We start from the raw sequence: 72,089 nt of genomic DNA, 5'->3' as shown, positions 1-72,089 counted from the left end.
CGCACATCTGATTCCCTGCCTCTGATTCCCCACCTCTGATTCCCCATATCTGATTCCCCGCCTCTGTTTCCCCGCCTCTGATTCCCCGCCTCTGTTTCCCTATATCTAATTCCCCACCTCTGAGGCCCCAACTCTGATTCCCCGCCTCTGATTCCCCAGCTCTGATTCCCCGCCTCTGATTCCCTGCATCCGATTCCCCATATCTGATTCCCCGCCTCTGTTTCCCCATATCTGATTCCCGCCTCTGATTCCCAACTATGATTCCACGCCTCTGATTCCCCAGCTCTGATTCCCTGCCTCTGATTCCCCGCGTTCTATTCCCTGCCTCTGATTCCCCGCCTGTGATTCCCCATCACTGATTCACCACCTCTGATTCCCTACCTCTGATTCCCCATATCTAATTCCCCGCCTCTGTTTGCCCGCCTCTGATTCCCCGCCTCTGTTTCCCCATATCTGATTCCCCGCCTCTGAATCCGCAACTCTGATTCCCTGCCTCAGATTCCCCAGCTCTGATTCCCCGCCTCAGATTCCCCGCGTCTGATTCCCTGCCTCTGATTCCCATCCTCTGAATCCCCGTGTCTGATTTCCTGCCTCTGATTCCCCGCCTCTGATTCCCCATCTCTGATTCACCGCCTCTGATTCCCCACCTCTGATTCCCCATCTCTGATTCCGCACATCCAATTCGCTGCCTCTGATTCCCCAACTCTGATTCCCCACCTCTGATTCCCCAGCTCTGATTCCCCGCCTCAGATTCCCCGCGTCTGATTCCCTGCCTCTGATTCCCCGCCTCTGATTCCCTGCCTCTGATTCCCCATATCTGATTCCCCGCCTCTGATTCCCCAACTCTGATTCCCCGCTTCTGATTCCCCAGCTCTGAATCCCCGCCTCTGATTCCCCGCGTCTGATTCCCTGCCTCTGATTCCTCGCCTCTGATTCCCCATCTGTGATTCACAACCTCTGATGCCCCACCTCTGATTCCCCATATCTGATTCCCCGCCTCTGATTCCCCATATCTGATTCCCCGCCTCTGATTGCCCACCTCTGATTCCCCGCGTCTGATACCCTGCCTCTGATTCCCCGCCTCTGATTCCCCATCTCTGATTCACCACCTCTGATTCCCGGCCTCTGATTCCCCACCTCTGATTCCGCACATCCGATTCCCTGCCTATGTTTCCCCACCTCTGATTCCCCGCCTCTGATTCCCCATATCTGATTCCCTGCCTCTGTTTCCCCGCCTCTGATTCCCTACCTCTGTTTCCCCATATCTGATTCCCCGCCTCTGATTCCCCAACTCTAATACCCCGCCTCTGATTCCCCAGCTCTGATTCCCCGCCTCTGATTCCCCGCATCTGATTCCCTGCCTCTGATTCCCCGCCTCTGATTCCAGGCCTCTGATTCCCATCATCTGAATCCCCGCTTCTGATTCCCTGCCTCTGATTCCCCATCTCTGATTCCGCACATCTGATTCCCTGCCTCTGATTCCCCACCTCTGATTCCCCATATCTGATTCCCCGCCTCTGTTTCCCCGCCTCTGATTCCCCGCCTCTGTTTCCCCGCCTCTGATTCCCCGCCTCTGATTCTCCATATCTCATTCCCCGCCTCTGAATCCCCATCTCTGATTCCCGGACTCTGATTCCCCTCCTCTGATTCCCGGCCTCTTATTCCCAGCATCTGATTCCCGGCCTCTGATTCCCGGCCTCTGATTCCCCGCTTCTGATTCCCTGCCTCTGATTCCCCATCTCTGATTCCCCATATCTGATTCCCTGCCTCTGTTTCCCCGCCTCTGATTCCCCGCCTCTGTTTCCCTATATCTAATTCCCCACCTCTGATGCCCCAACTCTGATTCCCCGCCTCTGATTCCCCAGCTCTGATTCCCCGCCTCTGATTCCCTGCATCCGATTCCCCATATCTGATTCCCCGCCTCTGTTTCCCCGCCTCTGATTCCCCGCCTCTGTTTCCCCATATCTGATTCCCGCCTCTGATTCCCAACTATGATTCCCCGCCTCTGATTCCCCAGCTCTGATTCCCTGCCTCTGATTCCCCGCGTTCTATTCCCTGCCTCTGATTCCCCGCCTGTGATTCCCCATCACTGATTCACCACCTCTGATTCCCTACATCTGATTCCCCATATCTAATTCCCCGCCTCAGTTTGCCCGCCTCTGATTCCCCGCCTCTGTTTCCCCATATCTGATTCCCCGCCTCTGAATCCGCAACTCTGATTCCCTGCCTAAGATTCCCCAGCTCTGATTCCCCGCCTCAGATTCCCCGCGTCTGATTCCCTGCCTCTGATTCCCAGCCTCTGAATCCCAGTGTCTGATTTCCTGCCTCTGATTCCCCGCCTCTGATTCCCCATCTCTGATTCACCGCCTCTGATTCCCCACCTCTGATTCCCCATCTCTGATTCCGCACATCCAATTCGCTGCCTCTGATTCCCCAACTCTGATTCCCCACCTCTGATTCCCCAGCTCTGATTCCCCGCCTCAGATTCCCCGCGTCTGATTCCCTGCCTCTGATTCCCCGCCTCTGATTCCCTATCTCTGATTCCCCATATCTGATTCCCCGCCTCTGATTCCCCAACTCTGATTCCCCGCTTCTGATTCCCCAGCTCTGAATCCCCGCCTCTGATTCCCCGCGTCTGATTCCCTGCCTCTGATTCCCCGCCTCTGATTCCCCATCTGTGATTCACAACCTCTGATGCCCCACCTCTGATTCCCCATATTTGATTCCCCGCCTCTGTTTCCCCGCCTCTGATTCCCCGCCTCTGATTCCGCATATCTGATTCCCCGCCTCTGATTGCCCACCTCTGATTCCCCGCGTCTGATACCCTGCCTCTGATTCCCCGCCTCTGATTCCCCATCTCTGATTCACCACCTCTGATTCCCGGCCTCTGATTCCCCACCTCTGATTCCGCACATCCGATTCCCTGCCTATGTTTCCCCACCTCTGATTCCCCGCCTCTGATTCCCCATATCTGATTCCCTGCCTCTGTTTCCCCGCCTCTGATTCCCTACCTCTGTTTCCCCATATCTGATTCCCCGCCTCTGATTCCCCAACTCTAATACCCCGCCACTGATTCCCCAGCTCTGATTCCCCGCCTCTGATTCCCTGCATCTGATTCCCTGCCTCTGATTCCCCGCCTCTGATTCCAGGCCTCTGATTCCCATCATCTGATTCCGGCCTCTGATTCCCGGCCTCTGATTCCCTGCTTCTGATTCTGATTCCCTGCCTCTGATTCCCCATCTCTGATTCCGCACATCTGATACCCTGCCTCTGATTCCCCACCTCTGATTCCCCATATCTGATTCCCCGCCTCTGTTTCCCCGCCTCTGATTCCCCGCCTTTGTTTCCCAATATCTAAGTCCCCACCTCTGATTCCCCAAATCTGATTCCCCACCTCTGATTCCCCAGCTCTGATTTCCCCGCCTCTGATGCCCCGCATCTGATTCCCTGCATCTGATTCCAAGCCTCTGATTCCCTGCCTCTGATTCCCAACCTCTGATTCCCCACCTCTGATTCCCCATATCTGATTCCCCGCCTCTGTTTCCCCGCCTCGGATTCCCCGCCTCAGTTTCCCCATATCTGATTCCCGGCCTCTGATTCTCCGCCTCAGATTCCCCGCCTCTGATTACCTGCCTCTGATTCCCCATCTCCGATTCCGCACATCTGATTCCCTTCCTCTGATTCCCCGCCTCTGATTCCCCGCCTCTGATTCCCTGCCTCTGATTCCCAACCTCTGATTCCCCACCTCTGATTCCCCATATCTGATTCCCCGCCTCTGTTTCCCCGCCTCTGATTCCCCGCCTCTGATTCCCAACTCTGATTCCCCGCCTCTGATTCCCCAGCTCTGATTCCCCGTGTTTGATTCCCTGCCTCTGATTCCCTGCCCTGATTCCCCATCTCTGTTTCACCGCCTTTGATTCGCCACCTCTGATTCCACATATCTGATTCCCCGCCTCTGTTTCCACGACTCTGATTCCCTTCCTCTGATTCCCAACCTCTGATTCCACACCTCTGATTCCCCATATCTGATTCCCCGCCTCTATTTCCCCATATCTGAATCCCCGCCTCTGATTCCCCAACTCTGATTCCCCGCCTCTGATTCCCCAGCTCTGATTCCCCGACTCTGATTCCCGGCGTCCAATTCCCTGCCTCTGATTCCCCGCCTCTGATTCCCCATCTCTGATTCCCCGCCTCTGATTCCCCGTGTCTGATTCCCTGCCTCTGATTCCCCGCCTCTGATTCCCCGCCTCTGATTCCCTGCCACTGATTCCCTGCCCCTGATTCCCCACCTCTGATTCTCCATATCTGATTCCCCGCCTCTGTTTCCCCGCCTCTGATTCCCCGCCTCTGATTCCCCATATCTGATTCCCTGCCTCTGATTCCCAAACTCTGATTCCCCGCCTCTGATTCCCCAGCTCTGAATTCCCGCCTCTGATTCCCCGTGTCTGATTCCCTGCCTCTGATTCCCCGCCTTGATTCCCCATCTCTGATTCACAACCTCTGATTCCCCACCTCTGATTCCCTATATTTGATTCCCCGCCTCTGTTTCCCCGCCTCTGATTCCCCGCCTCTGATTCCAGGCCTCTGATTCCCATCATCTGATTCCGGCCTCTGATTCCCGGCCTCTGATTCCCTGCTTCTGATTCTGATTCCCTGCCTCTGATTCCCCATCTCTGATTCCGCACATCTGATTCCCTGCCTCTGATTCCCCACCTCTGATTCCCCATATCTGATTCCCCGCCTCTGTTTCCCCGCCTCTGATTCCCCGCCTCTGTTTCCCAATATCTAAGTCCCCACCTCTGATTCCCCAGCTCTGAATCCCCGCCTCTGATGCCCCGCATCTGATTCCCTGCATCTGATTCCAAGCCTCTGATTCCCTGCCTCTGATTCCCAACCTCTGATTCCCCACCTCTGATTCCCCATATCTGATTCCCCGCCTCTGTTTCCCCGCCTCGGATTCCCCGCCTCAGTTTCCCCATATCTGATTCCCGGCCTCTGATTCTCCGCCTCAGATTCCCCGCCTCTGATTACCTGCCTCTGATTCCCCATCTCCGATTCCGCACATCTGATTCCCTTCCTCTGATTCCCCGCCTCTGATTCCCCGCCTCTGATTCTCTGCCTCTGATTCCCAACCTCTGATTCCCCACCTCTGATTCCCCATATCTGATTCCCCGCCTCTGTTTCCCCGCCTCTGATTCCCCGCCTCTGATTCCCAACTCTGATTCCCCGCCTCTGATTCCCCAGCTCTAATTCCCCGTGTTTGATTCCCTGCCTCTGATTTCCTGCCCTGATTCCCCATCTCTGTTTCACCGCCTTTGATTCGCCACCTCTGATTCCACATATCTGATTCCCCGCCTCTGTTTCCACGACTCTGATTCCCTTCCTCTGATTCCCAACCTCTGATTCCACACCTCTGATTCCCCATATCTGATTCCCCGCCTCTATTTCCCCATATCTGAATCCCCGCCTCTGATTCCCCAACTCTGATTCCCCGCCTCTGATTCCCCAGCTCTGATTCCCCGACTCTGATTCCCGGCGTCCAATTCCCTGCCTCTGATTCCCCGCCTCTGATTCCCCATCTCTGATTCCCCGCCTCTGATTCCCCGTGTCTGATTCCCTGCCTCTGATTCCCCGCCTCTGATTCCCCGCCTCTGATTCCCTGCCACTGATTCCCTGCCCCTGATTCCCCACCTCTGATTCTCCATATCTGATTCCCCGCCTCTGTTTCCCCGCCTCTGATTCCCCGCCTCTGATTCCCCATATCTGATTCCCTGCCTCTGATTCCCAAACTCTGATTCCCCGCCTCTGATTCCCCAGCTCTGAATCCCCGCCTCTGATTCCCCGTGTCTGATTCCCTGCCTCTGATTCCCCGCCTTGATTCCCCATCTCTGATTCACAACCTCTGATACCCCACCTCTGATTCCCTATATTTGATTTCCCGCCTCTGTTTCCCCGCCTCTGATTCCCCGCCTCTGATTCCCCATATATGATTCCCCGCCTCTGATTGCCCACCTCTGATTCCCCGCCTCTGATTCGCCAGCTCTGATTCCCCGCCTCTGATTCCCCGCATCTGATTCCCTGCCTCTGATTCCCCACCTCTGATTCCCCATCTCTGATTCACCGCCTTTGATCCGCCACCTCTGATTCCCCATATCTGATTCCCCACCTCTGTTTCCCTGCCTCTGATTCCCCGCCTCTGATTCTCCATATCTCATTCCCCGCCTCTGAATCCCCATCTCTGATTCCCGGACTCTGATTCCCCACCTCTGATTCCCGGCCTCTTATTCCCAGCATCTGATTCCCGGCCTCTGAATCCCGGCCTCTGATTCCCCGCTTCTGATTCTGATTCCCTGCCTCTGATTCCCCATCTCTGATTCCGCACATCTGATTCCCTGCCTCTGATTCCCCGCCTCTGATTCCCCACATCTGATTCCCTGCCTCTGATTCCCCGCCTCTGATTCCAGGCCTCTGATTCCCAGCATCTGATTCCGGCCTCTGATTCCCGGCCTCTGATTCCCTGCTTCTGATTCTGATTCCCTGCCTCTGATTCCCCATCTCTGATTCCGCACATCTGATTCCTTGCCTCTGATTCCCCACCTCTGATTCCCCATATCTGATTCCCCGCCTGGGTTTCCCCGCCTCTGATTCCCCGCCTCTGTTTCCCAATATCTAAGTCCCCGCCTCTGATTCCCCAAATCTGATTCCCCACCTCTGATTCCCCAGCTCTGATTCCCCGCCTCTGATTCCCCGCATCTGATTCCCTGCATCTGATTCCAAGCCTCTGATTCCCTGCCTCTGATTCCCAACCTCTGATTCCCCACCTCTGATTCCCCATATCTGATTCCCCGCCTCTGTTTCCCCGCCTCGGATTCCCCGCCTCTGTTTCCCCATATCTGATTCCCGGCCTCTGATTCCCCGCCTCTGATTCCCCGCCTCTGATTCCCTGCCTCTGATTCCCCATCTCCGATTCCGCACATCTGATTCCCTTCCTCTGATTCCCCGCCTCTGATTCCCCGCCTCTGATTCCCTGCCTCTGATTCCCAACCTCGGATTCCCCACCTCTGATTCCCCATATCTGATTCCCCGCCTTTGTTTCCCCGACTTTGATTCGCCGCCTCTGATTCCCAACTCTGATTCCCCGCCTCTGATTCCCCAGCTCTGATTCCCCGTGTTTGATTCCCTGCCACTGATTCCCTGCCCCTGATTCCCCACCTCTGATTCTCCATATCTGATTCCCCGCCTCTGTTTCCCCGCCTCTGATTCCCCGCCTCTGATTCCCCATATCTGATTCCCTGCCTCTGATTCCCAAACTCTGATTCCCCGCCTCTGATTCCCCAGCTCTGAATCCCCGCCTCTGATTCCCCGTGTCTGATTCCCTGCCTCTGATTCCCCGCCTTGATTCCCCATCTCTGATTCACAACCTCTGATTCCCCACCTCTGATTCCCTATATTTGATTCCCCGCCTCTGTTTCCCCGCCTCTGATTCCCCGCCTCTGATTCCAGGCCTCTGATTCCCATCATCTGATTCCGGCCTCTGATTCCCGGCCTCTGATTCCCTGCTTCTGATTCTGATTCCCTGCCTCTGATTCCCCATCTCTGATTCCGCACATCTGATTCCCTGCCTCTGATTCCCCACCTCTGATTCCCCATATCTGATTCCCCGCCTCTGTTTCCCCGCCTCTGATTCCCCGCCTCTGTTTCCCAATATCTAAGTCCCCACCTCTGATTCCCCAAATCTGATTCCCCACCTCTGATTCCCCAGCTCTGATTCCCCGCCTCTGATGCCCCGCATCTGATTCCCTGCATCTGATTCCAAGCCTCTGATTCCCTGCCTCTGATTCCCAACCTCTGATTCCCCACCTCTGATTCCCCATATCTGATTCCCCGCCTCTGTTTCCCCGCCTCGGATTCCCCTCCTCAGTTTCCCCATATCTGATTCCCGGCCTCTGATTCTCCGCCTCAGATTCCCCGCCTCTGATTACCTGCCTCTGATTCCCCATCTCCGATTCCACACATCTGATTCCCTTCCTCTGATTCCCCGCCTCTGATTCCCCGCCTCTGATTCCCTGCCTCTGATTCCCAACCTCTGATTCCCCACCTCTGATTCCCCATATCTGATTCCCCGCCTCTGTTTCCCCGCCTCTGATTCCCCGCCTCTGATTCCCAACTCTGATTCCCCGCCTCTGATTCCCCAGCTCTAATTCCCCGTGTTTGATTCCCTGCCTCTGATTCCCTGCCCTGATTCCCCATCTCTGTTTCACCGCCTTTGATTCGCCACCTCTGATTCCACATATCTGATTCCCCGCCTCTGTTTCCACGACTCTGATTCCCTTCCTCTGATTCCCAACCTCTGATTCCACACCTCTGATTCCCCATATCTGATTCCCCGCCTCTATTTCCCCATACCTGAATCCCCGCCTCTGATTCCCCAACTCTGATTCCCCGCCTCTGATTCCCCAGCTCTGATTCCCCGACTCTGATTCCCGGCGTCCAATTCCCTGCCTCTGATTCCCCGCCTCTGATTCCCCATCTCTGATTCCCCGCCTCTGATTCCCCGTGTCTGATTCCCTGCCTCTGATTCCCCGCCTCTGATTCCCCGCCTCTGATTCCCTGCCACTGATTCCCTGCCCCTGATTCCCCACCTCTGATTCTCCATATCTGATTCCCCGCCTCTGTTTCCCCGCCTCTGATTCCCCGCCTCTGATTCCCCATATCTGATTCCCTGCCTCTGATTCCCAAACTCTGATTCCCCGCCTCTGATTCCCCAGCTCTGAATCCCCGCCTCTGATTCCCCGTGTCTGATTCCCTGCCTCTGATTCCCCGCCTTGATTCCCCATCTCTGATTCACAACCTCTGATTCCCCACCTCTGATTCCCTATATTTGATTTCCCGCCTCTGTTTCCCCGCCTCTGATTCCCCGCCTCTGATTCCCCATATATGATTCCCCGCCTCTGATTGCCCACCTCTGATTCCCCGCCTCTGATTCGCCAGCTCTGATTCCCCGCCTCTGATTCCCCGCATCTGATTCCCTGCCTCTGATTCCCCACCTCTGATTCCCCATCTCTGATTCACCGCCTTTGATCCACCACCTCTGATTCCCCATATCAGATTCCCCACCTCTGTTTCCCGGCCTCTGATTCCCCGCCTCTGATTCTCCATATCTCATTCCCCGCCTCTGAATCCCCATCTGTGATTCCCGGACTCTGATTCCCCACCTCTGATTCCCGGCCTCTTATTCCCAGCATCTGATTCCCGGCCTCTGATTCCCGGCCTCTGATTCCCCGCTTCTGATTCTGATTCCCTGCCTCTGATTCCCCATCTCTGATTCCGCACATCTGATTCCCTGCCTCTGATTCCCCACCTCTGATTCCCCATATCTGATTCCCCGCCTCTGTTTCCCCGCCTCTGATTCCCCGCCTCTGTTTCCCTATATCTAATTCCCCACCTCTGATGCCCCAACTCTGATTCCCCGCCTCTGATTCCCCAGCTCTGATTCCCCGCCTCTGATTCCCCGCATCCGATTCCCCATATCTGATTCCCCGCCTCTGTTTCCCCGCCTCTGATTCCCCGCCTCTGTTTCCCCATATCTGATTCCCCGCCTCTGATTCCCAACTATGATTCCCCGCCTCTGATTCCCCAGCTCTGATTCCCTGCGTCTGATTCCCTGCGTTCTATTCCCTGCCTCTGATTCCCCGCCTGTGATTCCCCATCACTGATTCACCAACTCTGATTCCCCACCTCTGATTCCCCATATCTAATTCTCCGCCTCTGTTTGCCCGCCTCTGATTCCCCGCCTCTGTTTCCCCATATCTGATTCCCCGTCTCTGAATCCCCAACTCTGATTCCCTGCCTCTGATTCCCCAGCTCTGATTCCCCGCCTTTGATTCCCCCCGTCTGATTCCCAGCCTCTGAATCCCCGTGTCTGATTTCCTGCCTCTGATTCCCCGCCTCTGATTCCCCATCTCTGATTCACCGCCTCTGATTCCCCATCTCTGATTCCCCACCTCTGATTCCCCATATCTGATTCCCTGCCTCTGTTTCCCCGCCTCTGATTCCCCACCTCTGTTTCCCCATATCTGATTCACCGCCTCTGATTCCCCAACTCTAATACCCCACCTCTGATTCCCCAGCTCTGATTCCCCGCCTCTGATTCACCACATCTGATTCCCTGCCTCTGATTCCCCGCCTCTGATTCCAGGCCTCTGATTCCCAGCATCTGATTCCGGCCTCTGATTCCCGGCCTCTGATTCCCTGCTTCTGATTCTGATTCCCTGCCTCTGATTCCCCATCTCTGATTCCGCACATCTGATTCCTTGCCTCTGATTCCCCACCTCTGATTCCCCATATCTGATTCCCCGCCTGGGTTTCCCCGCCTCTGATTCCCCGCCTCTGTTTCCCAATATCTAAGTCCCCGCCTCTGATTCCCCAAATCTGATTCCCCACCTCTGATTCCCCAGCTCTGATTCCCCGCCTCTGATACCCCGCATCTGATTCCCTGCATCTGATTCCAAGCCTCTGATTCCCTGCCTCTGATTCCCAACCTCTGATTCCCCACCTCTGATTCCCCATATCTGATTCCCCGCCTCTGTTTCCCCGCCTCGGATTCCCCGCCTCTGTTTCCCCATATCTGATTCCCGGCCTCTGATTCCCCGCCTCTGATTCCCCGCCTCTGATTCCCTGCCTCTGATTCCCCATCTCCGATTCCGCACATCTGATTCCCTTCCTCTGATTCCCCGCCTCTGATTCCCCGCCTCTGATTCCCTGCCTCTGATTCCCAACCTCGGATTCCCCACCTCTGATTCCCCATATCTGATTCCCCGCCTTTGTTTCCCCGACTCTGATTCCCCGCCTCTGATTCCCAACTCTGATTCCCCGCCTCTGATTCCCCAGCTCTGATTCCCCGTGTTTGATTCCCTGCCTCTGATTCCCTGCCCTGATTCCCCATCTCTGTTTCACCGCCTTTGATTCGCCACCTCTGATTCCCCATATCTGATTCCCCGCCTCTGTTTCCCCGACTCTGATTCCCTGCCTCTGATTCCCAACCTCTGATTCCACACCTCTGATTCCCCATATCTGATTCCCCGACTCTATTTCCCCATATCTGATTCCCCGCCTCTGATTCCCCAACTCTGATTCCCCGCCTCTGATTCCCCAGCTCTGATTCCCCGACTCTGATTCCCGGAGTCCGATTCCCTGCCTCTGATTCCCCGCCTCTGATTCCCCATCTCTGAATCCCCACCTCCGATTCCCCGTGTCTGATTCCCTGCCTCTGATTCCCCGCCTCTGATTCTCCATATCTCATTCCCCGCCTCTGAATCCCCATCTCTGATTCCCGGACTCTGATTCCCCACCTCTGATTCCCGGCCTCTTATTCCCAGCATCTTATTCCCGGCCTCTGATTCCCGGCCTCTGATTCCCCGCTTCTGATTCTGATTCCCTGCCTCTGATTCCCCATCTCTGATTCCGCACATCTGATTCCCTGCCTCTGATTCCCCACCTCTGATTCCCCATATCTGATTCCCCGCCTCTGTTTCCCCGCCTCTGATTCCCCGCCTCTGTTTCCCTATATCTAATTCCCCACCTCTGATGCCCCAACTCTGATTCCCCGCCTCTGATTCCCCAGCTCTGATTCCCCGCCTCTGATTCCCCGCATCCGATTCCCCATATCTGATTCCCCGCCTCTGTTTCCCCGCCTCTGATTCCCCGCCTCTGTTTCCCCATATCTGATTCCCCGCCTCTGATTCCCAACTATGATTCCCCGCCTCTGATTCCCCAGCTCTGATTCCCTGCGTCTGATTCCCTGCGTTCTATTCCCTGCCTCTGATTCCCCGCCTGTGATTCCCCATCACTGATTCACCAACTCTGATTCCCCACCTCTGATTCCCCATATCTAATTCTCCGCCTCTGTTTGCCCGCCTCTGATTCCCCGCCTCTGTTTCCCCATATCTGATTCCCCGTCTCTGAATCCCCAACTCTGATTCCCTGCCTCTGATTCCCCAGCTCTGATTCCCCGCCTTTGATTCCCCCCGTCTGATTCCCAGCCTCTGAATCCCCGTGTCTGATTTCCTGCCTCTGATTCCCCGCCTCTGATTCCCCATCTCTGATTCACCGCCTCTGATTCCCCATCTCTGATTCCCCACCTCTGATTCCCCATATCTGATTCCCTGCCTCTGTTTCCCCGCCTCTGATTCCCCACCTCTGTTTCCCCATATCTGATTCACCGCCTCTGATTCCCCAACTCTAATACCCCACCTCTGATTCCCCAGCTCTGATTCCCCGCCTCTGATTCCCCACATCTGATTCCCTGCCTCTGATTCCCCGCCTCTGATTCCAGGCCTCTGATTCCCAGCATCTGATTCCGGCCTCTGATTCCCGGCCTCTGATTCCCTGCTTCTGATTCTGATTCCCTGCCTCTGATTCCCCATCTCTGATTCCGCACATCTGATTCCTTGCCTCTGATTCCCCACCTCTGATTCCCCATATCTGATTCCCCGCCTGGGTTTCCCCGCCTCTGATTCCCCGCCTCTGTTTCCCAATATCTAAGTCCCCGCCTCTGATTCCCCAAATCTGATTCCCCACCTCTGATTCCCCAGCTCTGATTCCCCGCCTCTGATTCCCCGCATCTGATTCCCTGCATCTGATTCCAAGCCTCTGATTCCCTGCCTCTGATTCCCAACCTCTGATTCCCCACCTCTGATTCCCCATATCTGATTCCCCGCCTCTGTTTCCCCGCCTCGGATTCCCCGCCTCTGTTTCCCCATATCTGATTCCCGGCCTCTGATTCCCCGCCTCTGATTCCCCGCCTCTGATTCCCTGCCTCTGATTCCCCATCTCCGATTCCGCACATCTGATTCCCTTCCTCTGATTCCCCGCCTCTGATTCCCCGCCTCTGATTCCCTGCCTCTGATTCCCAACCTCGGATTCCCCACCTCTGATTCCCCATATCTGATTCCCCGCCTTTGTTTCCCCGACTCTGATTCCCTGCCTCTGATTCCCAACTCTGATTCCCCGCCTCTGATTCCCCAGCTCTGATTCCCCGTGTTTGATTCCCTGCCTCTGATTCCCTGCCCTGATTCCCCATCTCTGTTTCACCGCCTTTGATTCGCCACCTCTGATTCCCCATATCTGATTCCCCGCCTCTGTTTCCCCGACTCTGATTCCCTGCCTCTGATTCCCAACCTCTGATTCCACACCTCTGATTCCCCATATCTGATTCCCCGCCTCTATTTCCCCATATCTGATTCCCCGCCTCTGATTCCCCAACTCTGATTCCCCGCCTCTGATTCCCCAGCTCTGATTCCCCGACTCTGATTCCCGGAGTCCGATTCCCTGCCTCTGATTCCCCGCCTCTGATTCCCCATCTCTGATTCCCCGCCTCTGATTCCCTGCCACTGATTCCCTGCCCCTGATTCCCCAATTCTGATTTCCCATATCTGATTCCCCGCCTCTGTTTCCCCGCCTCTGATTCCCCAATTCTGATTTCCCATATCTGATTCCCCGCCTCTGTTTCCCCGCCTCTGATTCCCCGCCTCTGATTCCCCATATCTGATTCCCTGCCTCTGATTCCCCAACTCTGATTCCCCGCCTCTGATTCCCAACTCTGATTCCCCGCCTCTGATTCCCCAGCTCTGATTCCCCGTGTTTGATTCCCTGCCACTGATTCCCTGCCCCTGATTCCCCACCTCTGATTCTCCATATCTGATTCCCCGCCTCTGTTTCCCCGCCTCTGATTCCCCGCCTCTGATTCCCCATATCTGATTCCCTGCCTCTGATTCCCAAACTCTGATTCCCCGCCTCTGATTCCCCAGCTCTGAATCCCCGCCTCTGATTCCCCGTGTCTGATTCCCTGCCTCTGATTCCCCGCCTTGATTCCCCATCTCTGATTCACAACCTCTGATTCCCCACCTCTGATTCCCTATATTTGATTCCCCGCCTCTGTTTCCCCGCCTCTGATTCCCCGCCTCTGATTCCAGGCCTCTGATTCCCATCATCTGATTCCGGCCTCTGATTCCCGGCCTCTGATTCCCTGCTTCTGATTCTGATTCCCTGCCTCTGATTCCCCATCTCTGATTCCGCACATCTGATTCCCTGCCTCTGATTCCCCACCTCTGATTCCCCATATCTGATTCCCCGCCTCTGTTTCCCCGCCTCTGATTCCCCGCCTCTGTTTCCCAATATCTAAGTCCCCACCTCTGATTCCCCAAATCTGATTCCCCACCTCTGATTCCCCAGCTCTGATTCCCCGCCTCTGATGCCCCGCATCTGATTCCCTGCATCTGATTCCAAGCCTCTGATTCCCTGCCTCTGATTCCCAACCTCTGATTCCCCACCTCTGATTCCCCATATCTGATTCCCCGCCTCTGTTTCCCCGCCTCGGATTCCCCGCCTCAGTTTCCCCATATCTGATTCCCGGCCTCTGATTCTCCGCCTCAGATTCCCCGCCTCTGATTACCTGCCTCTGATTCCCCATCTCCGATTCCGCACATCTGATTCCCTTCCTCTGATTCCCCGCCTCTGATTCCCCGCCTCTGATTCCCTGCCTCTGATTCCCAACCTCTGATTCCCCACCTCTGATTCCCCATATCTGATTCCCCGCCTCTGTTTCCCCGCCTCTGATTCCCCGCCTCTGATTCCCAACTCTGATTCCCCGCCTCTGATTCCCCAGCTCTAATTCCCCGTGTTTGATTCCCTGCCTCTGATTCCCTGCCCTTATTCCCCATCTCTGTTTCACCGCCTTTGATTCGCCACCTCTGATTCCACATATCTGATTCCCCGCCTCTGTTTCCACGACTCTGATTCCCTTCCTCTGATTCCCAACCTCTGATTCCACACCTCTGATTCCCCATATCTGATTCCCCGCCTCTATTTCCCCATACCTGAATCCCCGCCTCTGATTCCCCAACTCTGATTCCCCGCCTCTGATTCCCCAGCTCTGATTCCCCGACTCTGATTCCCGGCGTCCAATTCCCTGCCTCTGATTCCCCGCCTCTGATTCCCCATCTCTGATTCCCCGCCTCTGATTCCCCGTGTCTGATTCCCTGCCTCTGATTCCCCGCCTCTGATTCCCCGCCTCTGATTCCCTGCCACTGATTCCCTGCCCCTGATTCCCCACCTCTGATTCTCCATATCTGATTCCCCGCCTCTGTTTCCCCGCCTCTGATTCCCCGCCTCTGATTCCCCATATCTGATTCCCTGCCTCTGATTCCCAAACTCTGATTCCCCGCCTCTGATTCCCCAGCTCTGAATCCCCGCCTCTGATTCCCCGTGTCTGATTCCCTGCCTCTGATTCCCCGCCTTGATTCCCCATCTCTGATTCACAACCTCTGATTCCCCACCTCTGATTCCCTATATTTGATTTCCCGCCTCTGTTTCCCCGCCTCTGATTCCCCGCCTCTGATTCCCCATATATGATTCCCCGCCTCTGATTGCCCACCTCTGATTCCCCGCCTCTGATTCACCAGCTCTGATTCCCCGCCTCTGATTCCCCGCATCTGATTCCCTGCCTCTGATTCCCCACCTCTGATTCCCCATCTCTGATTCACCGCCTTTGATCCGCCACCTCTGATTCCCCATATCAGATTCCCCACCTCTGTTTCCCGGCCTCTGATTCCCCGCCTCTGATTCTCCATATCTCATTCCCCGCCTCTGAATCCCCATCTCTGATTCCCGGACTCTGATTCCCCACCTCTGATTCCCGGCCTCTTATTCCCAGCATCTGATTCCCGGCCTCTGATTCCCGGCCTCTGATTCCCCGCTTCTGATTCTGATTCCCTGCCTCTGATTCCCCATCTCTGATTCCGCACATCTGATTCCCTGCCTCTGATTCCCCACCTCTGATTCCCCATATCTGATTCCCCGCCTCTGTTTCCCCGCCTCTGATTCCCCGCCTCTGTTTCCCTATATCTAATTCCCCACCTCTGATGCCCCAACTCTGATTCCCCGCCTCTGATTCCCCAGCTCTGAGTCCCCGCCTCTGATTCCCCGCATCCGATTCCCCATATCTGATTCCCCGCCTCTGTTTCCCCGCCTCTGATTCCCCGCCTCTGTTTCCCCATATCTGATTCCCCGCCTCTGATTCCCAACTATGATTCCCCGCCTCTGATTCCCCAGCTCTGATTCCCTGCGTCTGATTCCCTGCGTTCTATTCCCTGCCTCTGATTCCCCGCCTGTGATTCCCCATCACTGATTCACCAACTCTGATTCCCCACCTCTGATTCCCCATATCTAATTCTCCGCCTCTGTTTGCCCGCCTCTGATTCCCCGCCTCTGTTTCCCCATATCTGATTCCCCGTCTCTGAATCCCCAACTCTGATTCCCTGCCTCTGATTCCCCAGCTCTGATTCCCCGCCTTTGATTCCCCCCGTCTGATTCCCAGCCTCTGAATCCCCGTGTCTGATTTCCTGCCTCTGATTCCCCGCCTCTGATTCCCCATCTCTGATTCACCGCCTCTGATTCCCCATCTCTGATTCCCCACCTCTGATTCCCCATATCTGATTCCCTGCCTCTGTTTCCCCGCCTCTGATTCCCCACCTCTGTTTCCCCATATCTGATTCACCGCCTCTGATTCCCCAACTCTAATACCCCACCTCTGATTCCCCAGCTCTGATTCCCCGCCTCTGATTCCCCACATCTGATTCCCTGCCTCTGATTCCCCGCCTCTGATTCCAGGCCTCTGATTCCCAGCATCTGATTCCGGCCTCTGATTCCCGGCCTCTGATTCCCTGCTTCTGATTCTGATTCCCTGCCTCTGATTCCCCATCTCTGATTCCGCACATCTGATTCCTTGCCTCTGATTCCCCACCTCTGATTCCCCATATCTGATTCCCCGCCTGGGTTTCCCCGCCTCTGATTCCCCGCCTCTGTTTCCCAATATCTAAGTCCCCGCCTCTGATTCCCCAAATCTGATTCCCCACCTCTGATTCCCCAGCTCTGATTCCCCGCCTCTGATACCCCGCATCTGATTCCCTGCATCTGATTCCAAGCCTCTGATTCCCTGCCTCTGATTCCCAACCTCTGATTCCCCACCTCTGATTCCCCATATCTGATTCCCCGCCTCTGTTTCCCCGCCTCGGATTCCCCGCCTCTGTTTCCCCATATCTGATTCCCGGCCTCTGATTCCCCGCCTCTGATTCCCCGCCTCTGATTCCCTGCCTCTGATTCCCCATCTCCGATTCCGCACATCTGATTCCCTTCCTCTGATTCCCCGCCTCTGATTCCCCGCCTCTGATTCCCTGCATCTGATTCCCAACCTCGGATTCCCCACCTCTGATTCCCCATATCTGATTCCCCGCCTTTGTTTCCCCGACTCTGATTCCCCGCCTCTGATTCCCAACTCTGATTCCCCGCCTCTGATTCCCCAGCTCTGATTCCCCGTGTTTGATTCCCTGCCTCTGATTCCCTGCCCTGATTCCCCATCTCTGTTTCACCGCCTTTGATTCGCCACCTCTGATTCCCCATATCTGATTCCCCGCCTCTGTTTCCCCGACTCTGATTCCCTGCCTCTGATTCCCAACCTCTGATTCCACACCTCTGATTCCCCATATCTGATTCCCCGACTCTATTTCCCCATATCTGATTCCCCGCCTCTGATTCCCCAACTCTGATTCCCCGCCTCTGATTCCCCAGCTCTGATTCCCCGACTCTGATTCCCGGAGTCCGATTCCCTGCCTCTGATTCCCCGCCTCTGATTCCCCATCTCTGAATCCCCGCCTCCGATTCCCCGTGTCTGATTCCCTGCCTCTGATTCCCCGCCTCTGATTCTCCATATCTCATTCCCCGCCTCTGAATCCCCATCTCTGATTCCCGGACTCTGATTCCCCACCTCTGATTCCCGGCCTCTTATTCCCAGCATCTTATTCCCGGCCTCTGATTCCCGGCCTCTGATTCCCCGCTTCTGATTCTGATTCCCTGCCTCTGATTCCCCATCTCTGATTCCGCACATCTGATTCCCTGCCTCTGATTCCCCACCTCTGATTCCCCATATCTGATTCCCCGCCTCTGTTTCCCCGCCTCTGATTCCCCGCCTCTGTTTCCCTATATCTAATTCCCCACCTCTGATGCCCCAACTCTGATTCCCCGCCTCTGATTCCCCAGCTCTGATTCCCCGCCTCTGATTCCCCGCATCCGATTCCCCATATCTGATTCCCCGCCTCTGTTTCCCCGCCTCTGATTCCCCGCCTCTGTTTCCCCATATCTGATTCCCCGCCTCTGATTCCCAACTATGATTCCCCGCCTCTGATTCCCCAGCTCTGATTCCCTGCGTCTGATTCCCTGCGTTCTATTCCCTGCCTCTGATTCCCCGCCTGTGATTCCCCATCACTGATTCACCAACTCTGATTCCCCACCTCTGATTCCCCATATCTAATTCTCCGCCTCTGTTTGCCCGCCTCTGATTCCCCGCCTCTGTTTCCCCATATCTGATTCCCCGTCTCTGAATCCCCAACTCTGATTCCCTGCCTCTGATTCCCCAGCTCTGATTCCCCGCCTTTGATTCCCCCCGTCTGATTCCCAGCCTCTGAATCCCCGTGTCTGATTTCCTGCCTCTGATTCCCCGCCTCTGATTCCCCATCTCTGATTCACCGCCTCTGATTCCCCATCTCTGATTCCCCACCTCTGATTCCCCATATCTGATTCCCTGCCTCTGTTTCCCCGCCTCTGATTCCCCACCTCTGTTTCCCCATATCTGATTCACCGCCTCTGATTCCCCAACTCTAATACCCCACCTCTGATTCCCCAGCTCTGATTCCCCGCCTCTGATTCCCCACATCTGATTCCCTGCCTCTGATTCCCCGCCTCTGATTCCAGGCCTCTGATTCCCAGCATCTGATTCCGGCCTCTGATTCCCGGCCTCTGATTCCCTGCTTCTGATTCTGATTCCCTGCCTCTGATTCCCCATCTCTGATTCCGCACATCTGATTCCTTGCCTCTGATTCCCCACCTCTGATTCCCCATATCTGATTCCCCGCCTGGGTTTCCCCGCCTCTGATTCCCCGCCTCTGTTTCCCAATATCTAAGTCCCCGCCTCTGATTCCCCAAATCTGATTCCCCACCTCTGATTCCCCAGCTCTGATTCCCCGCCTCTGATTCCCCGCATCTGATTCCCTGCATCTGATTCCAAGCCTCTGATTCCCTGCCTCTGATTCCCAACCTCTGATTCCCCACCTCTGATTCCCCATATCTGATTCCCCGCCTCTGTTTCCCCGCCTCGGATTCCCCGCCTCTGTTTCCCCATATCTGATTCCCGGCCTCTGATTCCCCGCCTCTGATTCCCCGCCTCTGATTCCCTGCCTCTGATTCCCCATCTCCGATTCCGCACATCTGATTCCCTTCCTCTGATTCCCCGCCTCTGATTCCCCGCCTCTGATTCCCTGCCTCTGATTCCCAACCTCGGATTCCCCACCTCTGATTCCCCATATCTGATTCCCCGCCTTTGTTTCCCCGACTCTGATTCCCTGCCTCTGATTCCCAACTCTGATTCCCCGCCTCTGATTCCCCAGCTCTGATTCCCCGTGTTTGATTCCCTGCCTCTGATTCCCTGCCCTGATTCCCCATCTCTGTTTCACCGCCTTTGATTCGCCACCTCTGATTCCCCATATCTGATTCCCCGCCTCTGTTTCCCCGACTCTGATTCCCTGCCTCTGATTCCCAACCTCTGATTCCACACCTCTGATTCCCCATATCTGATTCCCCGCCTCTATTTCCCCATATCTGATTCCCCGCCTCTGATTCCCCAACTCTGATTCCCCGCCTCTGATTCCCCAGCTCTGATTCCCCGACTCTGATTCCCGGAGTCCGATTCCCTGCCTCTGATTCCCCGCCTCTGATTCCCCATCTCTGATTCCCCGCCTCCGATTCCCCGTGTCTGATTCCCTGCCTCTGATTCCCCGCCTCTGATTCCCCGCCTCTGATTCCCTGCCACTGATTCCCTGCCCCTGATTCCCCAATTCTGATTTCCCATATCTGATTCCCCGCCTCTGTTTCCCCGCCTCTGATTCCCCGCCTCTGATTCCCCATATCTGATTCCCTGCCTCTGATTCCCCAACTCTGATTCACCGCCTCTGATTCCCCAGCTCTGAATCCCCGCCTCTGATTCCACGCATCTGATTCCCTGCCTCTGATTCCCCGCCTTGATTCCCCATCTCTGATTCACAACCTCTGATTCCCCACCTCTGATTCCCTATATTTGATTCCCCGCCTCTGTTTCCCCGCCTCTGATTCGCAACCTCTAATTCCCCACCTCTGATTCCCCATATCTGATTCCCCGCCTCTGTTACCCTGCCTCTGATTCCCGGCCTCTGTTTCCCCATATCTGATTCCCCTCCTCTGATTCCCCAACTCTGATTCCCCGCCTCTGATTCCCCAGCTCTGATTCCCCGCCTTTTATTCTCGGCCTCTGATTCCCTGCCACTGATTCCCCGCCCCTGATTCCCCACCTCTGATTCCCCATATCTGATTCCCCGCCTCTGTTTCCCCAGCTCTGATTCCCCACCTCTGATTCCCCAGCTCTGATTCCCTGCCACTGATTCCCTGCCCCTGATTCCCCACCTCTGATTTCCCATATCTGATTCCCCGCCTCTGTTTCCCCAGCTCTGATTCCCTGCCTCTGATTCCCTGCCCTGATTCCCCATCTCTGTTTCACCGCCTTTGATTCGCCACCTCTGATTCCCCATATCTGATTCCCCGCCTCTGTTTCCCCGCCTCTGATTCCCTGCCTCTGATTCCCAACCTCTGATTCCACACCTCTGATTCCCCATATCTGATTCCCCGCCTCTATTTCCCCATATCTGATTCCCCGCCTCTGATTCCCCAACTCTGATTCCCCGCCTCTGATTCCCCAGCTCTGATTCCCCGCCTCTGATTCCCGGCGTCCGATTCCCTGCCTCTGATTCCCCGCCTCTGATTCCCCATCTCTGATTCTCCATATCTGATTCCCCGCCTCTGAATCCCCATCTCTGATTCCCGGACTCTGATTCCCCTCCTCTGATTCCCGGCCTCTTATTCCCAGCATCTGATTCCCGGCCTCTGATTCCCGGCCTCTGATTCCCCGCTTCTGATTCTGATTCCCTGCCTCTGATTCCCCATCTCTGATTCCGCACATCTGATTCCCTGCCTCTGATTCCCCACCTCTGATTCCCCATATCTGATTCCCCGCCTCTGTTTCCCCGCATCTGATTCCCCGCCTCTGTTTCCCTATATCTAATTCCCCACCTCTGATGCCCCAACTCTGATTCCCCGCCTCTGATTCCCCAGCTCTGATTCCCCGCCTCTGATTCCCTGCTTCCGATTCCCCATATCTGATTCCCCGCCTCTGTTTCCCCGCCTCTGATTCCCCGCCTCTGTTTCCCCATATCTGATTCCCGCCTCTGATTCCCAACTATGATTCCCCGCCTCTGATTCCCCAGCTCTGATTCCCTGCCTCTGATTCCCCGCGTTCTATTCCCTGCCTCTGATTCCCCGCCTGTGATTCCCCATCACTGATTCACCACCTCTGATTCCCTACCTCTGATTCCCCATATCTAATTCCCCGCCTCTGTTTGCCCGCCTCTGATTCCCCGCCTCTGTTTCCCCATATCTGATTCCACGCCTCTGAATCCCCAACTCTGATTCCCTGCCTCAGATTACCCAGCTCTGATTCCCCGCCTTTGATTCCCCCCGTCTGATTCCCAGCCTCTGAATCCCCGTGTCTGATTTCCTGCCTCTGATTCCCCGCCTCTGATTCCCCATCTCTGATTCACCGCCTCTGATTCCCCACCTCTGATTCCCCATCTCTGATTCCGCACATCCAATTCCCTGCCTCTGATTCCCCAACTCTGATTCCCCACCTCTGATTCCACAGCTCTGATTCCCCGCCTCAGATTCCCCGCGTCTGATTCCTGCCTCTGATTCCCCGCCTCTGATTCCCTGCCTCTGATTCCCCATCTCTGATTCACCGCCTCTGATTCCCCATATCTGATTCCCCGCCTCTGTTTCCACGACTCTGATTCCCTTCCTCTGATTCCCAACCTCTGATTCCACACCTCTGATTCCCCATATCTGATTCCCCGCCTCTATTTCCCCATATCTGAATCCCCGCCTCTGATTCCCCAACTCTGATTCCCCGCCTCTGATTCCCCAGCTCTGATTCCCCGACTCTGATTCCCGGCGTCCAATTCCCTGCCTCTGATTCCCCGCCTCTGATTCCCCATCTCTGATTCCCCGCCTCTGATTCCCCGTGTCTGATTCCCTGCCTCTGATTCCCCGCCTCTGATTCCCCGCCTCTGATTCCCTGCCACTGATTCCCTGCCCCTGATTCCCCACCTCTGATTCTCCATATCTGATTCCCCGCCTCTGTTTCCCCGCCTCTGATTCCCCGCCTCTGATTCCCCATATCTGATTCCCTGCCTCTGATTCCCAAACTCTGATTCCCCGCCTCTGATTCCCCAGCTCTGAATCCCCGCCTCTGATTCCCCGTGTCTGATTCCCTGCCTCTGATTCCCCGCCTTGATTCCCCATCTCTGATTCACAACCTCTGATTCCCCACCTCTGATTCCCTATATTTGATTTCCCGCCTCTGTTTCCCCGCCTCTGATTCCCCGCCTCTGATTCCCCATATATGATTCCCCGCCTCTGATTGCCCACCTCTGATTCCCCGCCTCTGATTCGCCAGCTCTGATTCCCCGCCTCTGATTCCCCGCATCTGATTCCCTGCCTCTGATTCCCCACCTCTGATTCCCCATCTCTGATTCACCGCCTTTGATCCGCCACTTCTGATTCCCCATATCTGATTCCCCACCTCTGTTTCCCGGCCTCTGATTCCCCGCCTCTGATTCTCCATATCTCATTCCCCGCCTCTGAATCCCCATCTCTGATTCCCGGACTCTGATTCCCCACCTCTGATTCCCGGCCTCTTATTCCCAGCATCTGATTCCCGGCCTCTGAATCCCGGCCTCTGATTCCCCGCTTCTGATTCTGATTCCCTGCCTCTGATTCCCCATCTCTGATTCCGCACATCTGATTCCCTGCCTCTGATTCCCCGCCTCTGATTCCCCACATCTGATTCCCTGCCTCTGATTCCCCGCCTCTGATTCCAGGCCTCTGATTCCCAGCATCTGATTCCGGCCTCTGATTCCCGGCCTCTGATTCCCTGCTTCTGATTCTGATTCCCTGCCTCTGATTCCCCATCTCTGATTCCGCACATCTGATTCCTTGCCTCTGATTCCCCACCTCTGATTCCCAATATCTAAGTCCCCGCCTCTGATTCCCCAAATCTGATTCCCCACCTCTGATTCCCCAGCTCTGATTCCCCGCCTCTGATTCCCCGCATCTGATTCCCTGCATCTGATTCCAAGCCTCTGATTCCCTGCCTCTGATTCCCAACCTCTGATTCCCCACCTCTGATTCCCCATATCTGATTCCCCGCCTCTGTTTCCCCGCCTCGGATTCCCCGCCTCTGTTTCCCCATATCTGATTCCCGGCCTCTGATTCCCCGCCTCTGATTCCCCGCCTCTGATTCCCTGCCTCTGATTCCCCATCTCCGATTCCGCACATCTGATTCCCTTCCTCTGATTCCCCGCCTCTGATTCCCCGCCTCTGATTCCCTGCCTCTGATTCCCAACCTCGGATTCCCCACCTCTGATTCCCCATATCTGATTCCCCGCCTTTGTTTCCCCGACTCTGATTCCCCGCCTCTGATTCCCAACTCTGATTCCCCGCCTCTGATTCCCCAGCTCTGATTCCCCGTGTTTGATTCCCTGCCACTGATTCCCTGCCCCTGATTCCCCACCTCTGATTCTCCATATCTGATTCCCCGCCTCTGTTTCCCCGCCTCTGATTCCCCGCCTCTGATTCCCCATATCTGATTCCCTGCCTCTGATTCCCAAACTCTGATTCCCCGCCTCTGATTCCCCAGCTCTGAATCCCCGCCTCTGATTCCCCGTGTCTGATTCCCTGCCTCTGATTCCCCGCCTTGATTCCCCATCTCTGATTCACAACCTCTGATTCCCCACCTCTGATTCCCTATATTTGATTCCCCGCCTCTGTTTCCCCGCCTCTGATTCCCCGCCTCTGATTCCAGGCCTCTGATTCCCATCATCTGATTCCGGCCTCTGATTCCCGGCCTCTGATTCCCTGCTTCTGATTCTGATTCCCTGCCTCTGATTCCCCATCTCTGATTCCGCACATCTGATTCCCTGCCTCTGATTCCCCACCTCTGATTCCCCATATCTGATTCCCCGCCTCTGTTTCCCCGCCTCTGATTCCCCGCCTCTGTTTCCCAATATCTAAGTCCCCACCTCTGATTCCCCAAATCTGATTCCCCACCTCTGATTCCCCAGCTCTGATTCCCCGCCTCTGATGCCCCGCATCTGATTCCCTGCATCTGATTCCAAACCTCTGATTCCCTGCCTCTGATTCCCAACCTCTGATTCCCCACCTCTGATTCCCCATATCTGATTCCCCGCCTCTGTTTCCCCGCCTCGGATTCCCCGCCTCAGTTTCCCCATATCTGATTCCCGGCCTCTGATTCTCCGCCTCAGATTCCCCGCCTCTGATTACCTGCCTCTGATTCCCCATCTCCGATTCCGCACATCTGATTCCCTTCCTCTGATTCCCCGCCTCTGATTCCCCGCCTCTGATTCCCTTCCTCTGATTCCCAACCTCTGATTCCCCACCTCTGATTCCCCATATCTGATTCCCCGCCTCTGTTTCCCCGCCTCTGATTCCCCGCCTCTGATTCCCAACTCTGATTCCCCGCCTCTGATTCCCCAGCTCTAATTCCCCGTGTTTGATTCCCTGCCTCTGATTCCCTGCCCTGATTCCCCATCTCTGTTTCACCGCCTTTGATTCGCCACCTCTGATTCCACATATCTGATTCCCCGCCTCTGTTTCCACGACTCTGATTCCCTTCCTCTGATTCCCAACCTCTGATTCCACACCTCTGATTCCCCATATCTGATTCCCCGCCTCTATTTCCCCATATCTGAATCCCCGCCTCTGATTCCCCAACTCTGATTCCCCGCCTCTGATTCCCCAGCTCTGATTCCCCGACTCTGATTCCCGGCGTCCAATTCCCTGCCTCTGATTCCCCGCCTCTGATTCCCCATCTCTGATTCCCCGCCTCTGATTCCCCGTGTCTGATTCCCTGCCTCTGATTCCCCGCCTCTGATTCCCCGCCTCTGATTCCCTGCCACTGATTCCCTGCCCCTGATTCCCCACCTCTGATTCTCCATATCTGATTCCCCGCCTCTGTTTCCCCGCCTCTGATTCCCCGCCTCTGATTCCCCATATCTGATTCCCTGCCTCTGATTCCCAAACTCTGATTCCCCACCTCTGATTCCCCAGCTCTGAATCCCCGCCTCTGATTCCCCGTGTCTGATTCCCTGCCTCTGATTCCCCGCCTTGATTCCCCATCTCTGATTCACAACCTCTGATTCCCCACCTCTGATTCCCTATATTTGATTTCCCGCCTCTGTTTCCCCGCCACTGATTCCCCGCCTCTGATTCCCCATATATGATTCCCCGCCTCTGATTGCCCACCTCTGATTCCCCGCCTCTGATTCGCCAGCTCTGATTCCCCGCCTCTGATTCCCCGCATCTGATTCCCTGCCTCTGATTCCCCACCTCTGATTCCCCATCTCTGATTCACCGCCTTTGATCCGCCACCTCTGATTCCCCATATCAGATTCCCCACCTCTGTTTCCCGGCCTCTGATTCCCCGCCTCTGATTCTCCATATCTCATTCCCCGCCTCTGAATCCCCATCTCTGATTCCCGGACTCTGATTCCCCACCTCTGATTCCCGGCCTCTTATTCCCAGCATCTGATTCCCGGCCTCTGATTCCCGGCCTCTGATTCCCCGCTTCTGATTCTGATTCCCTGCCTCTGATTCCCCACCTCTGATTCCCCATATCTGATTCCCCGCCTCTGTTTCCCTGCCTCTGATTCCCCGCCTCTGTTTCCCTATATCTAATTCCCCACCTCTGATGCCCCAACTCTGATTCCCCGCCTCTGATTCCCCAGCTCTGATTCCCCGCCTCTGATTCCCCGCATCCGATTCCCCATATCTGATTCCCCGCCTCTGTTTCCCCGCCTCTGATTCCCCGCCTCTGTTTCCCCATATCTGATTCCCCGCCTCTGATTCCCAACTATGATTCCCCGCCTCTGATTCCCCAGCTCTGATTCCCTGCGTCTGATTCCCTGCGTTCTATTCCCTGCCTCTGATTCCCCGCCTGTGATTCCCCATCACTGATTCACCAACTCTGATTCCCCACCTCTGATTCCCCATATCTAATTCTCCGCCTCTGTTTGCCCGCCTCTGATTCCCCGCCTCTGTTTCCCCATATCTGATTCCCCGTCTCTGAATCCCCAACTCTGATTCCCTGCCTCTGATTCCCCAGCTCTGATTCCCCGCCTTTGATTCCCCCCGTCTGATTCCCAGCCTCTGAATCCCCGTGTCTGATTTCCTGCCTCTGATTCCCCGCCTCTGATTCCCCATCTCTGATTCACCGCCTCTGATTCCCCATCTCTGATTCCCCACCTCTGATTCCCCATATCTGATTCCCTGCCTCTGTTTCCCCGCCTCTGATTCCCCACCTCTGTTTCCCCATATCTGATTCACCGCCTCTGATTCCCCAACTCTAATACCCCACCTCTGATTCCCCAGCTCTGATTCCCCGCCTCTGATTCCCCACATCTGATTCCCTGCCTCTGATTCCCCGCCTCTGATTCCAGGCCTCTGATTCCCAGCATCTGATTCCGGCCTCTGATTCCCGGCCTCTGATTCCCTGCTTCTGATTCTGATTCCCTGCCTCTGATTCCCCATCTCTGATTCCGCACATCTGATTCCTTGCCTCTGATTCCCCACCTCTGATTCCCCATATCTGATTCCCCGCCTGGGTTTCCCCGCCTCTGATTCCCCGCCTCTGTTTCCCAATATCTAAGTCCCCGCCTCTGATTCCCCAAATCTGATTCCCCACCTCTGATTCCCCAGCTCTGATTCCCCGCCTCTGATACCCCGCATCTGATTCCCTGCATCTGATTCCAAGCCTCTGATTCCCTGCCTCTGATTCCCAACCTCTGATTCCCCACCTCTGATTCCCCATATCTGATTCCCCGCCTCTGTTTCCCCGCCTCGGATTCCCCGCCTCTGTTTCCCCATATCTGATTCCCGGCCTCTGATTCCCCGCCTCTGATTCCCCGCCTCTGATTCCCTGCCTCTGATTCCCCATCTCCGATTCCGCACATCTGATTCCCTTCCTCTGATTCCCCGCCTCTGATTCCCCGCCTCTGATTCCCTGCCTCTGATTCCCAACCTCGGATTCCCCACCTCTGATTCCCCATATCTGATTCCCCGCCTTTGTTTCCCCGACTCTGATTCCCCGCCTCTGATTCCCAACTCTGATTCCCCGCCTCTGATTCCCCATATCTGATTCCCTGCCTCTGTTTCCCCGCCTCTGATTCCCTACCTCTGTTTCCCCATATCTGATTCCCTGCCTCTGTTTCCCCGCCTCTGATTCCCTACCTCTGTTTCCCCATATCTGATTCCCCGCCTCTGATTCCCCAACTCTAATACCCCGCCTCTGATTCCCCAGCTCTGATTCCCCGCCTCTGATTCCCCGCATCTGATTCTCTGCCTCTGATTCCCCGCCTCTGATTCCAGGCCTCTGATTCCCAGCATCTGATTCCGGCCTCTGATTCCCGGCCTCTGATTCCCTGCTTCTGATTCTGTTTCCCTGCCTCTGATTCCCCATCTCTGATTCCGCACATCTGATTCCCTGCCTCTGATTCCCCACCTCTGATTCCCCATATCTGATTCCCCGCCTCTGTTTCCCCGCCTCTGATTCCCCGCCTCTGTTTCCCAATATCTAAGTCCCCACCTCTGATTCCCCAAATCTGATTCCCCACCTCTGATTCCCCAGCTCTGATTCCCCGCCTCTGATTCCCCGCATCTGATTCCCTGCATCTGATTCCAAGCCTCTGATTCCCTGCCTCTGATTCCCAACCTCTGATTCCCCACCTCTGATTCCCCATATCTGATTCCCCGACTCTGTTTCCCCGCCTCGGATTCCCCGCCTCAGTTTCCCCATATCTGATTCCCGGCCTCTGATTCCCCGCCTCTGATTCCCCGCCTCTGATTCCCTGCCTCTGATTCCCCATCTCCGATTCCGCACATCTGATTCCCTTCCTCTGATTTCCCGCCTCTGATTCCCCGACTCTGATTCCCTGCCTCTGATTCCCAACCTCTGATTCCCCACCTCTGATTCCCCATATCTGATTCCCCGCCTCTGTTTCCCCGCCTCTGATTCCCCGCCTCTGATTCCCAAGTCTGATTCCCCGCCTCTGATTCCCCAGCTCTGATTCCCCGTGTTTGATTCCCTGCCTCTGATTCCCTGCCCTGATTCCCCATCTCTGTTTCACCGCCTTTGATTCGCCACCTCTGATTCCACATATCTGATTCCCCGCCTCTGTTTCCCCGACTCTGATTCCCTTCCTCTGATTCCGAACCTCTGATTCCACACCTCTGATTCCCCATATCTGATTCCCCGCCTCCATTTCCCCATATCTGATTCCCCGCCTCTGATTCCCCAACTCTGATTCCCCGCCTCTGATTCCCCAGCTCTGATTCCCCGACTCTGATTCCCGGCGTCCGATTCCCTGCCTCTGATTCCCCGCCTCTGATTCCCCATCTCTGATTCCCCGCCTCTGTTTCCCCGACTCTGATTCCCTTCCTCTGATTCCGAACCTCTGATTCCACACCTCTGATTCCCCATATCTGATTCCCCGCCTCCATTTCCCCATATCTGATTCCCCGCCTCTGATTCCCCAACTCTGATTCCCCGCCTCTGATTCCACAGCTCTGATTCCCCGACTCTGATTCCCGGCGTCCGATTCCCTGCCTCTGATTCCCCGCCTCTGATTCCCCATCTCTGATTCCCCGCCTCTGATTCCCCGTGTCTGATTCCCTGCCTCTGATTCCCCGCCTCTGATTCCCCGCCTCTGATTCCCTGCCACTGATTCCCTGCCCCTGATTCCCCACCACTGATTCCCCATATCTGATTCCCCGCCTCTGTTTCCCCGCCTCTGATTCCCCGCCTCTGATTCCCCATATCTGATTCCCTGCCTCTGATTCCCCAACTCTGATTCCCCGCCTCTGATTCCCCAGCTCTGAATCCTCGCCTCTGATTCCCCGTGTCTGATTCCCTGCCTCTGATTCCCCACCTCTGATTCCCTATATTTGATTCCCCGCCTCTGTTTCCCCGCGTCTGATTCCCCGCCTCTGATTCCCCATATCTGATTCCCCGCCTCTGATTGCCCACCTCTGATTCCCCGCCTCTGATTCGCCAGCTCTGATTCCCCGCCTCTGATTCCCCGCATCTGATTCCCTGCCTCTGATTCCCTGACTCTGATTCCCTGCCTCTGATTCCAAACCTCTGATTCCACACCTCTGATTCCCCATATCTGATTCCCCGACTCTATTTCCCCATATCTGATTCCCCGCCTCTGATTCCCCAACTCTGATTCCCCGCCTCTGATTCCCCAGCTCTGATTCCCCGACTCTGATTCCCGGAGTCCGATTCCCTGCCTCTGATTCCCCGCCTCTGATTCCCCATCTCTGAATCCCCGCCTCCGATTCCCCGTGTCTGATTCCCTGCCTCTGATTCCCCGCCTCTGATTCTCCATATCTCATTCCCCGCCTCTGAATCCCCATCTCTGATTCCCGGACTCTGATTCCCCACCTCTGATTCCCGGCCTCTTATTCCCAGCATCTGATTCCCGGCCTCTGATTCCCGGCCTCTGATTCCCCGCTTCTGATACTGATTCCCTGCCTCTGATTCCCCATCTCTGATTCCGCACATCTGATTCCCTGCCTCTGATTCCCCACCTCTGATTCCCCATATCTGATTCCCCGCCTCTGTTTCCCCGCCTCTGATTCCCCGCCTCTGTTTCCCTATATCTAATTCCCCACCTCTGATGCCCCAACTCTGATTCCCCGCCTCTGATTCCCCAGCTCTGATTCCCCGCCTCTGATTCCCCGCATCCGATTCCCCATATCTGATTCCCCGCCTCTGTTTCCCCGCCTCTGATTCCCCGCCTCTGTTTCCCCATATCTGATTCCCCGCCTCTGATTCCCAACTATGATTCCCCGCCTCTGATTCCCCAGCTCTGATTCCCTGCGTCTGATTCCCTGCGTTCTATTCCCTGCCTCTGATTCCCCGCCTGTGATTCCCCATCACTGATTCACCAACTCTGATTCCCCACCTCTGATTCCCCATATCTAATTCTCCGCCTCTGTTTGCCCGCCTCTGATTCCCCGCCTCTGTTTCCCCATATCTGATTCCCCGTCTCTGAATCCCCAACTCTGATTCCCTGCCTCTGATTCCCCAGCTCTGATTCCCCGCCTTTGATTCCCCCCGTCTGATTCCCAGCCTCTGAATCCCCGTATCTGATTTCCTGCCTCTGATTCCCCGCCTCTGATTCCCCATCTCTGATTCACCGCCTCTGATTCCCCATCTCTGATTCCCCACCTCTGATTCCCCATATCTGATTCCCTGCCTCTGTTTCCCCGCCTCTGATTCCCCACCTCTGTTTCCCCATATCTGATTCACCGCCTCTGATTCCCCAACTCTAATACCCCACCTCTGATTCCCCAACTCTGATTCCCCGCCTCTGATTCCCCACATCTGATTCCCTGCCTCTGATTCCCCGCCTCTGATTCCAGGCCTCTGATTCCCAGCATCTGATTCCGGCCTCTGATTCCCGGCCTCTGATTCCCTGCTTCTGATTCTGATTCCCTGCCTCTGATTCCCCATCTCTGATTCCGCACATCTGATTCCTTGCCTCTGATTCCCCACCTCTGATTCCCCATATCTGATTCCCCGCCTGGGTTTCCCCGCCTCTGATTCCCCGCCTCTGTTTCCCAATATCTAAGTCCCCGCCTCTGATTCCCCAAATCTGATTCCCCACCTCTGATTCCCCAGCTCTGATTCCCCGCCTCTGATTCCCCGCATCTGATTCCCTGCATCTGATTCCAAGCCTCTGATTCCCTGCCTCTGATTCCCAACCTCTGATTCCCCACCTCTGATTCCCCATATCTGATTCCCCGCCTCTGTTTCCCCGCCTCGGATTCCCCGCCTCTGTTTCCCCATATCTGATTCCCGGCCTCTGATTCCCCGCCTCTGATTCCCCGCCTCTGATTCCCTGCCTCTGATTCCCCATCTCCGATTCCGCACATCTGATTCCCTTCCTCTGATTCCCCGCCTCTGATTCCCCGCCTCTGATTCCCTGCCTCTGATTCCCAACCTCGGATTCCCCACCTCTGATTCCCCATATCTGATTCCCCGCCTTTGTTTCCCCGACTCTGATTCCCTGCCTCTGATTCCCAACTCTGATTCCCCGCCTCTGATTCCCCAGCTCTGATTCCCCGTGTTTGATTCCCTGCCTCTGATTCCATGCCCTGATTCCCCATCTCTGTTTCACCGCCTTTGATTCGCCACCTCTGATTCCCCATATCTGATTCCCCGCCTCTGTTTCCCCGACTCTGATTTCCTGCCTCTGATTCCCAACCTCTGATTCCACACCTCTGATTCTCCATATCTGATTCCCCGCCTCTATTTCCCCATATCTGATTCCCCGCCTCTGATTCCCCAACTCTGATTCCCCGCCTCTGATTCCCCAGCTCTGATTCCCCGACTCTGATTCCCGGAGTCCGATTCCCTGCCTCTGATTCCCCGCCTCTCATTCCCCATCTCTGATTCCCCGCCTCCGATTCCCCGTGTCTGATTCCCTGCCTCTGATTCCCCGCCTCTGATTCCCCGCCTCTGATTCCCTGCCACTGATTCCCTGCCCCTGATTCCCCAATTCTGATTTCCCATATCTGATTCCCCGCCTCTGTTTCCCCGCCTCTGATTCCCCGCCTCTGATTCCCCATATCTGATTCCCTGCCTCTGATTCCCCAACTCTGATTCACCGCCTCTGATTCCCCAGCTCTGAATCCCCGCCTCTGATTCCACGCATCTGATTCCCTGCCTCTGATTCCCCGCCTTGATTCCCCATCTCTGATTCACAACCTCTGATTCCCCACCTCTGATTCCCTATATTTGATTCCCCGCCTCTGTTTCCCCGCCTCTGATTCGCAACCTCTAATTCCCCACCTCTGATTCCCCATATCTGATTCCCCGCCTCTGTTACCCTGCCTCTGATTCCCGGCCTCTGTTTCCCCATATCTGATTCCCCTCCTCTGATTCCCCAACTCTGATTCCCCGCCTCTGATTCCCCAGCTCTGATTCCCCGCCTTTTATTCTCGGCCTCTGATACCCTGCCACTGATTCACCGCCCCTGATTCCCCACCTCTGATTCCCCATATCTGATTCCCCGCCTCTGTTTCCCCAGCTCTGATTCCCCACCTCTGATTCCCCAGCTCTGATTCCCTGCCACTGATTCCCTGCCCCTGATTCCCCACCTCTGATTTCCCATATCTGATTCCCCGCCTCTGTTTCCCCAGCTCTGATTCCCTGCCTCTGATTCCCTGCCCTGATTCCCCATCTCTGTTTCACCGCCTTTGATTCGCCATCTCTGATTCCCCATATCTGATTCCCCGCCTCTGTTTCCCCGCCTCTGATTCCCTGCCTCTGATTCCCAACCTCTGATTCCACACCTCTGATTCCCCATATCTGATTCCCCGCCTCTATTTCCCCATATCTGATTCCCCGCCTCTGATTCCCCAACTCTGATTCCCCGCCTCTGATTCCCCAGCTCTGATTCCCCGCCTCTGATTCCCGGCGTCCGATTCCCTGCCTCTGATTCCCCGCCTCTGATTCCCCATCTCTGATTCTCCATATCTGATTCCCCGCCTCTGAATCCCCATCTCTGATTCCCGGACTCTGATTCCCCTCCTCTGATTCCCGGCCTCTTATTCCCAGCATCTGATTCCCGGCCTCTGATTCCCGGCCTCTGATTCCCCGCTTCTGATTCTGATTCCCTGCCTCCGATTCCCCATCTCTGATTCCGCACATCTGATTCCCTGCCTCTGATTCCCCACCTCTGATTCCCCATATCTGATACCCCGCCTCTGTTTCCCCGCATCTGATTCCCCGCCTCTGTTTCCCTATATCTAATTCCCCACCTCTGATGCCCCAACTCTGATTCCCCGCCTCTGATTCCCCAGCTCTGATTCCCCGCCTCTGATTCCCTGCTTCCGATTCCCCATATCTGATTCCCCGCCTCTGTTTCCCCGCCTCTGATTCCCCGCCTCTGTTTCCCCATATCTGATTCCCGCCTCTGATTCCCAACTATGATTCCCCGCCTCTGATTCCCCAGCTCTGATTCCCTGCCTCTGATTCCCCGAGTTCTATTCCCTGCCTCTGATTCCCCGCCTGTGATTCCCCATCACTGATTCACCACCTCTGATTCCCTACCTCTGATTCCCCATATCTAATTCCCCGCCTCTGTTTGCCCGCCTCTGATTCCCCGCCTCTGTTTCCCCATATCTGATTCCCCGCCTCTGAATCCCCAACTCTGATTCCCTGCCTCAGATTACCCAGCTCTGATTCCCCGCCTTTGATTCCCCCCGTCTGATTCCCAGCCTCTGAATCCCCGTGTCTGATTTCCTGCCTCTGATTCCCCGCCTCTGATTCCCCATCTCTGATTCACCGCCTCTGATTCCCCACCTCTGATTCCCCAGCTCTGATTCCCCGCCTCAGATTCCCCGCGTCTGATTCCTGCCTCTGATTCCCCGCCTCTGATTCCCTGCCTCTGATTCCCCATATCTGATTCCCCGCCTCTGATTCCCCAAATCTGATTCCCCACTTCTGATTCCCCAGCGCTGAATCCCCGCCTCTGATTCCCCGCATCTGATTCCCTGCCTCTGATTCCCCGCCTCTGATTCCCCATCTGTGATTCACAACCTCTGATGCCCCACCTCTGATTCCCCATATCTGATTCCCCGCCTCTGTTTCCCCGCCTCTGATTCCCCGCCTCTGATTCCCCATATCTGATTCCCCACCTCTGATTGCCCACCTCTGATTCCCCGCGTCTGATACCCTGCCTCTGATTTCCCGCCTCTGATTCCCCATCTCTGATTCACCACCTCTGATTCCCGGCCTCTGATTCCCCATCTCTGATTCCGCACATCCGATTCCCTGCCTATGATTCCCCACCTCTGATTCCCCGCCTCTGATTCCCCATATCTGATTCCCTGCCTCTGTTTCCCCGCCTCTGATTCCCTACCTCTGTTTCCCCATATCTGATTCCCCGCCTCTGATTCCCCAACTCTAATACCCCGCCTCTGATTCCCCAGCTCTGATTCCCCGCCTCTGATTCCCCGCATCTGATTCTCTGCCTCTGATTCCCCGCCTCTGATTCCAGGCCTCTGATTCCCAGCATCTGATTCCGGCCTCTGATTCCCGGCCTCTGATTCCCTGCTTCTGATTCTGTTTCCCTGCCTCTGATTCCCCATCTCTGATTCCGCACATCTGATTCCCTGCCTCTGATTCCCCACCTCTGATTCCCCATATCTGATTCCCCGCCTCTGTTTCCCCGCCTCTGATTCCCCGCCTCTGTTTCCCAATATCTAAGTCCCCACCTCTGATTCCCCAAATCTGATTCCCCACCTCTGATTCCCCAGCTCTGATTCCCCGCCTCTGATTCCCCGCATCTGATTCCCTGCATCTGATTCCAAGCCTCTGATTCCCTGCCTCTGATTCCCAACCTCTGATTCCCCACCTCTGATTCCCCATATCTGATTCCCCGACTCTGTTTCCCCGCCTCGGATTCCCCGCCTCAGTTTCCCCATATCTGATTCCCGGCCTCTGATTCCCCGCCTCTGATTCCCCGCCTCTGATTCCCTGCCTCTGATTCCCCATCTCCGATTCCGCACATCTGATTCCCTTCCTCTGATTTCCCGCCTCTGATTCCCCGACTCTGATTCCCTGCCTCTGATTCCCAACCTCTGATTCCCCACCTCTGATTCCCCATATCTGATTCCCCGCCTCTGTTTCCCCGCCTCTGATTCCCCGCCTCTGATTCCCAAGTCTGATTCCCCGCCTCTGATTCCCCAGCTCTGATTCCCCGTGTTTGATTCCCTGCCTCTGATTCCCTGCCCTGATTCCCCATCTCTGTTTCACCGCCTTTGATTCGCCACCTCTGATTCCACATATCTGATTCCCCGCCTCTGTTTCCCCGACTCTGATTCCCTTCCTCTGATTCCGAACCTCTGATTCCACACCTCTGATTCCCCATATCTGATTCCCCGCCTCCATTTCCCCATATCTGATTCCCCGCCTCTGATTCCCCAACTCTGATTCCCCGCCTCTGATTCCCCAGCTCTGATTCCCCGACTCTGATTCCCGGCGTCCGATTCCCTGCCTCTGATTCCCCGCCTCTGATTCCCCATCTCTGATTCCCCGCCTCTGTTTCCCCGACTCTGATTCCCTTCCTCTGATTCCGAACCTCTGATTCCACACCTCTGATTCCCCATATCTGATTCCCCGCCTCCATTTCCCCATATCTGATTCCCCGCCTCTGATTCCCCAACTCTGATTCCCCGCCTCTGATTCCACAGCTCTGATTCCCCGACTCTGATTCCCGGCGTCCGATTCCCTGCCTCTGATTCCCCGCCTCTGATTCCCCATCTCTGATTCCCCGCCTCTGATTCCCCGTGTCTGATTCCCTGCCTCTGATTCCCCGCCTCTGATTCCCCGCCTCTGATTCCCTGCCACTGATTCCCTGCCCCTGATTCCCCACCACTGATTCCCCATATCTGATTCCCCGCCTCTGTTTCCCCGCCTCTGATTCCCCGCCTCTGATTCCCCATATCTGATTCCCTGCCTCTGATTCCCCAACTCTGATTCCCCGCCTCTGATTCCCCAGCTCTGAATCCTCGCCTCTGATTCCCCGTGTCTGATTCCCTGCCTCTGATTCCCCACCTCTGATTCCCTATATTTGATTCCCCGCCTCTGTTTCCCCGCCTCTGATTCCCCGCCTCTGATTCCCCATATCTGATTCCCCGCCTCTGATTGCCCACCTCTGATTCCCCGCCTCTGATTCGCCAGCTCTGATTCCCCGCCTCTGATTCCCCGCATCTGATTCCCTGCCTCTGATTCCCCGCCTCTGATTCCCCATCTCTGATTCACCGCCTTTGATTCGCCACCTCTGATTCCCCATATCTGATTCCCCACCTCTGTTTCCCGGCCTCTGATTCCCCGCCTCTGATTCTCCATATCTCATTCCCCGCCTCTGAATCCCCATCTCTGATTCCCGGACTCTGATTCCCCACCTATGATTCCCGGCCTCTTATTCCCAGCATCTGATTCCCGGCCTCTGATACCCGGCCTCTGATTCCCCGCTTCTGATTCTGATTCCCTGCCTCTGATTCCCCATCTCTGATTCCGCACATCTGATTCCCTGCCTCTGATTCCCCCCCTCTGATTCCCCATATCTGATTCCCCGCCTCTGTTTCCCCGCCTCTGATTCCCCGCCTCTGTTTCCCTATATCTAATTCCCCACCTCTGATGCCCCAACTCTGATTCCCCGCCTCTGATTCCCCAGCTCTGATTCCCCGCCTCTGATTCCCCGCATCCGATTCCCAATATCTGATTCCCCGCCTCTGTTTCCCCGCCTCTGATTCCCCGCCTCTGTTTTTCCATATCTGATTCCCCGCCTCTGATTCCCAATTATGATTCCCCGCCTCTGATTCCCCAGCTCTGATTCCCTGCGTCTGATTCCCTGCGTTCTATTCCCTGCCTCTGATTCCCCGCCTGTGATTCCCCATCACTGATTCACCACCTCTGATTCCCCACCTCTGATTCCCCATATCTAATTCCCCGCCTCTGTTTGCCCGCCTCTGATTCCCCGCCTCTGTTTCCCCATATCTGATTCCCCGTCTCTGAATCCCCAACTCTGATTCCCTGCCTCTGATTACCCAGCTCTGATTCCCCGCCTTTGATTCCCCCCGTCTGATTCCCAGCCTCTGAATCCCCGTGTCTGATTTCCTGCCTCTGATTCCCCGCCTCTGATTCCCCATCTCTGATTCCTCTGATTCCCCACATCTGATTCCCCATCTCTGATTCCGCACATCCGATTCCCTGCCTCTGATTCCCCAACTCTGATTCCCCACCTCTGATTCCCCAGCTCTGATTCCCCGCCTCAGATTCCCCGCGTCTGATTCCCTGCCTCTGAATCCCCGCCTCTGATTCCCCATCTCTGATTCCCCACCTTTGATTCCCCGTGTCTGATTCCCTGCCTCTGATTCCCCGCCTCTGAATCCCAGCCTCTGATTCCCCATATCTGATTCCCCGCCTCTGATTCCCTGCCTCTGATTCCCCAGCTCTGATTCCCCGCCTTTGATTCCCCCCGTCTGATTCCCAGCCTCTGAATCCCCGTGTCTGATTTCCTGCCTCTGATTCCCCGCCTCTGATTCCCCATCTCTGATTCACCGCCTCTGATTCCCCATCTCTGAATCCCCACCTCTGATTCCCCGTGTCTGATTCCCCGTGTCTGATTCCCTGCCTCTGATTCCACGCCTCTGATTCCCCATATCTGATGCCCTGCCACTGATTCCCCGCCTCTGATTCCCCATCTCTGATTCACCACCTCTGATTCCCGGCCTCTGATTGCCCACCTCTGATTCCCCGCCTCTGATTCGCCAGCTATGATTCCCCCCCTCTGATTCCCCGCGTCTGATTCCCCGCCTCTGATTCCCCAACTCTAATACCCCGCCTCTGATTCCCCAGCTCTGATTCCCCTCCTCTGATTCCCCGCATCTGATTCCCTGCCTCTGATTCCCCGCCTCTGATTCCAGGCCTCTGATTCCCAACCTCTGATTCCCCACCTCTGATTCCCCATATCTGATTCCCCGCCTCTGTTTCACCGCCTCTGATTCCCCGCCTCTGTTTCCCCATATCTGATTCCCCGCATCTGATTCCCCAACTCTGATTCCCCGCCTGTGATTCCCCAGCTCTAATTCCCCGCCTCTGATTCCCCATATCTGATTCCCATCCTCTGATTGCCCACCTCTGATTCCCCGCCTCTGATTCGCCAGCTCTGATTCCCCGCCTCGGATTCCCCGCATCTGATTCCCTGCCTCTGATTCCCCACCTCTGATTCCCCATATCTGATTCACAACTATGATTCCCCGCCTCTGGTTCCCCAGCTCTGATTCCCCGCCTCTGATTCCCCGCGTTCTATTCCCTGCCTCTGATAGCCGCCTGTGATTCCCCATCTCTGATTCCCCATCTCTGATTCCCCACCTTTGATTCCCCGTGTCTGATTCCCTGCCTCTGATTCCCCGCCTCTGAATCCCAGCCTCTGATTCCCCATATCTGATTCCCCGCCTCTGATTCCCTGCCTCTGATTCCCCAGCTCTGATTCCCCGCCTTTGATTCCCCCCGTCTGATTCCCAGCCTCTGAATCCCCGTGTCTGATTTCCTGCCTCTGATTCCCCGCCTCTGATTCCCCATCTCTGATTCACCGCCTCTGATTCCCCATCTCTGATTCCCCACCTCTGATTCCCCGTGTCTGATTCCCCGTGTCTGATTCCCTGCCTCTGATTCCACGCCTCTGATTCCCCATATCTGATGCCCTGCCACTGATTCCCCGCCTCTGATTCCCCATCTCTGATTCACCACCTCTGATTCCCGGCCTCTGATTGCCCACCTCTGATTCCCCGCCTCTGATTCGCCAGCTATGATTCCCCCCCTCTGATTCCCCGCGTCTGATTCCCCGCCTCTGATTCCCCAACTCTAATACCCCGCCTCTGATTCCCCAGCTCTGATTCCCCTCCTCTGATTCCCCGCATCTGATTCCCTGCCTCTGATTCACCGCCTCTGATTCCAGGCCTCTGATTCCCAACCTCTGATTCCCCACCTCTGATTCCCCATATCTGATTCCCCGCCTCTGTTTCACCGCCTCTGATTCCCCGCCTCTGTTTCCCCATATCTGATTCCCCGCATCTGATTCCCCAACTCTGATTCCCCGCCTGTGATTCCCCAGCTCTAATTCGCCGCCTCTGATTCCCCATATCTGATTCCCATCCTCTGATTGCCCACCTCTGATTCCCCGCCTCTGATTCGCCAGCTCTGATTCCCCGCCTCGGATTCCCCGCATCTGATTCCCTGCCTCTGATTCCCCACCTCTGATTCCCCATATCTGATTCACAACTATGATTCCCCGCCTCTGGTTCCCCAGCTCTGATTCCCCGCCTCTGATTCCCCGCGTTCTATTCCCTGCCTCTGATTCCCCGCCTGTGATTCCCCATCTCTGATTCACCACCTCTGATTCCCCACCTCTGATTCCCCATATCTAATTGCCCGCCAATGTTTGCCCGCCTCTGATTCCCCGCCTCTGTTTCCCCATATCTGATTCCCCGTGTCTGATTCCCTGCCTCTGATTCCCCGCCTCTGATTCCCCGCCTCTGATTCCCTGCCACTGATTCCCTGCCCCTGATACCCCACCTCTGATTCCCCATATCTAATTCCCTGCCTCTGTTTCCCCGCCTCTGATTCCCCGCCTCTGATTCCCCGCCTCTGATTCCCCATCTCTGATTCCCCACCTCTGATTCCCCGTGTCTGATTCCCTGCCTCTGATTCCCCGCCTCTGATTCCCAGCCTCTGATTCCCCATATCTGATTCCCCGCCTCTGATTCCCTGCCTCTGATTCCCCAGCTCTGATTCCCCGCCTTTGATTCCCCCCGTCTGATTCCCAGCCTCTGAATCCCCGTGTCTGATTTCCTGCCTCTGATTCCCCGCCTCTGATTCCCCATCTCTGATTCACCGCCTCTGATTCCCCATCTCTGATTCCCCACCTCTGATTCCCCGTGTCTGATTCCCCGTGTCTGATTCCCTGCCTCTGATTCCACGCCTCTGATTCCCCATATCTGATTCCCTGCCACTGATTCCCCGCCTCTGATTCCCCATCTCTGATTCACCACCTCTGATTCCCGGCCTCTGATTGCCCACCTCTGATTCCCCGCCTCTGATTCGCCAGCTATGATTCCCCCCCTCTGATTCCCCGCGTCTGATTCCCCGCCTCTGATTCCCCAACTCTAATACCCCGCCTCTGATTCCCCAGCTCTGATTCCCCTCCTCTGATTCCCCGCATCTGATTCCCTGCCTCTGATTCCCCGCCTCTGATTCCAGGCCTCTGATTCCCAACCTCTGATTCCCCATCTCTGATTCCCCATATCTGATTCCCCGCCTCTGTTTCACCACCTCTGATTCCCCGCCTCTGTTTCCCCATATCTGATTCCCCACCTCTGATTCCCCAACTCTGATTCCCCGCCTGTGATTCCCCAGCTCTAATTCCCCGCCTCTGATTCCCCATATCTGATTCCCATCCTCTGATTGCCCACCTCTGATTCCCCGCCTCTGATTCGCCAGCTCTGATTCCCCGCCTCTGATTCCCCGCATCTGATTCCCTGCCTCTGATTCCCCGCCTCTGATTCCCCATCTCTGATTCCCCGCCTGTGATTCCCCAGCTCTGATTCCCAGCCTCTGATTCCCCGTGTTTGATCCCCTGCCTCTGATTACCTTCCTCTGATTCCCGGCCTCTGATACCCCGCTTCTGATTCTGATTCCCTGCCTCTGATTCCCCATCTCTGATTCACCACATCTAATTCCCTGCCTCTGATTCCACGCCCCTGATTCCCCACCTCTGATTCCCCATATCTGAATCCCCGCCTCTGTTTCCACGCCTCTGATTCCCTGCCTCTGATTCCCAACCTCTGATTCCCCAACCCTGATTCCCCATATCTGATTCCCCGCCTCTGTTTCCCTGCCTCTGATTCTCCGCCCCTGTTTCCCCATATCTGATTCCCCGCCTCTGATTCCCCAACTCTGATTCCCCACCTCTGATTCCCCAGCTCTGATTCCCCGCCTCTGATTCCCCGTGTTTGATTCATTGCCTCTGATTCCCCGCCTCTGATTCCCCATCTCTGATTCACCGCCTTTGATTCGACACCTCTGATTCCCCATATCTGATTCCCCACCTCTGTTACCCCGCCTCTGATTCCCCGCCTCTGATTCCCCATATATCATTCCCCGCCTCTGAATCCCCATCTCTGATTCCCGGACTCTGATTCCCCACCTCTGATTCCCGGCCTCTTATTCCCGGCATCTGAATCCCGGCCTCTTATTCCCGGCCTCTGATTCCCCGCTTCTGATTCTGATTCCCTGCCTCTGATTCCCCATCTCTGATTCCGCACATCTGATTCCCTGCCTCTGATTCCCCACCTCTGATTCCCCATATCTGATTCCCCACCTCTGTTTCCCTGCCTCTCATTCCCCGCCTCTGTTTCCCCATATCTAATTCCCCACCTCTGATGCCCCAACTCTGATACCCCGCCTCTGATTCCCCAGCTCTGATTCCCCGCCTCTGATTCCCCGCATCCGATTCCCCATATCTGATTCCCCGCCTCTGTTTCCCCGCCTTTGATTCCCCGCCTCTGTTTCCCCATATCTGATTCCCCGCCTCTGATTCCCAACTATGATTCCCCGCCTCTGATTCCCCAGCTCTGATTCCCCGCCTCTGATTCCCCGCGTTCTATTCCCTGCCTCTGATTCCCCGCCTGTGATTCCCCATCTCTGATTCACCACCTCTGATTCCCCACCTCTGATTCCCCATATCTAATTCCCCGCCTCTGTTTGCCCGCCTCTGATTCCCCGCCTCTGTTTCCCCATATCTGATTCCCCGTGTCTGATTCCCTGCCTCTGATTCCCCGCCTCAGATTCCCCGCCTCTGATTCCCTGCCACTGATTCCCTGCCCCTGATACCCCACCTCTGATTCCCCATATCTAATTCCCTGCCTCTGTTTCCCCGCCTCTGATTCCCCGCCTCTGATTCCCCGCCTCTGATTCCCCGCCTCTGATTCCCCAACTCTGATTCCCCGCCTCTGATTCCCCAGCTCTGATACCCGCCTCTGATTCCCCGCGTCTGTTTCCCCGCCTCTGATTCCCTGCCTCTGTTTCCCCATATCTAAGTCCCCGACTCTGATTCCCCAACTCTGATTCCCCACCTCTGATTCCCCAGCTCTGATTCCCCGCCTCTGATTCCCCGCATCTGATTCCCTGCATCTGATTCCCAGCCTCTGATTCCCTGCCTCTGATTCCCAACCTCTGATTCCCCACCTCTGATTCCCCATATCTGATTCCCCGCCTCTGCTTCCCCGCCTCTGATTCCCCGCCTCTGTTTCCCCATATCTGATTCCCGGCCTCTGATTCCCCGCCTCTGATTCCCCGCCTCTGATTCCCTGCTTCTGATTCCCAACCTCTGATTCCCCACCTCTGATTCCCCATATCTGATTCCCCGCCTCTGTTTCCCCGCCTCTGATTCCCCGCCTCTGATTCCCCAACTCTGAATCCCCGCCTCTGATTCCCCAGCTCTGATTCCACGCCTCTGATTCCCCGTGTTTGATTCCCTGCGTCTGATTCCCTGCCATGATTCCCCATCTCTGATTCACCGCCTTTAAATCGCCACCTCTGATTCCCCATATCTGATTCCCCTCCTCTGTTTCCCCGCCTCTGATTCCCAACCTCTGATTCCACACCTCTGATTCCCAATATCTGATTCCCCGCCTCTGTTTCCCCGTCTCTGATTCCCCGCCCCTGTTTCCCCATATCTGATTCCCCACCTCTGATTCTCCTACTCTGCTTCCCCGCCTCTGATTCCCCAGCTCTGATTCCCCGCCTCTGATTCCCCATTTTTGATTCCCCGCCTCTGATTCCCCGCCTCTCATTCCCCGCCTCTGATTCCCCAGCTCTGATTCCCCGCCTCTGATTCCCCGCGTTCTATTCCCTGCCTCTGATTCCCCGCCTGTGATTCCCCATCTCTGATTCACCACCTCTGATTCCCCACCTCTGATTCCCCATATCTAATTCCCCGCCTCTGTTTGCCCGCCTCTGATTCCCCGCCTCTGTTTCCCCATATCTGATTCCCCGTGTCTGATTCCCTGCCTCTGATTCCCCGCCTCAGATTCCCCGCCTCTGATTCCCTGCCACTGATTCCCTGCCCCTGATACCCCACCTCTGATTCCCCATATCTAATTCCCTGCCTCTGTTTCCCCGCCTCTGATTCCCCGCCTCTGATTCCCCGCCTCTGATTCCCCGCCTCTGATTCCCCAACTCTGATTCCCCGCCTCTGATTCCCCAGCTCTGATACCCGCCTCTGATTCCCCGCGTCTGTTTCCCCGCCTCTGATTCCCTGCCTCTGTTTCCCCATATCTAAGTCCCCGACTCTGATTCCCCAACTCTGATTCCCCACCTCTGATTCCCCAGCTCTGATTCCCCGCCTCTGATTCCCCGCATCTGATTCCCTGCATCTGATTCCCAGCCTCTGATTCCCTGCCTCTGATTCCCAACCTCTGATTCCCCACCTCTGATTCCCCATATCTGATTCCCCGCCTCTGCTTCCCCGCCTCTGATTCCCCGCCTCTGTTTCCCCATATCTGATTCCCGGCCTCTGATTCCCCGCCTCTGATTCCCCGCCTCTGATTCCCTGCTTCTGATTCCCAACCTCTGATTCCCCACCTCTGATTCCCCATATCTGATTCCCCGCCTCTGTTTCCCCGCCTCTGATTCCCCGCCTCTGATTCCCCAACTCTGAATCCCCGCCTCTGATTCCCCAGCTCTGATTCCACGCCTCTGATTCCCCGTGTTTGATTCCCTGCGTCTGATTCCCTGCCATGATTCCCCATCTCTGATTCACCGCCTTTAAATCGCCACCTCTGATTCCCCATATCTGATTCCCCTCCTCTGTTTCCCCGCCTCTGATTCCCAACCTCTGATTCCACACCTCTGATTCCCAATATCTGATTCCCCGCCTCTGTTTCCCCGTCTCTGATTCCCCGCCCCTGTTTCCCCATATCTGATTCCCCACCTCTGATTCTCCTACTCTGCTTCCCCGCCTCTGATTCCCCAGCTCTGATTCCCCGCCTCTGATTCCCCATTTTTGATTCCCTGCCTCTGATTCCCCGCCTCTCATTCCCCATCTCTGATTCACCGCCTTTGATTTGCCACCTCTGTTTCCCCATATCTGATTCCCCACCTCTGTTTCCCCGCCTCTGATTCCCCGCCTCTGATTCCCCATATCTGATTCCCCGGCTCTGATTGCCCACCTCTGATTCCCCGCCTCCGATTCGCCAGCTCTGATTCCCCGCCTCTGATTCCCCGCATCTGATTCCCTGCCTCTGATTCCCCGCCTCTGATTCCCCATCTCTGATTCACCGCCTTTGATTCGCCACCTCTGATTCCCCATATCTGATTCCCCACCTCTGTTTCCCGGCCTCTGATTCCCCGCCTCTGATTCTCCATATCTCATTCCCCGCCTCTGAATCCCCATCTCTGATTCCCGGACTCTGATTCCCCACCTCTGATTCCCGGCCTCTTATTCCCAGCATCTGATTCCCGGCCTCTGATTCCCGGCCTCTGATTCCCCGCTTCTGATTCTGATTCCCTGCCTCTGATTCCCCATCTCTGATTCCGCACATCTGATTCCCTGCCTCTGATTCCCTACCTCTGATACCCCATATCTGATTCCCCGCCTCTGTTTCCCCGCCTCTGATTCCCCGCCTCTGTTTCCCTATATCAAATTCCCCACCTCTGATGCCCCAACTCTGATTCCCCGCCTCTGATTCCCCAGCTCTGATTCCCCGCCTCTGATTCCCCGCATCCGATTCCCCATATCTGATTCCCCGCCTCTGTTTCCCCGCCTCTGATTCCCCGCCTCTGTTTCCCCATATCTGATTCCCCGCCTCTGATTCCCAACTATGATTCCCTGCCTCTGATTCCCCAGCTCTGATTCCCTGCCTCTGATTCCCTGCGTTCTATTCCCTGCCTCTGATTCACCGCCTGTGATTCCCCATCACTGATTCACCACCTCTGATTCCCCACATCTGATTCCCCATATCTAATTCCCCGCCTCTCTTTGCCCGCCTCTGATTCCCCGCCTCTGTTTCCCCATATCTGATTCCCCGTCTCTGAATCCCCAACTCTGATTCCCTGCCTCTGATTCCCCAGCTCTGATTCCCCGCCTTTGATTCCCCCCGTCTGATTCCCAGCCTCTGAATCCCCGTGTCTGATTTCCTGCCTCTGATTCCCCGCCTCTGATTCCCCATCTCTGATTCACCGCCTCTGATTCCCCACCTCTGATTCCCCATCTCTGATTCCGCACATCCGATTCCCTGCCTCTGATTCCCCAACTCTGATTCCCCGCCTCTGATTCCCCATCTCTGATTCCCCACCTCTGATTCCCCGTGTTTGATTCCCTGCCTCTGATTCCCCGCCTCTGAATACCAGCCTCTGATTCCCCATATCTGATTCCCCGCCTCTGATTCCCTGCCTCTGATTCCCCAGCTCTGATTCCCCGCCTTTGATTCCCCCCGTCTGATTCCCAGCCTCTGAATCCCCGTGTCTGATTTCCTGATTCTGATTCCCCGCCTCTGATTCCCCATCTCTGATTCACCGCCTCTGATTCCCCATCTCTGATTCCCCACCTCTGATTCCCCGTGTCTGATTCCCCGTGTCTGATTCCCTGCCTCTGATTCCACGCCTCTTATTCCCCATATCTGACTCCCTGCCACTGATTCCCCGCCTCTGATTCCCCATCTCTGATTCACCACCTCTGATTCCCGGCCTCTGATTGCCCACCTCTGATTCCCCGCCTCTGATTCGCCAGCTATGATTCCCCCCCTCTGATTCCCCGCGTCTGATTCCCCGCCTCTGATTCCCCAACTCTAATACCCCGCCTCTGATTCCCCAGCTCTGATTCCCCTCCTCTGATTCCCCGCATCTGATTCCCTGCCTCTGATTCCACGCCTCTGATTCCAGGCCTCTGATTCCCAACCTCTGATTCCCCACCTCTGATTCCCAATATCTGATTCCCCGCCTCTGTTTCACCGCCTCTGATTCCCCGCCTCTGTTTCCCCGCCTGTGATTCCCCAGCTCTGATTCCCCGCCTCTGATTCCCCATATCTGATTCCCATCCTCTGATTGCCCACCTCTGATTCCCCGCCTCTGATTCGCCAGCTCTGATTCCCCGCCTCTGATTCCCCGCATCTGATTCCCTGCCTCTGATTCCCCGCCTCTGATTCCCCATCTCTGATTCCCCGCCTGTGATTCCCCAGCTCTGATTCCCCACCTCTGATTCCCCAGCTCTGATTCCCAGCCTCTGATTCCCCGTGTTTGATCCCCTGCCTCTGATTACCTTCCTCTGATTCCCGGCCACTGATATCCCGCTTCTGATTCTGATTCCCTGCCTCTGATTCCCCATCTCTGATTCAACACATCTGAATCCCCGCCTCTTTTTCCACGCCTCTGATTCCCTGCCTCTGATTCCCAACCTCTGATTCCCCACCCCTGATTCCCCATATTTGATTCCCCGCCTCTGTTTCCCTGCCTCTGATTCCCCGCCCCTGTTTCCCCATATCTGATTCCCCGCCTCTGATTCCCCAACTCTGATTCCCCGCCTCTGATTCCCCAGCTCTGATTCCCCGCCTCTGATTCCCCATGTTTGATTCCCAGCCTCTGATTCCCCGCCTCTGATTCCCCATCTCTGATTCACCGCCTTTGATTCGCCACCTCTGATTCCCCATATCTGATTCCCCACCTCTGTTACCCCGCCTCTGATTCCCCGCCTCTGATTCCCCATATATCATTCCCCGCCTCTGAATCCCCATCTCTGATTCCCGGACTCTGATTCCCCACCTCTGATTCCCGGCCTCTTATTCCCGGCATCTGAATCCCGGCCTCTGATTCCCGGCCTCTGATTCCCCGCTTCTGATTCTGATTCCCTGCCTCTGATTCCCCATCTCTGATTCCGCACATCTGATTCCCTGCCTCTGATTCCCCACCTCTGATTCCCCATATCTGATTCCCCGCCTCTGTTTCCCCGCCTCTGATTCCCCGCCTCTGTTTCCCCATATCTAATTCCCCACCTCTGATGCCCCAACTCTGATACCCCGCCTCTGATTCCCCAGCTCTGATTCCCCGCCTCTGATTCCCCGCATCCGATTCCCCATATCTGATTCCCCGCCTCTGTTTCCCCGCCTTTGATTCCCCGCCTCTGTTTCCCCATATCTGATTCCCCGCCTCTGATTCCCAACTATGATTCCCCGCCTCTGATTCCCCAGCTCTGATTCCCCGCCTCTGATTCCCCAGCTCTGATTCCCCGCCTCTGATTCCCCGCGTTCTATTCCCTGCCTCTGATTCCCCGCCTGTGATTCCCCATCTCTGATTCACCACCTCTGATTCCCCACCTCTGATTCCCCATATCTAATTCCCTGCCTCTGATTCCCCGCCTCTGATTCCCCGCCTCTGATTCCCTGCCACTGATTCCCTGCCCCTGATACCCCACCTCTGATTCCCCATATCTGATTCCCTGCCTCTGTTTCCCCGCCTCTGATTCCCCGCCTCTGATACCCCATATCTGATTCCCCGCCTCTGATTCGCCAAGTCTGATTCCCCGCCTCTGATTCCCCAGCTCTGAATCCCCGCCTCTGATTCCCCGCGTCTGTTTCCCCGCCTCTGATTCCCCGCCTCTGTTTCCCCATATCTAAGTCCCCGACTCTGATTCCCCAACTCTGATTCCCCACCTCTGATTCCCCAGCTCTGATTCCCCGCCTCTGATTCCCCGCATCTGATTCCCTGCATCTGATTCCCAGCCTCTGATTCCCTGCCTCTGATTCCCAACCTCTGATTCCCCACCTCTGATTCCCCATATCTGATTCCCCGCCTCTGTTTCCCCGCCTTTGATTCCCCGCCTCTGTTTCCCCATATCTGATTCCCGGCCTCTGATTTTCCGCCTCTGATTCCCCGCCTCTGATTCCCTGCCTCTGATTCCCCATCTCCGATTCCGCACATCGGATTCCCTGCCTCTGATTCCCCGCCTCTGATTCCCCGCCTCTGATTCCCTGCTTCTGATTCCCAACCTCTGATTCCCCACCTCTGATTCCCCATATCTGATTCCCCGCCTCTGTTTCCCCGCCTCTGATTCCCCAACTCTGAATCCCCGCCTCTGATTCCCCAGCTCTGATTCCCCGCCTCTGATTCCCCGTGTTTGATTCCCTGCCTCTGATTCCCTGCCCTGATTCCCCATCTCTGATACACCGCCTTTAATTCGCCACCGTTGATTCCCCATATCTGATTCCCCGCCTCTGTTTCCCCGCCTCTGATTCCCCGCCCCTGTTTCCCCATATCTGATTCCCCACCTCTGATTCTCCTACTCTGCTTCCCCGCCTCTGATTCCCCAGCTCTGATTCCCCGCCTCTGATTCCCCATTTTTGATTCCCTGCCTCTGATTCCCCGCCTCTGATTCCCCATCTCTGATTCACCGCCTTTGATTTGCCACCTCTGTTTCCCCATATCTGATTCCCCACCTCTGTTTCCCCGCCTCTGATTCCCCGCCTCTGATTCCCCATATCTGATTCCCCGGCTCTGATTGCCCACCTCTGATTCCCCACCTCCGATTCGCCAGCTCTGATTCCCCGCCTCTGATTCCCCGCATCTGATTCCCTGCCTCTGATTCCCCGCCTCTGATTCCCCATCTCTGATTCACCGCCTTTGATTCGCCACCTCTGATTCCCCATATCTGATTCCCCACCTCTGTTTCCCGGCCTCTGATTCCCCGCCTCTGATTCTCCATATCTCATTCCCCGCCTCTGAATCCCCATCTCTGATTCCCGGACTCTGATTCCCCACCCCTGATTCCCGGCCTCTTATTCCCAGCATCTAATTCCCGGCCTCTGATTCCCGGCCTCTGATTCCCCGCTTCTGATTCTGATTCCCTGCCTCTGATTCCCCATCTCTGATTCCGCACATCTGATTCCCTGCCTCTGATTCCCTACCTCTGATACCCCATATCTGATTCCCCGCCTCTGTTTCCCCGCCTCTGATTCCCCGCCTCTGTTTCCCTATATCTAATTCCCCACCTCTGATGCCCCAAATCTGATTCCCCGCCTCTGATTCCCCAGCTCTGATTCCCCGCCTCTGATTCCCCGCATCCGATTCCCCATATCTGATTCCCCGCCTCTGTTTCCCCGCTTCTGATTCCCCGCCTCTGTTTCCCCATATCTGATTCCCCGCCTCTGATTCCCAACTATGATTCCCTGCCTCTGATTCCCCAGCTCTGATTCCCTGCCTCTGATTCCCTGCGTTCTATTCCCTGCCTCTGATTCCCCGCCTGTGATTCCCCATCACTGATTCACCACCTCTGATTCCCCACATCTTATTCCCCATATCTAATTCCCCGCCTCTCTTTGCCCGCCTCTGATTCCCCGCCTCTGTTTCCCCATATCTGATTCCCCATCTCTGAATCCCCAACTCTGATTCCCTGCCTCTGATTCCCCAGCTCTGATTCCCCGCCTTTGATTCCCCCCGTCTGATTCCCAGCCTCTGAATCCCCGTGTCTGATTTCCTGCCTCTGATTCCCCGCCTCTGATTCCCCATCTCTGATTCACCGCCTCTGATTCCCCACCTCTGATTCCCCATCTCTGATTCCGCACATCCGATTCCCTGCCTCTGATTCCCCAACTCTGATTCCCCGCCTCTGATTCCCCATCTCTGATTCCCCACCTCTGATTCCCCGTGTTTGATTCCCTGCCTCTGATTCCCCGCCTCTGAATACCAGCCTCTGATTCCCCATATCTGATTCCCCGCCTCTGATTCCCTGCCTCTGATTCCCCAGCTCTGATTCCCCGCCTTTGATTCCCCCCGTCTGATTCCCAGCCTCTGAATCCCCGTGTCTGATTTCCTGATTCTGATTCCCCACCTCTGATTCCCCATCTCTGATTCACCGCCTCTGATTCCCCATCTCTGATTCCCCACCTCTGATTCCCCGTGTCTGATTCCCCGTGTCTGATTCCCTGCCTCTGATTCCACGCCTCTGATTCCCCATATCTGATTCCCTGCCACTGATTCCCCGCCTCTGATTCCCCATCTCTGATTCACCACCTCTGATTCCCGGCCTCTGATTGCCCACCTCTGATTCCCCGCCTCTGATTCGCCAGCTATGATTCCCCCCCTCTGATTCCCCGCGTCTGATTCCCCGCCTCTGATTCCCCAACTCTAATACCCCGCCTCTGATTCCCCAGCTCTGATTCCCCGCATCTGATTCCCTGCCTCTGATTCCACGCCTCTGATTCCAGGCCTCTGATTCCCAACCTCTGATTCCCCACCTCTGATTCCCAATATCTGATTCCCCGCCTCTGTTTCACCGCCTCTGATTCCCCGCCTCTGTTTCCCCGCCTGTGATTCCCCAGCTCTGATTCCCCGCCTCTGATTCCCCATATCTGATTCCCATCCTCTGATTGCCCACCTCTGATTCCCCGCCTCTGATTCGCCAGCTCTGATTCCCCGCCTCTGATTCCCCGCATCTGATTCCCTGCCTCTGATTCCCCGCCTCTGATTCCCCATCTCTGATTCCCCGCCTGTGATTCCCCAGCTCTGATTCCCCACCTCTGATTCCCCAGCTCTGATTCCCAGCCTCTGATTCCCCGTGTTTGATCCCCTGCCTCTGATTACCTTCCTCTGATTCCCGGCCACTGATATCCCGCTTCTGATTCTGATTCCCTGCCTCTGATTCCCCATCTCTGATTCAACACATCTGAATCCCCGCCTCTGTTTCCACGCCTCTGATTCCCTGCCTCTGATTCCCAACCTCTGATTCCCCACCCCTGATTCCCCATATCTGATTCCCCGCCTCTGTTTCCCTGCCTCTGATTCCCCGCCCCTGTTTCCCCATATCTGATTCCCCGCCTCTGATTCCCCAACTCTGATTCCCCGCCTCTGATTCCCCAGCTCTGATTCCCCGCCTCTGATTCCCCGTGTTTGATTCCCTGCCTCTGATTCCCCGCCTCTGATTCCCCATCTCTGATTCACCGCCTTTGATTCGCCACCTCTGATTCCCCATATCTGATTCCCCACCTCTGTTACCCCGCCTCTGATTCCCCGCCTCTGATTCCCCATATATCATTCCCCGCCTCTGAATCCCCATCTCTGATTCCCGGACTCTGATTCCCCACCTCTGATTCCCGGCCTCTTATTCCCGGCATCTGAATCCCGGCCTCTGATTCCCGGCCTCTGATTCCCCGCTTCTGATTCTGATTCCCTGCCTCTGATTCCCCATCTCTGATTCCGCACATCTGATTCCCTGCCTCTGATTCCCCACCTCTGATTCCCCATATCTGATTCCCCGCCTCTGTTTCCCCGCCTCTGATTCCCCGCCTCTGTTTCCCCATATCTAATTCCCCACCTCAGATGCCCCAACTCTGATACCCCGCCTCTGATTCCCCAGCTCTGATTCCCCGCCTCTGATTCCCCGCATCCGATTCCCCATATCTGATTCCCCGCCTCTGTTTCCCCGCCTTTGATTCCCCGCCTCTGTTTCCCCATATCTGATTCCCCGCCTCTGATTCCCAACTATGATTCCCCGCCTCTGATTCCCCAGCTCTGATTCCCCGCCTCTGATTCCCCAGCTCTGATTCCCCGCCTCTGATTCCCCGCGTTCTATTCCCTGCCTCTGATTCCACGCCTGTGATTCCCCATCTCTGATTCACCACCTCTGATTCCCCACCTCTGATTCCCCATATCTAATTCCCTGCCTCTGATTCCCCGCCTCTGATTCCCCGCCTCTGATTCCCTGCCACTGATTCCCTGCCCCTGATACCCCACCTCTGATTCCCCATATCTGATTCCCTGCCTCTGTTTCCCCGCCTCTGATTCCCCGCCTCTGATTCCCCATATCTGATTCCCCGCCTCTGATTCCCCAAGTCTGATTCCCCGCCTCTGATTCCCCAGCTCTGAATCCCCGCCTCTGATTCCCCGCGTCTGTTTCCCCGCCTCTGATTCCCCGCCTCTGTTTCCCCATATCTAAGTCCCCGACTCTGATTCCCCAACTCTGATTCCCCACCTCTGATTCCCCAGCTCTGATTCCCCGCCTCTGATTCCCCGCATCTGATTCCCTGCATCTGATTCCCAGCCTCTGATTCCCTGCCTCTGATTCCCAACCTCTGATTCCCCACCTCTGATTCCCCATATCTGATTCCCCGCCTCTGTTTCCCCGCCTTTGATTCCCCGCCTCTGTTTCCCCATATCTGATTCCCGGCCTCTGATTTTACGCCTCTGATTCCCCGCCTCTGATTCCCCGCCTGTGATTCCCCATCTCTGATTCACCACCTCTGATTTCCCACCTCTGATTCCCCATATCTAATTCCCCGCCTCTGCTTGCCCGCCTCTCATTCCCCACCTCTGTTTCCCCATATCTGATTCCCCGCCTCTGAATCCCCAACTCCGATTCCCTGCCTCTGATTCACCAGCTCTGATTCCCCGCCTTTGATTCCCCCCGTCTGATTCCCAGCCTCTGAATCCCTGTCTTATTTCCTGCCTCTGATTCCCCGCCTCTGATTCCCCATCTCTGATTCACTGCCTCTGATTCCCCACATCTGATTCCCCATCTCTGATTCCGCACAACCGATTCCCTGCCTCTGATTCCCCGACTCTGATTCCCCACCTCTGATTCCCCGTGTCTGATTCCCTGCCTGTGATTCCCCGCCTCTGATTCCCCATCTCTGATTCCCCACCTCTGATTCCCCGTGTCTGATTCCCTTCCTTTGATTCCCCGCCTCTGATTCCCCGCCTCTGATTCCCTGCCACTGATTCCCCGCCCCTGATTCCCCACCTCTGATTCCCCATATCTTATTCCCCGCCTCTGTTTCCCCCCCTCTGATTCCCAGCCTCTGATTCCCCATATCTAATTCCCCGCCTCTGATTCCCCATATCTGATTCCCCGCCTCTATTTCCCCATATCTGCTTCGCCGCCTCTGATTCCCCAACTCTGATTCCCCGCCTCTGATACCCCAGCTCTGATTTCCCGCCTCTGATGCCCGGCATCCGATTCCCTGCCTCTGATTCCCCGCCTCTGATTCCCCATCTCTGATTCCCCGCCTCTGATTCCCCGTGTCTGATTCCCTGCCTCTGATTCCCCGCCTCTGATTCCCCATATCTGATTCCCCGCCTCTGTTTTCCCGCCTCGGATTCCCTGCCTCTGATTCCCCATATCTGATTCCCCGCCTCTGATTCCCCAACTCTGATTCCCCGCCTCTGATTCCCCAGCTCTGAATCCCCGCCTCTGATTCCCCGCGTCTGATTCCCGGCCTCTGATTCCCGGCCTCTGATTCCCCGCTTCTGATTCTGATTCCCTGCCTCTGATTCCCCATCTCTGATTCCGCACATCTGATTCCCTGCCTCTGATTCCCCACCTCTGATTCCCCATATCTGATTCCCCGCCTCTGTTTCCCTGCCTCTGATTCCCAACCTCTGATTCCCCACCTCTGATTCCCCATATCTGATTCCCCGCCTCTGCTTCCCCGCCTCTGATTCCCCGCCTCTGTTTCCCCATATCTGATTCCCGGCCTCTGATTCCCCGCCTCTGATTCCCCGCCTCTGATTACCTGCCTCTGATTCCCCATCTCCGATTCCGCACATCGGATTTCCTGCCTCTGATTCCCCGCCTCTGATTCCCCGCCTCTGATTCCCTGCTTCTGATTCCCAACCTCTGATTCCCCACCTCTGATTCCCCATATCTGATTCCCCGCCTCTGTTTCCCCGCCTCTGATTCCCCGCCTCTGATTCCCCAACTCTGAATCCCCGCCTCTGATTCCCCAGCTCTGATTCCACGCCTCTGATTCCCCGTGTTTGATTCCCTGCCTCTGATTCCCTGCCATGATTCCCCATCTCTGATTCACCGCCTTTAAATCGCCACCTCTGATTCCCCATATCTGATTCCCCTCCTCTGTTTCCCCGCCTCTGATTCCCAAACTCTGATTCCACACCTCTGATTCCCCATATCTGATTCCCCGCCTCTGTTTCCCCGCCTCTGATTCCCCGCCCCTGTTTCCCCATATCTGATTCCCCACCTCTGATTCTCCTACTCTGCTTCCCCGCCTCTGATTCCCCAGCTCTGATTCCCCGCCTCTGATTCCCCATTTTTGATTCCCTGCCTCTGATTCCCCGCCTCTGATTCCCCATCTCTGATTCACCGCCTTTGATTTGCCACCTCTGTTTCCCCATATCTGATTCCCCACCTCTGTTTCCCCGCCTCTGATTCCCCGCCTCTGATTCCCCATATCTGATTCCCCGGCTCTGATTGCCCACCTCTGATTCCCCGCCTCCGATTCGCCAGCTCTGATTCCCCGCCTCTGATTCCCCGCATCTGATTCCCTGCCTCTGATTCCCCGCCTCTGATTCCCCATCTCTGATTCACCGCCTTTGATTCGCCACCTCTGATTCCCCATATCTGATTCCCCACCTCTGTTTCCCGGCCTCTGATTCCCCGCCTCTGATTCTCCATATCTCATTCCCCGCCTCTGAATCCCCATCTCTGATTCCCGGACTCTGATTCCCCACCTCTGATTCCCGGCCTCTTATTCCCAGCATCTGATTCCCGGCCTCTGATTCCCGGCCTCTGATTCCCCGCTTCTGATTCTGATTCCCTGCCTCTGATTCCCCATCTCTGATTCCGCACATCTGATTCCCTGCCTCTGATTCCCTACCTCTGATACCCCATATCTGATTCCCCGCCTCTGTTTCCCCGCCTCTGATTCCCCGCCTCTGTTTCCCTATATCAAATTCCCCACCTCTGATGCCCCAACTCTGATTCCCCGCCTCTGATTCCCCAGCTATGATTCCCCGCCTCTGATTCCCCGCATCCGATTCCCCATATCTGATTCCCCGCCTCTGTTTCCCCGCCTCTGATTCCCCGCCTCTGTTTCCCCATATCTGATTCCCCGCCTCTGATTCCCAACTATGATTCCCTGCCTCTGATTCCCCAGCTTTGATTCCCTGCCTCTGATTCCCTGCGTTCTATTCCCTGCCTCTGATTCCCCGCCTGTGATTCCCCATCACTGATTCACCACCTCTGATTCCCCACATCTGATTCCCCATATCTAATTCCCCGCCTCTCTTTGCCCGCCTCTGATTCCCCGCCTCTGTTTCCCCATATCTGATTCCCCGTCTCTGAATCCCCAACTCTGATTCCCTGCCTCTGATTCCCCAGCTCTGATTCCCCGCCTTTGATTCCCCCCGTCTGATTCCCAGCCTCTGAATCCCCGTGTCTGATTTCCTGCCTCTGATTCCCCGCCTCTGATTCCCCATCTCTGATTCACCGCCTCTGATTCCCCACCTCTGATTCCCCATCTCTGATTCCGCACATCCGATTCCCTGCCTCTGATTCCCCAACTCTGATTTGCCGCCTCTGATTCCCCATCTCTGATTCCCCACCTCTGATTCCCCGTGTTTGATTCCCTGCCTCTGATTCCCCGCCTCTGAATACCAGCCTCTGATTCCCCATATCTGATTCCCCGCCTCTGATTCCCTGCCTCTGATTCCCCAGCTCTGATTCCCCGCCTTTGATTCCCCCCGTCTGATTCCCAGCCTCTGAGTCCCCGTGTCTGATTTCCTGATTCTGATTCCCCGCCTCTGATTCCCCATCTCTGATTCACCGCCTCTGATTCCCCATCTCTGATTCCCCACCTCTGATTCCCCGTGTCTGATTCCCCGTGTCTGATTCCCTGCCTCTGATTCCACGCCTCTGATTCCCCATATCTGATTCCCTGCCACTGATTCCCCGCCTCTGATTCCCCATCTCTGATTCACCACCTCTGATTCCCGGCCTCTGATTGCCCACCTCTGATTCCCCGCCTCTGATTCGCCAGCTATGATTCCCCCCCTCTGATTCCCCGCGTCTGATTCCCCGCCTCTGATTCCCCAACTCTAATACCCCGCCTCTGATTCCCCAGCTCTGATTCCCCTCCTCTGATTCCCCGCATCTGATTCCCTGCCTCTGATTCCACGCCTCTGATTCCAGGCCTCTGATTCCCAACCTCTGATTCCCCACCTCTGATTCCCAATATCTGATTCCCCGCCTCTGTTTCACCGCCTCTGATTCCCCGCCTCTGTTTCCCCGCCTGTGATTCCCCAGCTCTGATTCCCCGCCTCTGATTCCCCATATCTGATTCCCATCCTCTGATTGCCCACCTCTGATTCCCCGCCTCTGATTCGCCAGCTCTGATTCCCCGCCTCTGATTCCCCGCATCTGATTCCCTGCCTCTGATTCCCCGCCTCTGATTCCCCATCTCTGATTCCCCGCCTGTGATTCCCCAGCTCTGATTCCCCACCTCTGATTCCCCAGCTCTGATTCCCAGCCTCTGATTCCCCGTGTTTGATCCCCTGCCTCTGATTACCTTCCTCTGATTCCCGGCCACTGATATCCCACTTCTGATTCTGATTCCCTGCCTCTGATTCCCCATCTCTGATTCAACACATCTGAATCCCCGCCTCTGTTTCCACGCCTCTGATTCCCTGCCTCTGATTCCCAACCTCTGATTCCCCACCCCTGATTCCCCATATCTGATTCCCCGCCTCTGTTTCCCTGCCTCTGATTCCCCGCTCCTGTTTCCCCATATCTGATTCCCCGCCTCTGATTCCCCAACTCTGATTCCCCGCCTCTGATTCCCCAGCTCTGATTCCCCGCCTCTGATTCCCCGTGTTTGATTCCCTGCCTCTGATTCCCCGCCTCTGATTCCCCATCTCTGATTCACCGCCTTTGATTCGCCACCTCTGATTCCCCATATCTGATTCCCCACCTCTGTTACCCCGCCTCTGATTCCCCACCTCTGATTCCCCATATATCATTCCCCGCCTCTGAATCCCCATCTCTGATTCCCGGACTCTGATTCCCCACCTCTGATTCCCGGCCTCTTATTCCCGGCATCTGAATCCCGGCCTCTGATTCCCGGCCTCTGATTCCCCGCTTCTGATTCTGATTCCCTGCCTCTGATTCCCCATCTCTGATTCCGCACATCTGATTCCCTGCCTCTGATTCCCCACCTCTGATTCCCCATATCTGATTCCCCGCCTCTGTTTCCCCGCCTCTGATTCCTCGCCTCTGTTTCCCCATATCTGATTCCCCGCCTCTGATTCCCAACTATGATTCCCCGCCTCTGATTCCCCAGCTCTGATTCCCCGCCTCTGATTCCCCAGCTCTGATACCCCGCCTCTGATTCCCCGCGTTCTATTCCCTGCCTCTGATTCACCGCCTGTGATTCCCCATCTCTGATTCACCACCTCTGATTCCCCACCTCTGATTCCCCATATCTAATTCCCTGCCTCTGATTCCCCGCCTCTGATTCCCCGCCTCTGATTCCCTGCCACTGATTCCCTGCCCCTGATACCCCACCTCTGATTCCCCATATCTGATTCCCTGCCTCTGTTTCCCCGCCTCTGATTCCCCGCCTCTGATTCCCCATATCTGATTCCCCGCCTCTGATTCCCCAGCTCTGAATCCCCGCCTCTGATTCCCCGCGTCTGTTTCCCCGCCTCTGATTCCCCGCCTCTGTTTCCCCATATCTAAGTCCCCGACTCTGATTCCCCAACTCTGATTCCCCACCTCTGATTCCCCAGCTCTGATTCCCCGCCTCTGATTCCCCGCATCTGATTCCCTGCATCTGATTCCCAGCCTCTGATTCCCTGCCTCTGATTCCCAACCTCTGATTCCCCAACTCTGATTCCCCATATCTGATTCCCCGCCTCTGTTTCCCCGCCTTTGATTCCCCGCCTCTGTTTCCCCATATCTGATTCCCGGCCTCTGATTTTCCGCCTCTGATTCCCCGCCTCTGATTCCCTGCCTCTGATTCCCCATCTCCGATTCCGCACATCGGATTCCCTGCCTCTGATTCCCCGCCTCTGATTCCCCGCCTCTGATTCCCTGCATCTGATTCCCAACCTCTGATTCCCCACCTCTGATTCCCCATATCTGATTCCCCGCCTCTGTTTCCCCGCCTCTGATTCCCCAACTCTGAATCGCCGCCTCTGATTCCCCAGCTCTGATTCCCCGCCTCTGATTCCCCGTGTTTGATTCCCTGCCTCTGATTCCCTGCCCTGATTCCCCATCTCTGATACACCGCCTTTAATTCGCCACCGCTGATTCCCCATATCTGATTCCCCGCCTCTGTTTCCCCGCCTCTGATTCCCCGCCCCTGTTTCCCCATATCTGATTCCCCACCTCTGATTCTCCTACTCTGCTTCCCCGCCTCTGATTCCCCAGCTCTGATTCCCCGCCTCTGATTCCCCATTTTTGATTCCCTGCCTCTGATTCCCCGCCTCTGATTCCCCATCTCTGATTCACCGCCTTTGATTTGCCACCTCTGTTTCCCCATATCTGATTCCCCACCTCTGTTTCCCCGCCTCTGATTCCCCGCCTCTGATTCCCCATATCTGATTCCCCGGCTCTGATTGCCCACCTCTGATTCCCCGCTTCCGATTCGCCAGCTCTGATTCCCCGCCTCTGATTCCCCGCATCTGATTCCCTGCCTCTGATTCCCCGCCTCTGATTCCCCATCTCTGATTCACCGCCTTTGATTCGCCACCTCTGATTCCCCATATCTGATTCCCCACCTCTGTTTCCCGGCCTCTGATTCCCCGCCTCTGATTCTCCATATCTCATTCCCCGCCTCTGAATCCCCATCTCTGATTCCCGGACTCTGATTCCCCACCTCTGATTCCCGGCCTCTTATTCCCAGCATCTGATTCCCGGCCTCGGATTCCCGGCCTCTGATTCCCCGCTTCTGATTCTGATTCCCTGCCTCTGATTCCCCATCTCTGATTCCGCACATCTGATTCCCTGCCTCTGATTCCCTACCTCTGATACCCCATATCTGATTCCCCGCCTCTGTTTCCCCGCCTCTGATTCCCCGCCTCTGTTTCCCTATATCTAATTCCCCACCTCTGATGCCCCAACTCTGATTCCCCGCCTCTGATTCCCCAGCTCTGATTCCCCGCCTCTGATTCCTCGCATCCGATTCCCCATATCTGATTCCCCGCCTCTGTTTCCCCGCCTCTGATTCCCCGCCTCTGTTTCCCCATATCTAATTCCCCACCTCAGATGCCCCAACTCTGATACCCCGCCTCTGATTCCCCAGCTCTGATTCCCCGCCTCTGATTCCCCGCATCCGATTCCCCATATCTGATTCCCCGCCTCTGTTTCCCCGCCTTTGATTCCCCGCCTCTGTTTCCCCATATCTGATTCCCCGCCTCTGATTCACAACTATGATTCCCCGCCTCTGATTCCCCAGCTCTGATTCCCCGCCTCTGATTCCCCAGCTCTGATTCCCCGCCTCTGATTCCCCGCGTTCTATTCCCTGCCTCTGATTCCCCGCCTGTGATTCCCCATCTCTGATTCACCACCTCTGATTCCCCACCTCTGATTCCCCATATCTAATTCCCTGCCTCTGATTCCCCGCCTCTGATTCCCCGCCTCTGATTCCCTGCCACTGATTCCCTGCCCCTGATACCCCACCTCTGATTCCCCATATCTGATTCCCTGCCTCTGTTTCCCCGCCTCTGATTCCCCGCCTCTGATTCCCCATATCTGATTCCCCGCCTCTGATTCCCCGCCTCTGTTTCCCCATATCTAAGTCCCCGACTCTGATTCCCCAACTCTGATTCCCCACCTCTGATTCCCCAGCTCTGATTCCCCGCCTCTGATTCCCCGCATCTGATTCCCTGCATCTGATTCCCAGCCTCTGATTCCCTGCCTCTGATTCCCAACCTCTGATTCCCCACCTCTGATTCCCCATATCTGATTCCCCGCCTCTGTTTCCCCGCCTTTGATTCCCCGCCTCTGTTTCCCCATATCTGACTCCCGGCCTCTGATTTTCCGCCTCTGATTCCCCGCCTGTGATTCCCTGCCTCTGATTCCCCATCTCCGATTCCGCACATCGGATTCCCTGCCTCTGATTCCCCGCCTCTGATTCCCCGCCTCTGATTCCCTGCTTCTGATTCCCAACCTCTGATTCCCCACCTCTGATTCCCCATATCTGATTCCCCGCCTCTGTTTCCCCGCCTCTGATTCCCCAACTCTGAATCCCCGCCTCTGATTCCCCAGCTCTGATTCCCCGCCTCTGATTCCCCGTGTTTGATTCCCTGCCTCTGATTCCCTGCCCTGATTCCCCATCTCTGATACACCGCCTTTAATTCGCCACCGCTGATTCCCCATATCTGATTCCCCGCCTCTGTTTCCCCGCCTCTGATTCCCCGCCCCTGTTTCCCCATATCTGATTCCCCACCTCTGATTCTCCTACTCTGCTTCCCCGCCTCTGATTCCCCAGCTCTGATTCCCCGCCTCTGATTCCCCATTTTTGATTCCCTGCCTCTGATTCCCCGCCTCTGATTCCCCATCTCTGATTCACCGCCTTTGATTTGCCACCTCTGTTTCCCCATATCTGATTCCCCACCTCTGTTTCCCCGCCTCTGATTCCCCGCCTCTGATTACCCATATCTGATTCCCCGGCTCTGATTGCCCACCTCTGATTCCCCGCCTCCGATTCGCCAGCTCTGATTCCCCGCCTCTGATTCCCCGCATCTGATTCCCTGCCTCTGATTCCCCGCCTCTGATTCCCCATCTCTGATTCACCGCCTTTGATTCGCCACCTCTGATTCCCCATATCTGATTCCCCACCTCTGTTTCCCGGCCTCTGATTCCCCGCCTCTGATTCTCCATATCTCATTCCCCGCCTCGGAATCCCCATCTCTGATTCCCGGACTCTGATTCCCCACCTCTGATTCCCGGCCTCTTATTCCCAGCATCTGATTCCCGGCCTCTGATTCCCGGCCTCTGATTCCCCGCTTCTGATTCTGATTCCCTGCCTCTGATTCCCCATCTCTGATTCCGCACATCTGATTCCCTGCCTCTGATTCCCTACCTCTGATACCCCATATCTGATTCCCCGCCTCTGTTTCCCCGCCTCTGATTCCCTGCCCCTGATTCCCCAGCTCTGATTCCCCGCCTCTGATTCCCCGCATCCGATTCCCCATATCTGATTCCCCGCCTCTGTTTCCCCGCCTCTGATTCCCCGCCTCTGTTTCCCCATATCTGATTCCCCGCCTCTGATTCCCAACTATGATTCCCTGCCTCTGATTCCCCAGCTCTGATTCCCTGCCTCTGATTCCCTGCGTTCTATTCCCTGCCTCTGATTCCCCGCCTGTGATTCCCCATCACTGATTCACCACCTCTGATTCCCCACATCTGATTCCCCATATCTAATTCCCCGCCTCTCTTTGCCCGCCTCTGATTCCCCGCCTCTGTTTCCCCATATCTGATTCCCCGTCTCTGAATCCCCAACTCTGATTCCCTGCCTCTGATTCCCCAGCTCTGATTCCCCGCCTTTGATTCCCCCCGTCTGATTCCCTGCCTCTCAATCCCCGTGTCTGATTTCCTGCCTCTGATTCCCCGCCTCTGATTCCCCATCTCTGATTCACCGCCTCTGATTCCCCACCTCTGATTCCCCATCTCTGATTCCGCACATCCGATTCCCTGCCTCTGATTCCCCAACTCTGATTCCCCGCCTCTGATTCCCCATCTCTGATTCCCCACCTCTGATTCCCCGTGTTTGATTCCCTGCCTCTGATTCCCCGCCTCTGAATACCAGCCTCTGATTCCCCATATCTGATTCCCCGCCTCTGATTCCCTGCCTCTGATTCCCCAGCTCTGATTCCCCGCCTTTGATTCCCCCCGTCTGATTCCCAGCCTCTGAATCCCCGTGTCTGATTTCCTGATTCTGATTCCCCGCCTCTGATTCCCCATCTCTGATTCACCGCCTCTGATTCCCCATCTCTGATTCCCCACCTCTGATTCCCCGTGTCTGATTCCCAGTGTCTGATTCCCTGCCTCTGATTCCACGCCTCTGATTCCCCATATCTGATTCCCTGCCACTGATTCCCCGCCTCTGATTCCCCATCTCTGATTCACCACCTCTGATTCCCGGCCTCTGATTGCCCACCTCTGATTCCCCGCCTCTGATTCGCCAGCTATGATTCCCCCCCTCTGATTCCCCGCCTCTGATTCCCCAACTCTAATACCCCGCATCTGATTCCCTGCCTCTGATTCCACGCCTCTGATTCCAGGCCTCTGATTCCCAACCTCTGATTCCCCACCTCTGATTCCCAATATCTGATTCCCCGCCTCTGTTTCACCGCCTCTGATTCCCCGCCTCTGTTTCCCCGCCTGTGATTCCCCAGCTCTGATTCCCCGCCTCTGATTCCCCATATCTGATTCCCATCCTCTGATTGCCCACCTCTGATTCCCCGCATCTGATTCGCCAGCTCTGATTCCCCGCCTCTGATTCCCCGCATCTGATTCCCTGCCTCTGATTCCCCGCCTCTGATTCCCCATCTCTGATTCACCGCCTGTGATTCCCCAGCTCTGATTCCCCACCTCTGATTCCCCAGCTCTGATTCCCAGCCTCTGATTCCCCGTGTTTGATCCCCTGCCTCTGATTACCTTCCTCTGATTCCCGGCCACTGATATCCCGCTTCTGATTCTGATTCCCTGCCTCTGACTCCCCATCTCTGATTCAACACATCTGAATCCCCGCCTCTGTTTCCACGCCTCTGATTCCCTGCCTCTGATTCCCAACCTCTGATTCCCCACCCCTGATTCCCCATATCTGATTCCCCGCCTCTGTTTCCCTGCCTCTGATTCCCCGCCCCTGTTTCCCCATATCTGATTCCCCGCCTCTGATTCCCCAACTCTGATTCCCCGCCTCTGATTCCCCAGCTCTGATTCCCCGCCTCTGATTCCCCGTGTTTGATTCCCTGCCTCTGATTCCCCGCCTCTGATTCCCCATCTCTGATTCACCGCCTTTGATTCGCCACCTCTGATTCCCCATATCTGATTCCCCACCTCTGTTACCCCGCCTCTGATTCCCCGCCTCTGATTCCCCATATATCATTCCCCGCCTCTGAATCCCCATCTCTGATTCCCGGACTCTGATTCCCCACCTCTGATTCCCGGCCTCTTATTCCCGGCATCTGAATCCCGGCCTCTGATTCCCGGCCTCTGATTCCCCGCTTCTGATTCTGATTCCCTGCCTCTGATTCCCCATCTCTGATTCCGCACATCTGATTCCCTGCCTCTGATTCCCCACCTCTGATTCCCCATATCTGATTCCCCGCCTCTGTTTCCCCGCCTCTGATTCCCCGCCTCTGTTTCCCCATATCTAATTCCCCACCTCAGATGCCCCAACTCTGATACCCCGCCTCTGATTCCCCAGCTCTGATTCCCCGCCTCTGATTCCCCGCATCCGATTCCCCATATCTGATTCCCCGCCTCTGTTTCCCCGCCTTTGATTCCCCGCCTCTGTTTCCCCATATCTGATTCCCCGCCTCTGATTCCCAACTATGATTCCCCGCCTCTGATTCCCCAGCTCTGATTCCCCGCCTCTGATTCCCCAGCTCTGATTCCCCGCCTCTGATTCCCCGCGTTCTATTCCCTGCCTCTGATTCCCCGCCTGTGATTCCCCATCTCTGATTCACCACCTCTGATTCCCCACCTCTGATTCCCCATATCTAATTCCCTGCCTCTGATTCCCCGCCTCTGATTCCCCGCCTCTTATTCCCTGCCACTGATTCCCTGCCCCTGATACCCCACCTCTGATTCCCCATATCTGATTCCCTGCCTCTGTTTCCCCGCCTCTGATTCCCCGCCTCTGATTCCCCATATCTGATTCCCCGCCTCTGATTCCCCAAGTCTGATTCCCCGCCTCTGATTCCCCAGCTCTGAATCCCCGCCTCTGATTCCCCGCGTCTGTTTCCCCGCCTCTGATTCCCCGCCTCTGTTTCCCCATATCTAAGTCCCCGACTCTGATTCCCCAACTCTGATTCCCCACCTCTGATTCCCCAGCTCTGATTCCCCGCCTCTGATTCCCCGCATCTGATTCCCTGCATCTGATTCCCAGCCTCTGATTCCCTGCCTCTGATTCCCAAACTCTGATTCCCCACCTCTGATTCCCCATATCTGATTCCCCGCCTCTGTTTCCCCGCCTTTGATTCCCCGCCTCTGTTTCCCCATATCTGATTCCCGGCCTCTGATTTTCCGCCTCTGATTCCCCGCTTCTGATTCCCCGCCTGTGATTCCCCATCTCTGATTCACCACCTCTGATTTCCCACCTCTGATTCCCCATATCTAATTCCCCGCCTCTGCTTGCCCGCCTCTCATTCCCCACCTCTGTTTCCCCATATCTGATTCCCCGCCTCTGAATCCCCAACTCTGATTCCCTGCCTCTGATTCACCAGCTCTGATTCCCCGCCTTTGATTCCCCCCGTCTGATTCCCAGCCTCTGAATCCCTGTCTTATTTCCTGCCTCTGATTCCCCGCCTCTGATTCCCCATTTCTGATTCACTGCCTCTGATTCCCCACATCTGATTCCCCATCTCTGATTCCGCACAACCGATTCCCTGCCTCTGATTCCCCAACTCTGATTTGCCGCCTCTGATTCCCTGCCTCTGATTCCCCAGCTCTGATTCCCCGCCTTTGATTCCCCCCGTCTGATTCCCAGCCTCTGAGTCCCCGTGTCTGATTTCCTGATTCTGATTCCCCGCCTCTGATTCCCCATCTCTGATTCACCGCCTCTGATTCCCCATCTCTGATTCCCCACCTCTGATTCCCCGTGTCTGATTCCCCGTGTCTGATTCCCTGCCTCTGATTCCACGCCTCTGATTCCCCATATCTGATTCCCTGCCACTGATTCCCCGCCTCTGATTCCCCATCTCTGATTCACCACCTCTGATTCCCGGCCTCTGATTGCCCACCTCTGATTCCCCGCCTCTGATTCGCCAGCTATGATTCCCCCCCTCTGATTCCCCGCGTCTGATTCCCCGCCTCTGATTCCCCAACTCTAATACCCCGCCTCTGATTCCCCAGCTCTGATTCCCCTCCTCTGATTCCCCGCATCTGATTCCCTGCCTCTGATTCCACGCCTCTGATTCCAGGCCTCTGATTCCCAACCTCTGATTCCCCACCTCTGATTCCCAATATCTGATTCCCCGCCTCTGTTTCACCGCCTCTGATTCCCCGCCTCTGTTTCCCCGCCTGTGATTCCCCAGCTCTGATTCCCCGCCTCTGATTCCCCATATCTGATTCCCATCCTCTGATTGCCCACCTCTGATTCCCCGCCTCTGATTCGCCAGCTCTGATTCCCCGCCTCTGATTCCCCGCATCTGATTCCCTGCCTCTGATTCCCCGCCTCTGATTCCCCATCTCTGATTCCCCGCCTGTGATTCCCCAGCTCTGATTCCCCACCTCTGATTCCCCAGCTCTGATTCCCAGCCTCTGATTCCCCGTGTTTGATCCCCTGCCTCTGATTACCTTCCTCTGATTCCCGGCCACTGATATCCCACTTCTGATTCTGATTCCCTGCCTCTGATTCCCCATCTCTGATTCAACACATCTGAATCCCCGCCTCTGTTTCCACGCCTCTGATTCCCTGCCTCTGATTCCCAACCTCTGATTCCCCACCCCTGATTCCCCATATCTGATTCCCCGCCTCTGTTTCCCTGCCTCTGATTCCCCGCTCCTGTTTCCCCATATCTGATTCCCCGCCTCTGATTCCCCAACTCTGATTCCCCGCCTCTGATTCCCCAGCTCTGATTCCCCGCCTCTGATTCCCCGTGTTTGATTCCCTGCCTCTGATTCCCCGCCTCTGATTCCCCATCTCTGATTCACCGCCTTTGATTCGCCACCTCTGATTCCCCATATCTGATTCCCCACCTCTGTTACCCCGCCTCTGATTCCCCACCTCTGATTCCCCATATATCATTCCCCGCCTCTGAATCCCCATCTCTGATTCCCGGACTCTGATTCCCCACCTCTGATTCCCGGCCTCTTATTCCCGGCATCTGAATCCCGGCCTCTGATTCCCGGCCTCTGATTCCCCGCTTCTGATTCTGATTCCCTGCCTCTGATTCCCCATCTCTGATTCCGCACATCTGATTCCCTGCCTCTGATTCCCCACCTCTGATTCCCCATATCTGATTCCCCGCCTCTGTTTCCCCGCCTCTGATTCCTCGCCTCTGTTTCCCCATATCTGATTCCCCGCCTCTGATTCCCAACTATGATTCCCCGCCTCTGATTCCCCAGCTCTGATTCCCCGCCTCTGATTCCCCAGCTCTGATACCCCGCCTCTGATTCCCCGCGTTCTATTCCCTGCCTCTGATTCACCGCCTGTGATTCCCCATCTCTGATTCACCACCTCTGATTCCCCACCTCTGATTCCCCATATCTAATTCCCTGCCTCTGATTCCCCGCCTCTGATTCCCCGCCTCTGATTCCCTGCCACTGATTCCCTGCCCCTGATACCCCACCTCTGATTCCCCATATCTGATTCCCTGCCTCTGTTTCCCCGCCTCTGATTCCCCGCCTCTGATTCCCCATATCTGATTCCCCGCCTCTGATTCCCCAGCTCTGAATCCCCGCCTCTGATTCCCCGCGTCTGTTTCCCCGCCTCTGATTCCCCGCCTCTGTTTCCCCATATCTAAGTCCCCGACTCTGATTCCCCAACTCTGATTCCCCACCTCTGATTCCCCAGCTCTGATTCCCCGCCTCTGATTCCCCGCATCTGATTCCCTGCATCTGATTCCCAGCCTCTGATTCCCTGCCTCTGATTCCCAACCTCTGATTCCCCAACTCTGATTCCCCATATCTGATTCCCCGCCTCTGTTTCCCCGCCTTTGATTCCCCGCCTCTGTTTCCCCATATCTGATTCCCGGCCTCTGATTTTCCGCCTCTGATTCCCCGCCTCTGATTCCCTGCCTCTGATTCCCCATCTCCGATTCCGCACATCGGATTCCCTGCCTCTGATTCCCCGCCTCTGATTCCCCGCCTCTGATTCCCTGCATCTGATTCCCAACCTCTGATTCCCCACCTCTGATTCCCCATATCTGATTCCCCGCCTCTGTTTCCCCGCCTCTGATTCCCCAACTCTGAATCGCCGCCTCTGATTCCCCAGCTCTGATTCCCCGCCTCTGATTCCCCGTGTTTGATTCCCTGCCTCTGATTCCCTGCCCTGATTCCCCATCTCTGATACACCGCCTTTAATTCGCCACCGCTGATTCCCCATATCTGATTCCCCGCCTCTGTTTCCCCGCCTCTGATTCCCCGCCCCTGTTTCCCCATATCTGATTCCCCACCTCTGATTCTCCTACTCTGCTTCCCCGCCTCTGATTCCCCAGCTCTGATTCCCCGCCTCTGATTCCCCATTTTTGATTCCCTGCCTCTGATTCCCCGCCTCTGATTCCCCATCTCTGATTCACCGCCTTTGATTTGCCACCTCTGTTTCCCCATATCTGATTCCCCACCTCTGTTTCCCCGCCTCTGATTCCCCGCCTCTGATTCCCCATATCTGATTCCCCGGCTCTGATTGCCCACCTCTGATTCCCCGCTTCCGATTCGCCAGCTCTGATTCCCCGCCTCTGATTCCCCGCATCTGATTCCCTGCCTCTGATTCCCCGCCTCTGATTCCCCATCTCTGATTCACCGCCTTTGATTCGCCACCTCTGATTCCCCATATCTGATTCCCCACCTCTGTTTCCCGGCCTCTGATTCCCCGCCTCTGATTCTCCATATCTCATTCCCCGCCTCTGAATCCCCATCTCTGATTCCCGGACTCTGATTCCCCACCTCTGATTCCCGGCCTCTTATTCCCAGCATCTGATTCCCGGCCTCGGATTCCCGGCCTCTGATTCCCCGCTTCTGATTCTGATTCCCTGCCTCTGATTCCCCATCTCTGATTCCGCACATCTGATTCCCTGCCTCTGATTCCCTACCTCTGATACCCCATATCTGATTCCCCGCCTCTGTTTCCCCGCCTCTGATTCCCCGCCTCTGTTTCCCTATATCTAATTCCCCACCTCTGATGCCCCAACTCTGATTCCCCGCCTCTGATTCCCCAGCTCTGATTCCCCGCCTCTGATTCCTCGCATCCGATTCCCCATATCTGATTCCCCGCCTCTGTTTCCCCGCCTCTGATTCCCCGCCTCTGTTTCCCCATATCTAATTCCCCACCTCAGATGCCCCAACTCTGATACCCCGCCTCTGATTCCCCAGCTCTGATTCCCCGCCTCTGATTCCCCGCATCCGATTCCCCATATCTGATTCCCCGCCTCTGTTTCCCCGCCTTTGATTCCCCGCCTCTGTTTCCCCATATCTGATTCCCCGCCTCTGATTCACAACTATGATTCCCCGCCTCTGATTCCCCAGCTCTGATTCCCCGCCTCTGATTCCCCAGCTCTGATTCCCCGCCTCTGATTCCCCGCGTTCTATTCCCTGCCTCTGATTCCCCGCCTGTGATTCCCCATCTCTGATTCACCACCTCTGATTCCCCACCTCTGATTCCCCATATCTAATTCCCTGCCTCTGATTCCCCGCCTCTGATTCCCCGCCTCTGATTCCCTGCCACTGATTCCCTGCCCCTGATACCCCACCTCTGATTCCCCATATCTGATTCCCTGCCTCTGTTTCCCCGCCTCTGATTCCCCGCCTCTGATTCCCCATATCTGATTCCCCGCCTCTGATTCCCCGCCTCTGTTTCCCCATATCTAAGTCCCCGACTCTGATTCCCCAACTCTGATTCCCCACCTCTGATTCCCCAGCTCTGATTCCCCGCCTCTGATTCCCCGCATCTGATTCCCTGCATCTGATTCCCAGCCTCTGATTCCCTGCCTCTGATTCCCAACCTCTGATTCCCCACCTCTGATTCCCCATATCTGATTCCCCGCCTCTGTTTCCCCGCCTTTGATTCCCCGCCTCTGTTTCCCCATATCTGACTCCCGGCCTCTGATTTTCCGCCTCTGATTCCCCGCCTGTGATTCCCTGCCTCTGATTCCCCATCTCCGATTCCGCACATCGGATTCCCTGCCTCTGATTCCCCGCCTCTGATTCCCCGCCTCTGATTCCCTGCTTCTGATTCCCAACCTCTGATTCCCCACCTCTGATTCCCCATATCTGATTCCCCGCCTCTGTTTCCCCGCCTCTGATTCCCCAACTCTGAATCCCCGCCTCTGATTCCCCAGCTCTGATTCCCCGCCTCTGATTCCCCGTGTTTGATTCCCTGCCTCTGATTCCCTGCCCTGATTCCCCATCTCTGATACACCGCCTTTAATTCGCCACCGCTGATTCCCCATATCTGATTCCCCGCCTCTGTTTCCCCGCCTCTGATTCCCCGCCCCTGTTTCCCCATATCTGATTCCCCACCTCTGATTCTCCTACTCTGCTTCCCCGCCTCTGATTCCCCAGCTCTGATTCCCCGCCTCTGATTCCCCATTTTTGATTCCCTGCCTCTGATTCCCCGCCTCTGATTCCCCATCTCTGATTCACCGCCTTTGATTTGCCACCTCTGTTTCCCCATATCTGATTCCCCACCTCTGTTTCCCCGCCTCTGATTCCCCGCCTCTGATTACCCATATCTGATTCCCCGGCTCTGATTGCCCACCTCTGATTCCCCGCCTCCGATTCGCCAGCTCTGATTCCCCGCCTCTGATTCCCCGCATCTGATTCCCTGCCTCTGATTCCCCGCCTCTGATTCCCCATCTCTGATTCACCGCCTTTGATTCGCCACCTCTGATTCCCCATATCTGATTCCCCACCTCTGTTTCCCGGCCTCTGATTCCCCGCCTCTGATTCTCCATATCTCATTCCCCGCCTCGGAATCCCCATCTCTGATTCCCGGACTCTGATTCCCCACCTCTGATTCCCGGCCTCTTATTCCCAGCATCTGATTCCCGGCCTCTGATTCCCGGCCTCTGATTCCCCGCTTCTGATTCTGATTCCCTGCCTCTGATTCCCCATCTCTGATTCCGCACATCTGATTCCCTGCCTCTGATTCCCTACCTCTGATACCCCATATCTGATTCCCCGCCTCTGTTTCCCCGCCTCTGATTCCCTGCCCCTGATTCCCCAGCTCTGATTCCCCGCCTCTGATTCCCCGCATCCGATTCCCCATATCTGATTCCCCGCCTCTGTTTCCCCGCCTCTGATTCCCCGCCTCTGTTTCCCCATATCTGATTCCCCGCCTCTGATTCCCAACTATGATTCCCTGCCTCTGATTCCCCAGCTCTGATTCCCTGCCTCTGATTCCCTGCGTTCTATTCCCTGCCTCTGATTCCCCGCCTGTGATTCCCCATCACTGATTCACCACCTCTGAATCCCCACATCTGATTCCCCATATCTAATTCCCCGCCTCTCTTTGCCCGCCTCTGATTCCCCGCCTCTGTTTCCCCATATCTGATTCCCCGTCTCTGAATCCCCAACTCTGATTCCCTGCCTCTGATTCCCCAGCTCTGATTCCCCGCCTTTGATTCCCCCCGTCTGATTCCCTGCCTCTCAATCCCCGTGTCTGATTTCCTGCCTCTGATTCCCCGCCTCTGATTCCCCATCTCTGATTCACCGCCTCTGATTCCCCACCTCTGATTCCCCATCTCTGATTCCGCACATCCGATTCCCTGCCTCTGATTCCCCAACTCTGATTCCCCGCCTCTGATTCCCCATCTCTGATTCCCCACCTCTGATTCCCCGTGTTTGATTCCCTGCCTCTGATTCCCCGCCTCTGAATACCAGCCTCTGATTCCCCATATCTGATTCCCCGCCTCTGATTCCCTGCCTCTGATTCCCCAGCTCTGATTCCCCGCCTTTGATTCCCCCCGTCTGATTCCCAGCCTCTGAATCCCCGTGTCTGATTTCCTGATTCTGATTCCCCGCCTCTGATTCCCCATCTCTGATTCACCGCCTCTGATTCCCCATCTCTGATTCCCCACCTCTGATTCCCCGTGTCTGATTCCCAGTGTCTGATTCCCTGCCTCTGATTCCACGCCTCTGATTCCCCATATCTGATTCCCTGCCACTGATTCCCCGCCTCTGATTCCCCATCTCTGATTCACCACCTCTGATTCCCGGCCTCTGATTGCCCACCTCTGATTCCCCGCCTCTGATTCGCCAGCTATGATTCCCCCCCTCTGATTCCCCGCCTCTGATTCCCCAACTCTAATACCCCGCATCTGATTCCCTGCCTCTGATTCCACGCCTCTGATTCCAGGCCTCTGATTCCCAACCTCTGATTCCCCACCTCTGATTCCCAATATCTGATTCCCCGCCTCTGTTTCACCGCCTCTGATTCCCCGCCTCTGTTTCCCCGCCTGTGATTCCCCAGCTCTGATTCCCCGCCTCTGATTCCCCATATCTGATTCCCATCCTCTGATTGCCCACCTCTGATTCCCCGCATCTGATTCGCCAGCTCTGATTCCCCGCCTCTGATTCCCCGCATCTGATTCCCTGCCTCTGATTCCCCGCCTCTGATTCCCCATCTCTGATTCACCGCCTGTGATTCCCCAGCTCTGATTCCCCACCTCTGATTCCCCAGCTCTGATTCCCAGCCTCTGATTCCCCGTGTTTGATCCCCTGCCTCTGATTACCTTCCTCTGATTCCCGGCCACTGATATCCCGCTTCTGATTCTGATTCCCTGCCTCTGACTCCCCATCTCTGATTCAACACATCTGAATCCCCGCCTCTGTTTCCACGCCTCTGATTCCCTGCCTCTGATTCCCAACCTCTGATTCCCCACCCCTGATTCCCCATATCTGATTCCCCGCCTCTGTTTCCCTGCCTCTGATTCCCCGCCCCTGTTTCCCCATATCTGATTCCCCGCCTCTGATTCCCCAACTCTGATTCCCCGCCTCTGATTCCCCAGCTCTGATTCCCCGCCTCTGATTCCCCGTGTTTGATTCCCTGCCTCTGATTCCCCGCCTCTGATTCCCCATCTCTGATTCACCGCCTTTGATTCGCCACCTCTGATTCCCCATATCTGATTCCCCACCTCTGTTACCCCGCCTCTGATTCCCCGCCTCTGATTCCCCATATATCATTCCCCGCCTCTGAATCCCCATCTCTGATTCCCGGACTCTGATTCCCCACCTCTGATTCCCGGCCTCTTATTCCCGGCATCTGAATCCCGGCCTCTGATTCCCGGCCTCTGATTCCCCGCTTCTGATTCTGATTCCCTGCCTCTGATTCCCCATCTCTGATTCCGCACATCTGATTCCCTGCCTCTGATTCCCCACCTCTGATTCCCCATATCTGATTCCCCGCCTCTGTTTCCCCGCCTCTGATTCCCCGCCTCTGTTTCCCCATATCTAATTCCCCACCTCAGATGCCCCAACTCTGATACCCCGCCTCTGATTCCCCAGCTCTGATTCCCCGCCTCTGATTCCCCGCATCCGATTCCCCATATCTGATTCCCCGCCTCTGTTTCCCCG

The sequence above is a fragment of the Narcine bancroftii genome, chromosome 4 (genome assembly GCF_036971445.1).
Source record: "Narcine bancroftii isolate sNarBan1 chromosome 4, sNarBan1.hap1, whole genome shotgun sequence".
NCBI classification, from domain to species: Eukaryota; Metazoa; Chordata; class Chondrichthyes; order Torpediniformes; family Narcinidae; genus Narcine; species Narcine bancroftii.
Note: the sequence above shows the minus strand (reverse complement) of the source record.